Source organism: Chanos chanos, chromosome 7 (genome assembly GCF_902362185.1).
Source record: "Chanos chanos chromosome 7, fChaCha1.1, whole genome shotgun sequence".
Taxonomy (NCBI): domain Eukaryota; kingdom Metazoa; phylum Chordata; class Actinopteri; order Gonorynchiformes; family Chanidae; genus Chanos; species Chanos chanos.
Window position 1 is genome coordinate 5,696,657 of NC_044501.1, and position 72,089 is coordinate 5,768,745.

Consider the following 72,089-nt stretch of genomic DNA (forward strand, 5'->3'; position numbering starts at 1 on the left):
TGAGCCGGGGGTGAGCATACTTGGGGTTTGTTAATGCAAACAAACTTTTTGTATTCCTTATGTGCTTTCCTTACGGTTTGTATTTAATGTATATAAGTGAAACTATAGAACATTCTGTTGAACAGTTTTCTTATTGCTGTTGATAAAGTGTCTATTGCGGTACATATCGCTATCGTTTTATCACCCTGTTGTCCCATGGTCTAAGGGGACAACAATTTTATCTTAGGTGGCATTGACGGCATTAGGCGGCATTGATGTACTGTTAACCCAATGTAATGGAATGCTCTTAATATGTTTTCGGTTTTAACAATACTATTTGTGTTATGTTTTGTTTTGTTTTGTTTTTGTCATTTATGTGATTGCTGAATGTACATGGCCTGACGATTGTCCGCAAAGCTTGTGATCTGCTGGGTAAACAAGCTCAGGTTGACCACTGAGGCAATAATGAAATTACAAACACGAAGAGTCACATCATATATCTTAATCTCCATTAGATATCTATGCATTTCTACAGAGATATCTAATGGAGGTAGAACTGTTCACCTTGTGATGTGAAGTAGGTGTAAGCTGTCTGTGATTGTCAAAGAGGGGCTTAAGTGGAGGGCAGCTGGACTTGCTTTGGAGATCATTGAAGATGTTTCACCTACAATGCTGTCCTTTCATCCCTTCCTAGGAGATTTAACAATCATTCGCACTTGGCTGCGTGTGACGCCAGCGACTCTATCTACTGTCGTTACAACTACCAGGAGAACTAACAAACCAAGTGACATGAATGGCCTTGACAACGAGCCCACAGAGGTTAAATACATGAGATTCCACACCAGTCAGTCAGAGCTGAAGAAGCCTCTTGGATGAAAGGTGAAAGGTCTTTAGGTATCTACAAATCAAGTCCAGTTGACCTCAACTTAACCCCTTCTTGGATAACCATGACCTGGATTCCTGAGAATCGTCACGGACATCTGTCTGTGATTGTTTAAGTCCATGAGTGATGTCACAGTAAATATGTTTCATGAAATAAATTTCTACTCACATATGACAGTGAGAGTGACAGCAGGAGAGGGAAGATTCTCATGACCTTGTACAGCACACATATAACTGCCTCTATCCTCAGAGCTGACTGACTGGAGAGAGAGTTCATTGTTCTTCATGTTTTTCCTTGTTAAATCATGCCCATTTTTGTACCAGATGAAGGTTGTTGTGTTACTCAGAGAACAGGTGGTTCTACATTTCAGAGTGACTGTATCACCCTCCATCACTCTCTCTGGAGTCTCCACCTGTAGGTCTGAAAACAGGAGAGAACAGAGAAGATCTCAGATTCAGTCAAACCATCCAATGCATAATGAGAGATATCTGTCAGTTTGGTCTCTCAGTACACTCAGTTTGAACACAACTGATGGGCTTTTTATACTGTTCACAGAGAGAACAGGAGATTTTCTGTGTGAAAACGTACCTGTAACTGACAGTGTAACTCCAGGTTGACCAAGCCACTTGTAAGCCTTATCTGTAATAAATCTGAATCGATATCTCCTTGAATCTGTCTGAGTCACATGAATCAGTTGCACGGTACAGTCTGACTGTTTATCTCCAAGGTAATGAACCCTGCCTTTATAACCTGGGTCTTCTGACAAATCAGGGGGGTCGGGACCATCACCTTTTGTCCAGAAAGTTCTTTCAACTGTATTATCATTGGGATATGTGTAGGAGCAGAACATGGTTACTGATGAACCCTTCAGGACACAGATACTATCAGGATTATATGTCACACCCCAGTTCTGACCATAAATACCTGAAACACATAAAACACACATCATCACTATACATGATGTCTAATGATACTTTGGTAGGCGATCATTTGTGTCTAAACAAATGTTGTGTGAGCAAAGTATCTGGAAAAAGGGAGCCTTATTATAAAGTGTAAAATACATCACCATTTACTAGTGAGTTACTAACATTTATAACTGCCAAAAGGGAGCATCATTGTAAAATGTAAAACACATCATCATTTACTAATGAGTTATTAACATTTTTAACTGTTAAGTAGAATCTAACTGTAAAACATAAAACACATCACCAATTACTAATGAATTGTTAGATTTTCTCTAGAGTGCTAACACTGCCTTTTACTTCGCAATTACATTTACGGTACACAGATAACATTAAACCATCACAATGATTAACAACACAACACAAAGACTACATGATGAACAATACACATAAACTTCTGCAAGCCACAACAAGAAACATAAACTGAACAATAGCAAACTGTGGTTAAACAACAAAAGGCATGCTGGGAAGCTCCACCCATCTATCCCCCAACATGCACCACAATATACCACTTTAATGTGATAGCATATGTCACATCAACACCTGTGATAATAATGAGGACGGCTGCTGATAGCATGCTCAAAATGAAACTTTTTGACCATTAAGAAATGCTAATGATGGTTAAATGCCAGTAACTTACTGACAAATATCTGATGGGGCTGACAGGTATAAATGCTGGCTGATGGAGAAGACAAAGTAAGCGAAGTAACCAATGAGATCGGAGGCTTAACTGTACACATAAATGTGGGATCACTATCTGGCAAGCACCAGGTGACTGTTGTGCTTTTTATCTAATGGTTTATTAATGATTTATAAAGTGTTCACAACCTAATTAATAGTCTGATTATAAACCATTCACAAACACCTTTATAAGGGTAGTCTTATGTAAAGTGGTACCGCTTTTTTTATCTAGATGTGTGAACTGTGAGATCAACGTACACAGAGGTCTTAAGCACAGTTACACAGTCTCTCTGATTCATTTCACATACATTCATCTCATACAGTGAGACTTTTCTTAGTGAAACACAAAGCCCAGAACATAGTACACAGAGACCAACTCTAGTGTTGGTACAGGAAATGCATTCATTTTCTACACATAAACCTCCTACATTGTTTCATTTCATTTTTAAAGAATAAGGAAAGAGAACAGACTTACCCTGAACCATAAACAGAAAGACCAGAGAAGGAGGAAGAGACATTTCAAATGATGGCATCACAATAACCTGTGTAATAATATTGTTTTAGTTTTTTAATAACTCATAACATTTTAGGAAGTAAAAATACTTTTAGACAGCATTATCACTGTATTCATTATTGTCTAAAACATACATTTAAAATATAGTTCTCACTCACTCACTCACTATCTAAGCCATTTATCCCAGTTAGGGTCGCGGATGGTGCTGGAGCCTATTCCAGAATTCATTGGGCGAAATGTGGGGAATCACCCTGGACAGGTTGATCACAGGGCTAAAATATAATTCTTTATTCTAAAAGAATTTACCAGTTGCTTATTACTCCAGCTACAGGTACAATAAAGTCAAAGACATGAGTCAGTTCATTTCTCACATTACTCAGCAGAAGAAGGTTCAATACTGTATTCTATTTTAAATGTAATAAATTTTACTTTAAATTTTAAATTTAAAAATTTATTTTAAAAATAGCATGGCTCTTTAAGAGGGAAAAGTTACTGTCTTGTGTCTCTTACCATGGTGTTGCAGGTCTCAGCACCATCGTCTGACTGCCAAAGGAAAGTTGTCACACACATAAATATAGTCTACCCAACAATATGTCCTTAGAGAGTGTGAATAGCACATTTTACTGTTCAACCCTTCTTCACTTCCTCTTCTCATGTCAAAACATCTCTATCTCTGAAACAAAGCAACTAAAATCAACCTTCAACTAGAAACCATCCCTCTCTCTCTCTGATAAATCGGAATTCCTTTAGTTTCTCTTTACAGAGATGGATATTCACTGGATATTCACTGGATATTCACCATTTGGATTTAAACAACTAGTAGACTGAACTGTTCAAATAAAGTATTATATGAATTATTACTGTTATTACTTTCCTCTCACACATGAATCAAAATTTGTATGATAATATAAGAATGGTTTTATGAATTTTATTATGAAAAGGTTAATGGATAACCTATACCAAACGGCTTGGTTATAATTAACAGAGAAAGGGGAACTGAAATCCCACCTCCTTCTCTTAGAGAGTGGGGCATTTCACAAGTTTTTTTTTTGTTTTTTTTTTTTGGTTTTATTTCCCTGAAATGATTACTGATCATTTCTGATTTCACTTCCTACTGATTTCACTTCCTGTAAAGAACTAAAAACAGGAAGTCATGGTGAAAAAAGATCCAAAAAAACGAAAGCTTCCTCCTTTCGTTGATAATTTTAAATAACCAAACCAAAAAAAAATCTTAAAGATGCTCTGAGAGTACACATTTCTTTGAACATCTCAGTTCAGATCACGTGTAAAACACACTATTTCTTTAATGATTCAGATCATGTATAAAACACACTATTTTTTTAAGAATTCAGATCATGTATAAAACACACTATTTAATTTAAGAATTTTGTCAGAACATGTACTTTGTCAGCATTCAGCCAGTCACGCTAAACGGGACACAGCTCATGAAAATGTTAAAGATGGTTTGATAATTATAGAACAAATAGAATTTTGCCTGAGGTTTGTATTAGTGTCTCTCTCCTCTATGTGTGTCTCTCTCCTCTCCCCACTTAGGATCACATCTTCAGTGTCTGTAGATTAAAAAGGTGTTGAACTTTGTTCACTTTGAACAAAGTTCAACACCTTTAACACATCTACTTAAGATTTGCATTCACACACCACACACACACACACACACACACACACACCCTCTAGCTGTTTGCAGAGTTCTATAGAGAAATTAAAGATTGGGATATGATATAGAGCAAGGGATTTCAACCTGTGTTTAGATGATAAAGATCTGAGGTCTGAGACAAGACACTTCTTTGAACATTTTAGTTGTGATCATAAATAAAATATACTAATTGACAGAACATGTAGTTTGTCAACATTTAGTCAGACACACTAAACTCCCATTTGAAATGGTGTTGAAGTTTGTTCACTTTATGCTTCTCAGCCTAAAGGTGACAACCACATAGAAAAAATCAGAGCCTAGAGTCATTTATGAGTCAGAACAAGTCATAGAGGAGTAATACATTGTGGTATAAAAGTCATATGACCACTTTCCATTTATAAGTGTGTGTGTGTGTGTGTGTGTGTGTGTGTGTGTGTGTGAGAGAGAGAGAGTGTGCATGTGTGTGAGTGTGTGTGCGCGCGTGTGTGTGTGTGTGTGAGAGTGAGTATGTGTGTGTGTGTGTGTGTGTGTGTGTGTGTACATGTGTGTGTGTTTGTCATCTCAGTCTGCCTTTTCTCACAGATCAATGACAGTTTTGTCAAAATGAACTCCACTCAGCAAAATGTAACAGTTTGATCAGATCTTCTTCATCCATTCAGTCCTGATGTACTTTAACAAGTCCAGCACTACCAACCACTCAACATCTGATAGGACAAGACAGTCTTAACACAGGTCTAATATGAAAAAGAAACTTCTGGCATGAAGACTAAATGGTGACTGAGCATCTGATAATAGCATCAATGTTTATGAAATGTTTATGGAAAGAGAGAGAGAGAGAGAGAGAGAGAGAGAGAGAGAGAGAGAGAGAGAGAGAGAGATAGTGAGAGAAACAGAGAGTCAAAATGAGAAAATGTTTTCCATTGTTTATTCAGGATCAGTTCGAGAACGGAGAGCTTATATACCACTGTGTAATGTTCACTCATAGAGAAGACAAGACAAGTGCGTATACTGGCTCTAATCTTTACTCTTACCTTAACCATATTATTGGTGCTGTGGAAGAGGAAGGTGTGCTGACATCCAACAGGTGAAATTGCTCCCCTAGTGGTCTAAGAAGGAATCTACTGGATTATATTGGAAGATGAAGAACCTTGGACAGCAACTTCAATCCAAATTGAAGAGATACTCCTTCAAAAACTAAATCATAGAGAACTAACAGTAGTCTGGGTTGTGAAAGTGTATACATAATAAAAATATTATAATAATAATAATAATAATAATAATAATAATAATAAAATTAAATTAAGTACTAAGGTCTTCCTCATTCAGAGACAACTCATTTTGCTCACACACACCAACCTTTCTTTCACAAAAGGACATCCCTTAAATTATATGCTCCATTAATTTGAATGGAACGGCATCATACAGCAGAACATATTGCAGATCAGTCACAGAACTGAGGCCAGAATAACTATGTTACACACCAGTGTTATGTTTTAAGAATAACTGAGGTCCTACAGCTGTGGCCATTGTTCAGAAGTCAGTATGAAAAATGCTCAGTGATGTCAACAAGACTTTTTTTCAAATTTGTTTGTTTGTTTTTGACCAACACTTATTTGAATAAACACTTTGAATGCCATCCCCTTGTACAGACAGGACATCTAGTGGCAGGAATGTGTAAAGTGAAGTTGAGCAGAGACAGTGGCCCTGTTTACACCTCGCATTACGATCTGATTTTGGTGATCCGATCACAAGTGGACAGCTCAAAAGTACAGGTGTAAACGCATCCAATGCGCTTTGAGGTCGTATCGAGATCCGATCACTCGGTCCACATTCGGAGTTGGTCTGGACCACATAGGACCACATTCTTAAAGCAGTGTGAAGTGAATGTGAACTCGACCACACTGAACGACTGCCTACTAAACTGACGTCCTCTGCTTACGCGGAAGTGATGTATGTAGCCTACATATTCGCTCGCCGTTCCGCGTCATATTAAATCGTGACAGCAGGCAACAACAACAGACAAAATGGGTATAGTTTTGATTTCTTCTTCTTCTTCTTCTTCTTCTTTTTCCTCTTCTTCTTCTTCTTCTTCTTCTTCTTCTTCTTCTTCTTCTTTTAATTTCCGACCAACAAGACACGGAAAGTGCATTGAGCAAAATTGAAATTCAGTGAAAAGGGTAACGTGTTGGAAATGATTTTCGTGTTTATTTGCATATAGAGCAGGGACGTGAGATCCGATCTCAAGTGGTCATGGGAGACAAGGATTCGAAAGCCTGGTGTAAACGGACTTACTTAGAGCTGTCCACTTGTGATCAGATCACCAATCAGATCTTAATGCAAGGTGTAAACAGAGCCAGTGTGAGTGAACTGAAAAAACTACTTGTTTATCCACCTTAAAAAAGAAAAGACTCATCTCAGTTAACATGTTACTGCCACTTTCTTTTACTGCTCTAACTCTTTCATTCTTATATTCAGGATCAAAATCACAGTTTGATTCAACAAGATTACTCTTTTCTTTTCTTTTCTTTTCTTTTCTTTTCTTTTCTTTTTCGTTTCTCTGTTATAAATTACCGACTCTGTTAATACACTGAAGAAGCATCTAATCAATAAATTGAATCTTACTAAGGTTTTCTTGATATTAGGATCTTTCAAGTAGAACAGCCAAATTTGACGGGAAATCGGTGATGGCCCAGAGAGCTAGAGAAATAGTGAATAGTCTGTTAGCCAGCGTGGGTCTCATAGAAACCCTTGTTGCAGCATGCGACAGGAGTGACAGAAGACTGTGTTCTTATGTCTCAATGGCAAGTTCCAGCGCACACCAAACTACGTAGGGAGGGGTCTATATGAGGCTCTCAACCAGGCAAATGGTTCCCTGCTCCTGTTTCCAACCTGAGGCACTTCTCCAAACCAACGACCTTGAAATATCGTGCAGGAAACCCTAGCTGGTTCAGAGATTATTTACTATTTTTTTTAGCTCTTTGGGCTAGATAAGGACTTGCCACTTAATAATGTGAATTGGTAAATCCATAAATATACAGAACATACATAATTATTATTGAGCACTCTGATACTCATCTGGAATACAATTACTGGATTAAGCTAATAAAACTACAATAATATCAGAAGTAGCTGTAGGAGCAAATTATCATCATCACCGTCATCATCAATAGGAAAACAGACCAATTAAGGTTAAATAAAGGCTCCCTCTTGTGGTCATGTTTTATAAAACTGCAGTAGGCCTAGTGGTAGACAGTGTAATTACTGTCATGGAGATTGAGACATTCAGTCCTGAGGTGAAGGTATCCCCTTACTGGTAAAAGCAAGACAATTCCAGAGAGAAAAAAGGGAGGATTCAGCACCTCGGACAGCACCCTCTATCCAGGGGTGTATTCCAGAAAGAGGATTTAGCAAAAACTCAGAGTTAGTTAACCCAGAGCAAGTAATAAGCCCCCTAATAGAAGAGCTCTATGGCTTCGTTTTGTTAGGAGAATGAAGCCATAGGGCTTTTCTATTAAGAGATTTACTACTTACTCTGAGTATACGGACACTGAAAAACAAAAGCAAACAAAACAAAACATTGTATTGGTATCTTACTGTTTCTGATGAGGTAGAACTTATTTTATTCAGTCATACAGTGAATTCATGCAAACCTGAGATAATCTTATTGAGCACTCATTTTACTAATGGTCTGAAAAGGAGAGAGGCCCCATAGCAACAACCTTCTGACAGAAAGTAGATTAGATTAGTGATACAGAGGCCTTTAAGGCATATGGATAGCACACATATTTATCACTGGAATACTTTTTATTTGAATAAACTTGCACTGATTCAGTAAACCTTATGCCCTTTTATGAGACAATGAAGAGGATAAAGCAGGGGTGGGCAAATCTGGTCCTGGAGGGCCATGGTCCTGCTGTTTTTCTTGTCAACCAACTAAATACAGTCTCTGATTGGCTGAAGAGCATGCACACCGGTTTTCAAAGTGAAAATTAACAGGTAGCTACGAGGTGAAAACAAAAACCGGCAGGACACCGGCCCTCCAGGACTGGATTTGCCCACCCCTGGGATAAAGGGATGTGGTGCCACCTAGTGGCTGAGAGGACTACACTTAGAACACACTCAGGATAAGTGGATTGAACAAGCAGCATTTTTGCTTGACTTTTCTATTGCTCCTCTATGCAAAAGAGTAATGGCTGTATTTATATGAGGATTCACACTCTATTTCTTTCCATTTGAGTTGTGTTTTTGTTTGTTTATTTGAGACCTGATCATTTAAATGATAAATTATGCTGATGTGAGACTCGTTAAGTTCTTCAGAGTAAAGCTGTCACTAATAACAAACTGCTAGTTAACTGTAATTATATGTTTATTATAGGTGGCCATATCAAAACAAGGACTTGCAGATAACAGAAGCATGGCCAAGTGTGTCACCACAGTAGTCGTAGCCATTACATACAACAAGCTCTTGTGTTGTCATGGTAAAATCTGTTTTGAGAGGCAGTTGTCACAGCCTGGTTCTCTCTTTCCCCCTCTGTTGGCCATTTTCTGTTAAGTTTGCTCACTCACCTGCACATCCATTCAGAACTTCCCTCAGTCCATGACATCACAGATACTGAGAAGAGACAGGGCTTCCCTGGACTGTAACTATTACTGATTTAATCACCACATGCATTTGATTCTTAACTTGTGATTTATGTGCACGACTGTGATACCTCTGGCCCCGCTGGTGTTTTGGCTTTGTGATGATTTTATTTGGAAATTTGATTATAAGTTGGACACTTCATTTAGTGCTGTTCATAGTGTCAGCAGTGACTAAATAATTTTTATTGTTGTTGTTGTTGTTTTTATGAATAATAATAATAATAATAATAATAATAATAATAATAATAATAATAATAATGGTGTGTATAAGTTCAGCCCTCTGTTTTTTTCATTTTCCATAATATTTTGCTGGAGGAACTGATGCAGTGTAAATCAGCCCTGTTTGTTTTCTGGGCATTTGTGTTTTCTGTCTATTCTATCATTTCTTCTGCCTAAATGATATGACTAATGATAAGTCACAGCCAAAAGTACAGTAATAATGATGTGATCAATACACATAGCTTTACTCCCAGCTTACCCAGAGGTGTCAAAAATACTTTCTCTACCTGTTCTTTTGATTCTGTTCTCCTACAAACCATTCCACCACATCACTCACTCACTTCCTTTTGTTTTTAAGACAGATTGTTCACAAACTAGGAAAGTTCACACTCTGACCAAAGCAAGGAAAGACACAACCAAATCTGACAGTGCAAGCAGACTATCATGAAGGAGGCTGGATGTATGTACAAATCACCCTTTATTAAAAACAATCTGAAGGATACAAAGCTCAGGGAACAAATTCAGATACAGGCAGATGGAGAAAGAGAACTCAGGCAAAAAAAAAAACAGACATTCAACCATTTAATGTTAAGGAATCTAAGCTTAATCTAATTGTAGAACTGTAGAATCCCCTCGTAGAACTCAAAGCTATGGATACACTTCGCAATTTTCAAATGAACTCATTTTAACACATTCATTAATACATTTAACAGTGCTTTTAACTAGGTGTTGTAAATAACTTTTTTTTTTATTTTAATGGTTTCTTAACCCCCTGTTCTTCCATGCCTTTATTTCGTCATGTCCTCTTTATGTTTCATTAGTATTTAATATGTAAAGAGAGACTTGGGGACTGAACTATACACTGATTCCTCTCCTCTCCCCTCCCTACTAATCCATTTTATCTGAGTCAACACTAGAGACAGCATCAGTGCTGTAAATACTACTGTCAGGATTCATACACATTTTTACCAATACATTTCCATGAGGTAAAATTTCATGACCTTACATTCTCTGAAATGTCTGTGTATACATGAAAAATAAGAATAAAAATCCATGTCCAAATTTATCACAGTATATTTTAACTAAAATTAATGACAAGCTATGCGGTTTGAAGCCAGACATGATTAAATCGCCATTTTCCTGGCATTGCGCGAATTTACATTTTGTTAAAGTACAAGCTGCAACTCACGTCGGAGTCTGAAGTTGCTCCATGCAGAGAACAACATAAAGTAACATGACGTGACTGATCTGCCAGAATATTAAAGTACCATTTAACCAATATAGATTTTTGTCAGTCCATCTTAACTGAACCATAGGGTGGTGCTGAAAAATTCGAGGCTTGGTTCACTTAATTGGCATTCGATTGGGAATTTAAGCATTCTATGATTAGGTGTGCTCGGTTGGAGTTTTAAGGTTATTGCTACTGCAAGACAAGAAATTTAGATGTCAAAGCGGCCAACTTTTAATATCATTTAACGAACAATTTTGCCAGTAAACACATTGTACTTTTTCAATTTCAGTAACGAAAGCCTCGTGTTGCTCTCTATGAAGGCGTCCTAAATTCGCGGATAAAATAGGAATAACGTTCTTTCGTGATTCTCAGTCCTGGACAAAAAAAGTCCAAAAAATCCGTGGTTGGAAAGCATTTTAAGCTTACTGAAAATGATTTTAAAAAAAATAGCAAAGTGCCAGATATGCAAGATAAAACTCGTGTACCATCACTCAACAACAAATCTGGGAAACCATCTGAAATGTTAATTTCTGAATTCGTAAAATGGCTCTCTTAATAATTAAGGTGTACAATATCGTTAGTTACGCCTAAGTTTAGCTTAGCCTTAGGCCTCCTCAGCTATGGAAGGAATGCCAACCGTGGACACCGCAAAGACAGCAAATTCAGGATCAAGTGATCTAAATAATGTCTAGTAAAGAGTGTCAAACTTTTAAAAATAAAAAATGTGACTTGCAGTTCCCTCATATTAATCATGTCTTTTTTCATATTATTGAGTAGAAAGTAGAGTATTCCGATACAGGCCAAAACGATCACGTCAGAGACTTTTGAAGCTTCGTTCGAAAAAGGTTGCCTAAAATTCGATTAGCATTCGACACAGCCCTACTGAACCACATATGCTCTGTTAAACAGGTATCTGTGGAGCAAATTCACAGGACTTTTCCAAACCTTTCTGGGTTTATTTATTTTTCCAAAACTGCTATTTCCTAATTCCATGACTTTTCCAGGCTTTTCATGACCATACGAACCCTGCACTGTGTCCTCATGTTCTTAAGAACACATATATATAATGGACACTCAAACAATAAAAAATTGAATTAGGGGCTAAAAGACAAAGCCAAGGACTAAACCGCTTGTAGACTCCTCTCCTCTCTTCTGCTCCCCTCTCCCTGCTAATCCTTTTTATTCAAGTCGACACTTACAGCATCAGTGCTGTAAATGGTACTCTGGACCGTCCTCATGTTCTGCAGAACACACACACACACAAACACACACACACACACACACACACACACAAACGTCAAATTAATGGTCACAGACTCAGGGGAAAACAATTATTTTATATACACTTTCATTTTTAATCGTAACCTTAACACTGATAACAGGTGTTAAACGGACCCTTTGGAGATATCCAACCAGCATAATTGTTTCCAACAGTTCATTACATATCTTAATGTGTTTATATGCTGTACAGTGAATTGGTGGAGCAAAAGTAACCTCAGAAACTCAAGACTTCCCTAAGTCTTTTATTTTAATTCCAAATCCCAGTCATGTCCTAAGCCAAGACATACTACATCTCACTCATGTCAGAAATATAACACTTGAATCTGACTGGTGTCAGCTAATGTCACTCACCTCTGTCATCTGCTCATTTGACAATGCATCGATGTCATGGTGAGGGCAGAGGGTGTACCACAACTTTTTGTACTGCTTTCTGACCTGAAGACAAACGTAAAAAGATAGGGGTGGGGGGTGGTTGTGCGGGGGGTGTTGATATCATGACCAGAGTTCATGGATGCAGGTCGCAGTACATCTGGAAACATAAGCATGCTAAAAAAAATCTAAGATTTTTGAAATTGATTCCGCTTTACCTCTTCATTGAGGACACAGTGGACCAGGAAGATGAAGGTGCCTTGCTGGGAAGTGAGGAGAAGGAAGATGATCTCCAGCCCCATACTTACATTTGTGAGGAACCCCAGTATCCAGGGGCAACCCAGTATAAAAAACTGGGCCAGCGCTTTGAACACCATAGTCCTAAAATGTGTCAATTTATTTGCAGGTGCATTAATGACATTAGTAATGGAGTGGTAGAAAAATGTAGATGTTTATGTGAAGGCGTGTGTTGTGGGTCTTTCTGTGTTACCTGCTGGTTTTGATCTGTGAGACATCACCGCTCAGGTGCATCAGTGTACACTGAAGAGTGATGATGATGGTGATGAAGAGGATCAAATTCATCTGGACAGGTGAGAGCAAATTATAGTTTCAACTGCTGATTCTACAACTGGTTTAAGTACATTAGTTAAAACCTGTTCAGGACCTAGGGAACTCCCATCACCTTCTGTATTAGTATATTCACAGTATAAGAGGCAAGTCTATCTGACCAACACAGAATAGGATTACTAAAGGATACACACTGCAAGAATGAAGCAAACAGGACCCAAAAAACTCCAGAGAAAATTCGTCCCCAACTTAATCCAGCACCTACATAGAAGAGTAGAGTGTCCATCACAAATCATACAGTGTAAGCTATTACACCAAATGGTTTGTTATTGTTTGATACTGACCAACACAGCACTTCGAAATGAAATGCATCATCCTGTCAATCAAACTTTGATTTCTACATCCTCAGTAATGTGCAATTACTATCATATTCTTGTTCACTGACAAACTTGAAAATCACTTGAGGAATTGAATCGATGGTGGATAGAACTCAATCCTCTGTCCATACTCACGTCTCACTGTCATAACCGTCATGCCGAACAGGCACAGATACACCAACCACAAGAGTGGGGACCACATAACCAATCACAAGTTGGTATTTCCAGTGAAGCACCTCCCTCCGCCTGGATTTGATCTTTGATAGGTTCATCACCGAGATGAAGAGTGTTATGGCCTCAAGGAACATCCACACAAATGCAGAGAGAAAAAGGAAGTGCAATATTCCAGCAAACACAGCACATGCTCTCTGAGCAGAAGGCAAGATGTTAGAGAAAGAAATATGTTAGTTGTCACCATTACTATCATCATCATCATCATCATCATCTTCATCATCCCTATAAACATCAGCAGCATCCTCGTGATTTTGATAAAGTAATGTAATATCAACCTATTTTTCATGTATACCACTGTTACCATTTCATTAATGTAAGTGAACTGATGACGGGTGATATGCCATTAACAACACCTTGTAATTGCTGTGAGCCAGAAAACGTTGAGTAAGTAGGAAGAGGAGTTGTGCTAGCAGCAGACAGATGCAGAGGTTTAGTCGAAGTACGCTGCTCACTCTCGAGTTCTTACGAAACAGGATGAAGGTGAAAACAGCCAAGGACAGCAATGTCAGCCCTACTGCAAAACCAATGGTGTTCAGCAGCTCCAAGCGATGACTCCACTGAAAAACAACATGTTGTTGAGGTTGAACAGGATCAAATGACTTTTTGCTTCCAGAACATTCTCAACTCTTCAGACCTTTGATCCTACCAGTTGCTCGAAAGGTTTCAATGGAATAATGGTCCATGCTGCTGTAATGGACTCCACATTCACACTGAAAAAGGTCTAAAGAAAAGTGAACTCTCTACCTATCCAACGCATCCAAGTGGTAAATGATAAACTGTGAATATGAAACATGCACTGGGCCTGTTCTAATATTCTGGTAAGCTGTGGCATTTAAGTGTACCAGTATCTGTTTCAAAATGACCTCACAGATCTCATGAAATCATTCCCCTAATTATTAAACCACAACAACCAGACTTTGTTACTAGACAGGATTTGACCACGGTTTGTTACCGCTCACACTAAATCCAGACTCTGTTCACAGCTTGATGCACAAAGAACCAGGTTCACTGGGATGATGTTTTTTCTACTCAGCTGGTTGGTGTTGGTGGTAGTGGTAGTGGAAACAGAACCAGGTGGGGTCATATTTTGCTAAAGCCTATCTCTGACAGGGTCCGTCAAGTTTTACATATTCTAAGATACCGCTCTGCACTCCAGTGTGATTCTGCACCATAATTCATGTGCTTGTCATCCTCGTGCAAAATTGAACTATTTCTGGCATTCAACTTTAAACTCTGAAGTTTGAAGAGCTACTTTTATCCCCAGAACTGCTGCTCAGAGGGTGTTTTTTGACACACATTTCTATATAAATCCCGTCCACTGTTGTACAGGGATAACATTTCAGTGAGGAATTATAAATAAAGGGAATCATAGATATATTTTTAGATTCTAGCAGGGCTAGCTGGCACGCTTGCTAAATAAAAAAAAATCCATGTGACAACATGCGCTGGTGGTTAACTGATGAGAAAAGCTGAAACCTGAGGTGGAGTGGTTGGTAAACTAGGCTGGCTATAACCATATCACAGAAGAAGTCTAAAGCATTAAGAAGAAGTCTAAAGCATTAAGAAGAAGTCTAAAGCGGCATTACGAACTTTTGAAGGACAGTCCTAACAGTGTTAAATGCTAATTCCGTATGCAAGAATGTTGAAAAATGCTGTGAATTTATTTTAAACTGTTTCATTTGTTTATTCATTTTTGGCTACACATTGTTTTTAATGCTTAAAGTGGAAATGAAAAAAAAAAAATAGGCTACAAGACCTGAATTTAAACAGAATACATGCGTGCTGCCTGTCTCATTATTCCAACAAATCCACATGGTAGCCCGACATTATATGTCGGCAATTAAAATAGGCGGCAATTCAAATCTTTTATTGATTTTTAAATGCTCAAAAATTTGTTGCCATGATTGTTGCCTTTGAGCATGTTAATGTGGCCGAAATCATCACTGGAACTCATGCCAATGGATTTTCTGATTGTCAGATAACCGATATGGGGGGAAAAAAGGAAAAAAGAGTCGAATATTCATGTTGAACCGCTAAATCCGATTCCGTTGACGAAATTCTGAGTCGGGTATAGCCCTAATGAAAACCATTAAAAATCATCATAAAATGTTGATCTATCATTCCTTATGAAATATCTCACAAGCTATAATATGACTTTGGAAACATGACCTTGTTGGTCACTTTTACGAATGAGAAATTCATGAAATCATGCTGAAAGTAAAAATGAGATGGGGAAAATAGCGGCCACTAATGGACAGACCGTGACATCACAACTACATCATGACACTTTCTCACATCAAAATACTGTGGTAAAACTTCACTGCACACATTACTGATGACATGAAGTAATATGTATATTTAATTGCCATTACTTTCTCATTCTGTAATATATTTTACTTTTATCTGCGTGATAAAGTACCTGCATTCCCTTACCTCAGGTAATTTTTCAGTTTGCATGATGAGAGCAAAGGTAGACAATTGCTTGCAAGAACAGATTGTATGGTTGGAATATTTTTCACTGATTCTCACACAGCCATTTGTGCTCCATTCCATTTTGTCCCAGTAGACACAGTAAAGGGTTCCTGCAGGATCCATCTCCTGGTCAGTGGAGGTGGAACATGTGTAAACTTGTAAAAGTGTAAAATCCAATAAAGTGAAATGAATGCTTGTGTGTTTCTGCCTTACTACACAGGTGCCTCCCTCTCACATGTCTAAATGTACATTCACATGTATAGAACATGTTTTTTTTTTAATGATTTGTAAGTATGCTTATTGTGGCATGTGTTATTATTGCTGATGCATAATAATTTCTCATTTATCATACATAATGCTGTTATCATGTAACGATCCATCTGTTTCCTTCCATATATCCATTTAAGGAGTCAAAATGCTTACTCTGATGTGTTTCAGGGTGAAGTTAACTGGATTGGAAAGCGTTTTGTTGTTGGTTTCGGGCAGGAAGGCTGAGACTACTGTGGACATCATAGTGTTGACTGTGTCTTTCTTTGAGTGGAAGAAGGTGGGCTTCAGTATTTCTGACATGCTGTTGTACGTCATGAAGGCCACAGATGCATGTCCTGAGTTTCAGATAAACAACGTTTTTAATCCAAACTACCAAAAAATTATCACCACAGTACCTTCTGTTACTCAGTGTGTTTAATGTTGAGTCCTTAACATTTACTTAAACTTTACAAACACACATCCAACCATCGTAATTTCTTCATAAAATGGACTGTTCAGATTTTGAACTTACCCTTGTTGTACTTTGCAATACTGATGATGTCGATATCCATGAGAGCGGCAGTATTACTGAGCCGAAGGATGTTCCTTACAGTGGCATTTGGTCCGACAGTGTAGACTTTGACCTCTGACAGACAATATGAATTAAAACAGACAATTCCACATCACATCAATCAGAAGACAAGAAGGGTATGCACATATACACATATATGCACATGTAATGTTCTTCTCTCCATGAAGTGTATCATTGTTCCTGATAAAACACATGTGCAGACATTTGAGTCAATTGCTTGTGTTCCCAACTGAACAGGAAGTATTAAGCTACAGATACACAGTTAGGCTTTTGTTGTCTTGCACCCTTTAGGTAGACTGGTCTAAAACATCCATCCATCCATCCATCCATTTTCTCCCGCTTATCCGGGACCGGGTCGCGGTGGCAGCAGGCTGAGGAGGGTCGCCCAGACATCCCTTTCCCCGGCTACATCCACCAGCTCCTCCTGGGGGATCCCAAGGCGTTCCCAGGCCAGCCGAGATATATATTTCTCCCAACGTGTCCTGGGTCTTCCCCGGGGTCTCCTCCCAGTTGGTCGCGCCCGGAACACCTCCATAGGGAGGCGCCCAGGAGGCATCCTGACGAGATGCCCGAACCACCTCAACTGACTCCTTTCAATGCGGAGGAGCAGCGGCTCTACTCCAAGCTCCTCCCGGGTGTCCGAGCTCCTCACCCTATCCCTAAGGGTGCGCCCAGCCACCCTGCGGAGGAAGCTCATTTCCGCCGCTTGTATCCGCGATCTCATTCTTTCGGTCACTACCCAGAGTTCGTGACCATAGGTGAGGGTTGGAACAAAGATCGACTGGTAAATTGAGAGCCTTGCCTTCTGACTCAGCTCCTTCTTCACCACGACGGTCCGGTACAACGACCGCATGACTGCCGCCGCCGCCCCGATCCGTCTGTCGATCTCCCGCTCCATTTTACCCTCACTCGTGAACAAGACCCCAAGATACTTGAACTCCTCCACCTGAGGCAGGAACTCAGTCCCAACTCGGAGGGGGCAAGCCACCTTTTTCCGGCATAGGACCATGGCCTCGGACTTGGAGGTGCTGATCCTCATCCCGACCGCTTCACACTCGGCTGCAAACCGCCCCAATGTGTGCTGGAGGTCACAGTTTGATGAGGCCAACAGAACCACATCATCTGCAAAAAGCAGAGATGCAATCCTAAGGCCACCGTACTGGACACCCTCCTCACCCCGACTGCGCCTTGAGATCCTGTCCATGAAAATTAAGAACAAGATCGGAGACAAGGTACAGCCCTGGCGGAGTCCAACACTCACCGGGAATGAGCTTGACTTTGTGCCGAGAATACGGACACAGCTCTCACTGCGGCTGTACAGGGACCGAATGGCTCGCAGCAGCGAACCCGGCACCCCATACTCCCGCAGTACCCCCCACAGGACACCCCGGGGGACACGATCGTAAGCCTTCTCCAGGTCCACAAAACACATGTAGACTGGATTGGCAAATTCCCATGATCCCTCCAGTATCCGTGCGAGGGTGAACAGCTGGTCTGTTGTTCCACGGCCAGGACGGAATCCACATTGTTCCTCCTGTATCCGAGGTTCGACAATCGGCCGCAGTCTCCTTTCCAATACCCTAGAGTAGGCTTTCCCAGGGAGGCTGAGTAGTGTGATACCCCGATAGTTGGAGCACACTCTCCGGTCCCCTTTTTTAAAAATGGGGACCACCACCCCCGTCTGCCACTCCACAGGCACTGTCCCTGACTCCCACGCGACGTTGAAGAGGCGTGTCAGCCATGACAGCCCAACAACATCCAAAGCCTTCAGCATTTCAGGGCGGATCTCATCCACCCCTGGCGCCTTGCCACTGTGGAGTTTTCTAACTGCCTCAGTGACCTCTGCCAGAGAGATGGGTGACGACCCTCCTGATTCTTCTGGCCCTGCCTCCTCTATGGAGGGCGTGTCAGTCGGATTTAGGAGCTCCTCAAAGTGTTCCTTCCACCGTCCGACCACATCCTCAGTTGAGGTCAGGACCTCCCCGTCCCTGCTGAGAACAGCCTGGACGAGGCCCTGCCTGCCCTTCCTGAGTCGCCTGACGGTTTGCCAGAACCTCTTTGAGGCCAACCGAAAGTCCTTTTCCATGGCCTCCCCAAACTCCTCCCATACCCGAGTTTTTGCTTCCATGACAGCCGTTGCTGCTGCCCTTTTGGCATGCCGGTACCCCTCAGCCAATTCCGGAGTCCCCCGTGCTAGCCAAGCCCGGAAGGCCTCCTTCTTCAGCCTGACGGCCTCCCTCACCGGTGGCGTCCACCACCGGGTCCTTGGGTTGCCGCCACGACAGGCACCAACGACCGTCTGGCCACAGCTCAATGCTGCCGCTTCAACAATGGAGGCTCTGAACAGGGTCCATTCAGACTCCATGTCCCCAGCCTCCCTCGGGATCAGGGAGAAGCTCCGCCGGAGGTGTGAGTTGAAGATCTTCCGCACAGGGTCCTCAGCCAGCCGTTCCCAGTTCACCCTCACTATGCGCTTGGGTTTACCAGGTCTGTCTGGCAGCCTCCCCCGCCATCTGATCCAACTCACCACCAGGTGGTGATCAGTTGACAGCTCTGCCCCTCTCTTCACCCGAGTGTCCAGCACATACGGCCGCAGGTCTGATGAGACAACTACAAAGTCGATCATCGACCGTTGGCCTAAGGAGCTCTGGTACCAGGTACACTTATGAGCTACCTTATGCTCGAACATGGTGTTTGTTATGGACAATCCATGACTCGCACAGAAGTCCAATAACAAAGCACCACTCGGGTTCAGATCAGGTAGGCCGTTCCTCCCAATCACTCCCCTCCAAGTCTCTCCATCATTGCCAACGTGAGCATTGAAGTCTCCCAGTAGAACTACAGAGTCCCCAGATGGTGTCTTCACTAGGACACTTTCCAGTGTATCTAGGAAGGCTGGGTACTCTGAGCTGCCGTTCGGCGCGTACGCCGTCACGACAGTCAGAGATTTCCCCCCTGCAACCCGAAGGCGCAGTGAGGCAACCCTTTCGTTCACCGGGACAAACTCCACCACGGCGGCGCTCAGTCGGGGGCTAACAAGTAACCCCACACCTGCCCGCCGCCTCTCGCCCCAGGCAACTCCAGAGAAGGACAGAGTCCAGCCCCCATCCAGGAGTTTGGTTCCAGAGCCAAGACTGTGCGTAGAAGTGAGCCCAACTATATCTAGTTGGTATCGCTCCACCTCCCGCACAAGTTCCGGCTCCTTCCCCCCCAGAGAGGTGACATTCCACGTACCAAAAGCCAGTTTCTGCACCGTAAGTCCAGTCCGCTGGGGCCCTCGCCCCATCCTGCCACCCGTGTGGCATCGCACCCGGCCCCTATTTCTCCCCTCGCAGGTGGTTGGCCCACGAGAGTGGTCTAAAACAGGGGTATATAAATCTAGAGCTGGAGGACCAAAGTGCTTCTCGTTTTTGGGGATGTAGTTCTCAGACAATCCAAGACAAGAGCGGTTGGACTTTGACCCTCAGAGACAGGAACTGAGCACACCTGGACTACAGTAGTGCTCCTGTCAGAAGTGAACACTGATCTGTTTTAAATGTATTTGACATGGAGGTGCCCATCCATGCATAGGTAAACATATCTGATAGAGAGGACTGTGTGTATGATGTCAGGGTAAAGACATTATGTACCAGTGGTGTTGGAGGTAAAGTTGAGGAGTTCTTCTGTGTCTGTTGGTTTCACCAGTAAAGAGACCAGTGTCTCAGAAAAGTTCAGAAATGTGCTTGCATGTGATGCCAGAATTACTGATTTACTGGATTTATCAAATTTTCTCTCCAGTGTATTTAACTCCTCATCCAGTTGTGCTGTTATCCTCTGTAAAAAAAAAAAAAAAAAAAGGAGGGAAAATTATGAACAATTAACAGATAATATGAATTGCTGCCCTCTGAAACATGAATATTGAATCTGAAATTTGTAATGAAACCTTTCTACACTTTCATTGCTTTTATAGTATTTCCTGCAAGTGGGACTTTATTATCTTTTTAATTGAACTGCAATTACCAATGAAGGGGAAACGGCAGAGAATGTAGTATATTATATTAGTACTTTAAGACATCCATGTGAGTACACAGAATAAAATGGGAAAGCACTGCAAGTTGTTTGCAGTATGCACATGTACGTAGTACTTCCATATTCCATGTATTAGGTCGATAAATAAAGCGTATGGTGAATAGTGGGCTACGTGCCTCATCAGTCTGTATTCGTAGATCAAAGCAGTCTACGTTCCGCAGCTGTTGCATATGACATACCCAGCATTTGACTCATCACGGCTAAGTATTTCACTAAATCACTCGCACACGTAACCTTTTCTGCCCTTCCATTTTTAAATTTCTCTCGGATCTTTTTTTGCCTCCATTGCTGCTTTAGGCAAATGGACACTGCAACTGGCAGAATGAGACTCCAGTTTGCTGATTCGTGTATGAGGAAAAATGAAGCTTAAAATATGGAATTGCACACCATGATCATTGCTGGAACTTTCCTGCATTTCAACATAATATAAAATTCCTATATCCAAGTGTGTCACTACATTATAAATCTGTTCAATATAACTGTATTCATCCTGCCAAGTTATTTCAAAAGAGGAAACTATAAACATTGCATCAAAGTCAAAAAAGTTAGTGTCATGACAGCACATTGGTCACTGGTCTGAAATCTGTGATAATCATCAGTTACTCTCATGTATACCTTCCACGCCTTTTGCAAGTCAGTGTTTCCTGTTAGAATGAAAGAGAGAGAGTGCGTGAGAGAGAGAGAGAGAGAGAGAGAGAGAGAGAAATATTAGTGAAAGAAGGAAAGTATAAGCACATTTTAAATGGAGTATGTTTAATCTACTGACTCAAAGAAATATAAATATAACAATAAAATATGTATAATGTGTTTAATGGTCTCCAAGAGAGGACATAGCTTCTCAGTACATATAACGACTCCTAAACCTTATACTGACTTAAACTCTGTACATTCCTAAGTGTGGCTGTATCTGTTTTATCAGTTGCTGTTTATTTCAACATATGGCGAATGTTCATCCCACAGAGGTGCTTTCAGACTGTGAAACTATGATAGGTCAAACTGATAGGTCAAACTGGTAGGTTGTGTCTTTACTGGCAAAGTCCTGTAAAGCCACAGCATTGTAAACCACATCTCAAAACCATGAACCTCAAGGGGGAGTGGCTAATTAAGCCATCAAGAAGCAGGTTTATTTCAAGGACACAACACAACACCCTCTACTGTTTCCTCCAGCAAGGCCTGCTTCAGAGCAGGGACTGGAGGCATGGCCCCCTGACATTCATTTCCTCAGCCAGCTTCTCCATATCTGTGAGGTTTTGACCACGACCCAATCACAGACCCACTGGGTAGAATAAGGTTTATTCAAAAAAATTACGAGGCAATCTCAAAACAGTGTCCAGTTCAAGGTCAAAGCCACAAATCCAGAGAGCAAACAAATCCAAATCGTTAAGCAAAAACAGGTCCAGGTAAACACAGTCAAACTTACAGAAGACAAAACTCACACAAACAGGTCACAGAAGGAACAAAAGGTCACAATATGACAAGGAACAGGTACAAACACAGGATCTAAATGCACAGAACAATTAACAGCAGAGACAGACTATTGGGGAAAACAAGCCAGGTAATAAAAAGGATCAGGTGGGGGGCGGGGACAGGAGTACACAGGGACAAACAGAAGCACATGGCAAAACCAACACAAACAAAAGCACAAACAAAAGCACAAACAAAAGGGGGGGGGGTGTTCTGACCAGTTTTGTGTCTCTCTTTTGCTCTGCAAGACCAAATGCCTGTGTTACTTCCTCACAGATCACCTTATATGGTCATGCATCCTGTCCCTCATGGTACAACTCTATTTCTGGGGAATAGCATGTCTAGCTTCTATCTCTTACCATCTTTGCTGAATTTAGCAATGACTACGTGTGTCTGTGGGGGTGACGGATGCTGTTACTGATAAAACTAAAAGTGTTAAAGTATGTTTGATTAGAGTAGGGAAAGGATTAGGTCGTTATTCTTTACTTTTGTCAAAGTGGAAATCAGTAGAGGGTCCCCAGAATCTGGCATTTGGCAAGATCATGAAAGTGGGTAAAGGGAGCAAGGGGCTATACAATAAATCAATCAATCAATTAATCAACCAATAAATAAATCCGTTTTAATATACGTAGTGTACTTCTTTTGTCTTTAAGTTTGACTTCTTCAGTTTATTGAACTGTTTTGTTCCTGAGTCGTCCAGTGTGTATCTCTCGATCAATGGCTGATCAGACTTGATGAGGATGTCACTCTTATTGCATGGTTACATACAGACATACTTGATAGTTTCCTCCCTGGCCAAACGAACTGAACAAGTCACTTTAATTGTTTCTCCAATATGTGCACGCAGTGGCTGGGTAGACATCACAACCCTCTCAACTGTCTCTCTCTCTCTCACACACACTCACACACACACTCACACACACACACACACACACACACACACACACACACACACACTTGATATAAGCACCTTTTTGCTTATTTATTGATTTTGGATTGTGTCTATGAACATGCTAATATATCCCTTGTAGTTTTGTTGCTGTAGTTGCCAGAAGAGATACTACAGTGCATAGATTACTGTCTGCCTTTTGAGACATGGGTTTACTTTTGAGACATGGGTTTACTTTTGAGACATGGGGAGACATGACGCATACTCTGACTCGCAGTCTAAGTAGAACACTACCATAATTAGCTAGTTTTAGCATGTCATACAACTATCCTTCAACATCCTAATCGAATCAATCAGTCTTAAAGGGCCAGCCATGTTCCACACAGAACTAGAGCAAAACAGATATGATTACTCACACTTTGTTTACTGGCTAATATTCAAATATTCTAAGAACAGTAGATAAATTTGATAACAAGTATGGTCACTTGTACAAGAAGGTTAAATTTACAACATGAAATTAAAAGCTTCTTCATTGACACTTCATCTGGTCAATATTTCTCTTTACAAATTGTAACTAGGGGCGGCACGGTGGCGCAGTGGGTAGCGCTGTTGCCTCACAGCAAGAAGGTTTCGGGTTCAGTTCCCGGCCGGGTCCTTTCTGTGTGGAGTTTGCATGTTCTCCCCGTGTCTGCTCCCTCTGGGAGCTCTGGTTTCCTCCCACAGTCCAAAGACATGCAGGTTAGGTGAATTGGAGACACTAAAATTGCCCTTAGGTATGAATTGTTTGTCTGTGTGTCTGCCCTGCGATGGACTGGCGACCTGTCCAGGGTGTTTCCCTGCTTTTCGCCCTATGTGCGCTGGGATAGGCTCCAGCACCCCCGCGACCCTAACCAGGATAAGCGGTTTAGATAATGAATGAATGAATGAAATTGTAACTAAATTTTCAGTAATTTGCCATCTGCATGATGAGCGACCACATAGTGTTGTTCTGTCACCCAATGTAGTTTTTAAGATTTTTCAGGCAAGAAATTAACATTTCAGAATCCGAATGTGGGTCGGTAGCGCCCCCTTGAAAGTCCTAAATGTTTGGAGATGTGACATCTACTAACGGACCGAGCTAGCTAGCTCTAGCCAGCAAGAACGCAGCTGTTTCAAATGCGGTTTGCGCGTACTGCATCCTCCTGCTTCATTGGGTATCCAGAATCCCAAGTTGAAGTTAAAGGAGAAAAGAAAAAAAGGTTGAACTGAACCACTATTTTTTGTATAACGGAGTATTGGACCACGCTGAGGGGGAAAAAAATTCTGAGATTTCGAGAATAAGGTCGAAGTCGAAATTGATAAAAAAAAAAGTCACAATTTAATGAGAATAAAGACATAATATATCAGGAAAAAAGTCGTAATATTACAAGAAAAAATCATATTACAAGAATAAAATCGTAACAAAAGAGGCAATTTCCTCCAGGTCCATGTGGTTCTTTCTTTGGAATAGACACAGTTTCCTGCACAATTTTTTCAAGTCCTGATACATATGATAATGTGCTGCTGATGTGACAAAAGATTAAGTATTTCGTAATTTGTGAAACTTGTACTAAAATATAACTTCACAAGATGCTCCATGTTTCTCATTTTAACACAGGCGGCAGGCTGCTCTCCTGATATTTCCCCTCTAACATAACACAAAGCCTAAAATTACAACTTTTTCTCTCATAAAATTTATTCTTGTAATAGTATCACTTTTTTCTTGTAAAATTACTACTTTATTCTCCTAATACTAATTTATTCAAGTAATACTACGACCTTATTCTCAGAAGCTCAGAATTTTTTTTCTTCCTCAATGTGGCCCTAATACTCCATCATAATTTTGAATTGAACTGCGCTACTTTTATCAACAATCTCCTCAGCGTCTGCACTCATTTTCTCACTCCACGCTGTTTCTGTTGTTCTGTCAAATGTCGATGGTGCGACAGAACAATACACCTTTTAAATGATTGGCTGGTTGCGTGTCACTCAAAGCATGCTCTATTATCAAGGGATATGATAGGCTGGTTATGAGCCGGGGGTGAGCATACTTGGGGTTTGTTCATGCCAACGAACTTTTTGTATTCCTTATGTGCATTCCTTGCGGTTTGTATTTAATGGATATAAGTGAAACTATAGAACATTCTGTTGAACAGTTTTCTTATTGCTGTTGATAAAGTGTCTATCGCGGTACGTATCGCTATCGTTTTATCACCCTAGCTTAAGGCCACGGTCTGAGGGGACAACAATTTTATCTTAGGTGGCATTGACAGCATTAGGCGGCATTGATGTACTGTTAACCCAATGTAATGGAACTCTCTTAATATGTTTTCGGTTTTAACAATACTATTTGTGTTTTGTTTTGTTTTGTTTTGTTTTTGTCATTAATGTGATTGCTGAATGTACATGGCCTGACGATTGTCCGCAAAGCTCGTGATCTGCTGGGTAAACAAGCTCAGGTAGCCAGCGCATTGCTGAGAATTACTGGTTCTTTGCAAAAGGTACAGAGCTTTTAATAAGAATGTTAGCTCTCGTTTTGAAGTATTATGATTGTTGACTGCTGTTTGTTTGATCGATCCACTCATTTTTTCTCAAAAACTTATTCTCCCTTTGAAAATAAATTGGATAAGTTGTAGGTCTCTAGGGGTACGATGACTAACTGCACACAGCGGCACTCGATAGTTGGATTCAATGGTCTTTTGCTCTGTTTCTAAACTTCAGCTGGACACAGATCCAGTATTTCTACAGTTAAGATTTGATGATGCTGCAGCGCAATCACATTCATATTTTCTTGTGAAAATGCATCTCTAGTTAAGACAGATTTTATATGACAACATCTATGACAGTTTCCATACCTTTCAGTGTGATTGGTACAGCAGTGGTTTTCTGAGAGCCATGTTTATTCTGGGCCTCACAGTAGTACAGTCCACTGTTACTGGACTGAATGTTGTTGATGATGTAACTCTGTCCATATCCTACAGGTGAAGTTACATTCTCTTTATACCAGGTGTAGTTTATCGGTGGTGGATTAGCATCACTACTGCAGGTCAGAGTAACTGAACTGCCTGCCACTATTTCACCAGAGGCATTGACTGACACTGTGGTATTTCTTGGAGGATCTAGAGAAAAGAAAATATACAAAATGCACAGTCACTATTGAGGTAATAATGAAACCACAAACACAGGGTCACATCATATCTTACTTACATAAAACATTCAGAGATACAGCATTTGAATACTGATGTCCATGTTGATTACTGGACTTGCAGTGATATTCTCCACTGTCCTCAGAGCTGATCTTGTTGATCCTGTAGGTCTCTTCTTTTCCTATAGTGACAGTTCCATTCTTCTTAAACCAGGTGTAGGTGGCTGGTGGATTAGCATCACTGCTGCAGGTCAGAGTCACTGAACTGCCCTCCACTATTTGACCAGAGGGACTGACTGACACTGTGGTCTTCTTTGGAGGATCTAGTCAAAACAAAATATAGAAAAATCACAATGACCACTGAGGTAATAAAGAAACTACAAACGCGAAGAGTCACATCATATCTTACTTACATAAAACATTTAGAGATACAGTATTTGAATACTGATGTCCATGTTGATTACTGGACTTGCAGTGATATTCTCCACTGTCCTCAGAGCTGATCTTGTTGATCCTGTAGGTCTCTTCTTTTCCTATAGTGACAGTTCCATTCTTCTTAAACCAGGTGTATTTGGCTGGTGGAATAGCATCACTGCTGCAGGCCAGAGTCACTGAACTGCCCTCCACTATTTGACCAGAGGGACTGAGTGACACTGTGGTCTTCTTTGGAGGATCTAGTCAAAACAAAATATAGAAAAATCACAATGACCACTGAGGTAATAAAGAAACTACAAACACGAAGAGTCACATCATATCTTACTTACATAAAACATTTAGAGATACAGTATTTGAATACTGATGTCCATGTTGATTACTGGACTTGCAGTGATATTCTCCACTGTCCTCAGAGCTGATCTTGTTGATCCTGTAGGTCTCTTCTTTTCCTGTAGTGACAGTTTCATTCTTCATAAACCAGGTGTAGGTGGCTGGTGGATTAGCATCACTGCTGCAGGTCAGAGTCACTGAACTGCCCTCCACTATTTCACCAGAGGGACTGACTGACACTGTGGTCTTCTTTGGAGGATCTAGTCAAAACAAAATATAGAAAAATCACAGTGACCACTAAGGTAATAATGAAACCACAAACACAGGGTCACATCATATCTTACTTACATAAAACATTTAGAGATACAGCATTTGAATACTGATGTCCATGTTGATTACTGGACTTGCAGTGATATTCTCCACTGTCCTCAGAGCTGATCTTGTTGAACCTGTAGGTCTCTTCTTTTCCTGTAGTGACAGTTCCATTCTTCATAAACCAGGTGTAGGTGGCTGGTGGATTAGCATCACTGCTGCAGGTCAGAGTCACTGAACTGCCCTCCACTATTTGACCAGAGGGACTGAGTGACACTGTGGTCTTCTTTGGAGGATCTAGTCAAAACAAAATATAGAAAAATCACAATGACCACTGAGGTAATAAAGAAACCACAAACGCGAAGAGTCACATCATATCTTACTTACATAAAACATTTAGAGATACAGTATTTGAATTCTGATGTCCATGTTGATTACTGGACTTGCAGTGATATTCTCCACTGTCCTCAGAGCTGATCTTGTTGATCCTGTAGGTCTCTTCTTTTCCTATAGTGACAGTTCCATTCTTCTTAAACCAGGTGTAGGTGGCTGGTGGATTAGCATCACTGCTGCAGGTCAGAGTCACTGAACTGCCCTCCACTATTTGACCAGAGGGACTGACTGACACTGTGGTCTTCTTTGGAGGATCTAGTCAAAACAAAATATAGAAAAATAACAATGACCACTGAGGTAATAAAGAAACTACAAACGCGAAGAGTCACATCATATCTTACTTACATAAAACATTTAGAGATACAGTATTTGAATACTGATGTCCATGTTGATTACTGGACTTGCAGTGATATTCTCCACTGTCCTCAGAGCTGATCTTGTTGATCCTGTAGGTCTCTTCTTTTCCTGTAGTGACAGTTTCATTCTTCATAAACCAGGTGTAGGTGGCTGGTGGATTAGCATCACTGCTGCAGGTCAGAGTCACTGAACTGCCCTCCACTATTTGACCAGAGGGACTGACTGACACTGTGGTCTTCTTTGGAGGATCTAGTCAAAACAAAATATAGAAAAATCACAATGACCACTGAGGTAATAAAGAAACTTCAAACACGAAGAGTCACATCATATCTTACTTACATAAAACATTTAGAGATACAGCATTTGAATACTGATGTCCATGTTGATTACTGGACTTGCAGTGATATTCTCCACTGTCCTCAGAGCTGATCTTGTTGATCCTGTAGGTCTCTTCTTTTCCTGTAGTGACAGTTTCATTCTTCATAAACCAGGTGTAGGTGGCTGGTGGATTAGCATCACTGCTGCAGGTCAGAGTCACTGAACTGCCCTCCACTATTTGACCAGAGGGACTGACTGACACTGTGGTCTTCTTTGGAGGATCTAGTCAAAACAAAATATAGAAAAATCACAATGACCACTGAGGTAATAAAGAAACTATAAACACGAAGAGTCTTATCATATCTTACTTACATAAAACATTTAGAGATACAGTATTTGAATTCTGATGTCCTTGTTTATTATTAGACTTGCAGTGATATTCTCCACTGTCCTCAGATCTGATCTTGTTGATCCTGTGGGTCTCTTCTTTTCCTATAGTGACAGTTTCATTCTTCTTAAACCAGGTGTAGGTGGCTGGTGGATTAGCATCACTGCTGCAGGTCAGAGTCACTGAACTGCCCTCCACTATTTGACCAGAGGGACTGACTGACACTGTGGTCTTCTTTGGAGGATCTAGTCAAAACAAAATATAGAAAAATCACAATGACCACTGAGGTAATAAAGAAACTACAAACGCGAAGAGTCACATCATATCTTACTTACATAAAACATTTAGAGATACAGTATTTGAATACTGATGTCCATGTTGATTACTGGACTTGCAGTGATATTCTCCACTGTCCTCAGAGCTGATCTTGTTGATCCTGTAGGTCTCTTCTTTTCCTATAGTGACAGTTCCATTCTTCTTAAACCAGGTGTAGGTGGCTGGTGGATTAGCATCACTGCTGCAGGTCAGAGTCACTGAACTGCCCTCCACTATTTGACCAGAGACATTGACTGACACTGTGGTATTTCTTGGAGGATCTAGAGAAAAGACGATATACAAAATGCACAGTCACTATTGAGGTAATAATGAAACCACAAACAAAGGGTCACATCATATCTTACTTACATAAAACATTTAGAGATACAGTATTTGAATTCTGATGTCCTTGTTTATTATTAGACTTGCAGTGATATTCTCCACTGTCCTCAGATCTGATCTTGTTGATCCTGTGGGTCTCTTCTTTTCCTATAGTGACAGTTTCATTCTTCATAAACCAGGTGTAGGTGGCTGGTGGATTAGCATCACTGCTGCAGGTCAGAGTCACTGAACTGCCCTCCACTATTTGACCAGAGGGACTGACTGACACTGTGGTCTTCTTTGGAGGATCTAGTCAAAACAAAATATAGAAAAATCACAATGACCACTGAGGTAATAAAGAAACTACAAACGCGAAGAGTCACATCATATCTTACTTACATAAAACATTTAGAGATACAGTATTTGAATACTGATGTCCATGTTGATTACTGGACTTGCAGTGATATTCTCCACTGTCCTCAGAGCTGATCTTGTTGATCCTGTAGGTCTCTTCTTTTCCTGTAGTGACAGTTTCATTCTTCATAAACCAGGTGTAGGTGGCTGGTGGATTAGCATCACTGCTGCAGGTCAGAGTCACTGAACTGCCCTCCACTATTTGACCAGAGGGACTGACTGACACTGTGGTCTTCTTTGGAGGATCTAGTCAAAACAAAATATAGAAAAATCACAATGACCACTGAGGTAATAAAGAAACTTCAAACACGAAGAGTCACATCATATCTTACTTACATAAAACATTTAGAGATACAGCATTTGAATACTGATGTCCATGTTGATTACTGGACTTGCAGTGATATTCTCCACTGTCCTCAGAGCTGATCTTGTTGATCCTGTAGGTCTCTTCTTTTCCTGTAGTGACAGTTTCATTCTTCATAAACCAGGTGTAGGTGGCTGGTGGATTAGCATCACTGCTGCAGGTCAGAGTCACTGAACTGCCCTCCACTATTTCACCAGAGGGACTGACTGACACTGTGGTCTTCTTTGGAGGATCTAGTCAAAACAAAATATAGAAAAATCACAATGACCACTGAGGTAATAAAGAAACTATAAACACGAAGAGTCTTATCATATCTTACTTACATAAAACATTTAGAGATACAGTATTTGAATTCTGATGTCCTTGTTTATTATTAGACTTGCAGTGATATTCTCCACTGTCCTCAGATCTGATCTTGTTGATCCTGTGGGTCTCTTCTTTTCCTATAGTGACAGTTTCATTCTTCATAAACCAGGTGTAGGTGGCTGGTGGATTAGCATCACTGCTGCAGGTCAGAGTCACTGAACTGCCCTCCACTATTTGACCAGAGGGACTGACTGACACTGTGGTCTTCTTTGGAGGATCTAGTCAAAACAAAATATAGAAAAATCACAATGACCACTGAGGTAATAAAGAAACTACAAACGCGAAGAGTCACATCATATCTTACTTACATAAAACATTTAGAGATACAGTATTTGAATACTGATGTCCATGTTGATTACTGGACTTGCAGTGATATTCTCCACTGTCCTCAGAGCTGATCTTGTTGATCCTGTAGGTCTCTTCTTTTCCTATAGTGACAGTTCCATTCTTCTTAAACCAGGTGTAGGTGGCTGGTGGATTAGCATCACTGCTGCAGGTCAGAGTCACTGAACTGCCCTCCACTATTTGACCAGAGACATTGACTGACACTGTGGTATTTCTTGGAGGATCTAGAGAAAAGACGATATACAAAATGCACAGTCACTATTGAGGTAATAATGAAACCACAAACAAAGGGTCACATCATATCTTACTTACATAAAACATTTAGAGATACAGTATTTGAATTCTGATGTCCTTGTTTATTATTAGACTTGCAGTGATATTCTCCACTGTCCTCAGATCTGATCTTGTTGATCCTGTGGGTCTCTTCTTTTCCTATAGTGACAGTTTCATTCTTCATAAACCAGGTGTAGGTGGCTGGTGGATTAGCATCACTGCTGCAGGTCAGAGTCACTGAACTGCCCTCCACTATTTGACCAGAGGGACTGAGTGACACTGTGGTCTTCTTTGGAGGATCTAGTCAAAACAAAATATAGAAAAATCACAATGACCACTGAGGTAATAAAGAAACTTCAAACGCGAAGAGTCACATCATATCTTACTTACATAAAACATTTAGAGATACAGCATTTGAATACTGATGTCCATGTTGATTACTGGACTTGCAGTGATATTCTCCACTGTCCTCAGAGCTGATCTTGTTGATCCTGTAGGTCTCTTCTTTTCCTATAGTGACAGTTCCATTCTTCTTAAACCAGGTGTAGGTGGCTGGTGGATTAGCATCACTGCTGCAGGTCAGAGTCACTGAACTGCCCTCCACTATTTGACCAGAGGGACTGACTGACACTGTGGTCTTCTTTGGAGGATCTAGTCAAAACAAAATATAGAAAATCACAATGACCACTGAGGTAATAAAGAAACTACAAACGCGAAGAGTCACATCATATCTTACTTACATAAAACATTTAGAGATACAGTATTTGAATACTGATGTCCATGTTGATTACTGGACTTGCAGTGATATTCTCCACTGTCCTCAGAGCTGATCTTGTTGATCCTGTAGGTCTCTTCTTTTCCTATAGTGACAGTTCCATTCTTCTTAAACCAGGTGTAGGTGGCTGGTGGATTAGCATCACTGCTGCAGGTCAGAGTCACTGAACTGCCCTCCACTATTTGACCAGAGGGACTGACTGACACTGTGGTCTTCTTTGGAGAATCTAGTCAAAACAAAAATATAGAAAAATCACAGTGACCACTGAGGTAATAAAGAAACTACAAACACGAAAAGAGTCACATCATATATTTTAATCTCCATTAGTTATATATGCATTTCTACAGAGATATCTAATGGAGGTATAACTGTTCACCTTGTGATGTGAAGTAGGTGTAAGCTGTCTGTGATTGTCAAAGAGGGGCTTAAGTGGAGGGCAGCTGGACTTGCTTTGGAGATCATTGAAGATGTTTCACCTCTCACCTACAATGCTGTCCTTTCATCCCTTCCTAGGAGATTTAACAATCATTCGCACATGGCCGCGTGTGACGCCAGCGACTCTATCTACTGTCGTCACAACTACCATGAGAACTAACAAACCAAGTGACATGAATGGCCTTGATAATGAGCCCACAGAGGTTAAATGCATGGAATTCCACAGCAGTCAGTCAGAACTGAAGAAGCCTCTTGGATGAAAGGTGAAAGGTCTTTAGGTATCTACAAATCAAGTCCAGTTGACCTCGACTTAACCCCTTCTTGGATAACCATGACCTGGATTACTGAGAATCTTCACGGACATCTGTCTGTGATTGTTTAAGTCCATGAGTGATGTCACAGTAAATATGTTTCATAAAATAAATTTCTACTCACATATGACAGTGAGAGTGACAGCAGGAGAGGGAAGATTCTCATGACCTTGTACAGCACACATATAACTGCCGCTATCCTCAGAGCTGACTGACTGGAGAGAGAGTTCATTGTTTTTCATGTTTTTCCTTGTTAAATCATGCCCATTTTTATACCAGATGAAGGTTGGTGTGTTACTCAGAGAACAGGTGGTTCTGCATTTCAGAGTGACTGTTTCACCCTCCTTCACTCTCTCTGGAGTCTCCACCTGTAGGTCTGAAAACAGGAGAGAACAGAGAAGATCTCAGATTCAGTCAAACCATCCAATGCATAATGAGAGTTATCTGTCAGTTTGGTTTCTCAGTACACTTAGTATGAACACAACTGATGGGCTTTTTATACTGTTCACAGAGAGAACAGGAGATTTTCTGTGTGAAAACGTACCTGTAACTGACAGTTGAACTCCAGGTTGACCAAGCCACTTGTCCTTATCTGTAATAAATCTGAATCGATACATCCTTGAATCTGTCTGAGTCACATGAATCAGTTGCACGGTACAGTCTGACTGTTTATCTCCAAGGTAATGAACCCTGCCTTTATAACCTGGGTCTTCTGACAAATCAGGGGGATCATAACCATCACCTTTTGTCCAGAAAGTTCTTTCAACTGTATTATCATTGGGATATGTGTAGGAGCAGGACATGGTTACTGATGAATCCTTCAGGGCACAGATACTATCAGGATATGCCACACCCCAGTTCTGACCATAAATACCTGAAATACATAAAACACACATCGATGTCTAATGATACATTGGTAGGCGATCATTTGTGTCTAAACAAATGTTGTGTGAGCAAAGTATCTGGAAAAAGGGAGCCTTATTGTAAAGTCTAAAATACTGATTGTTTAGACTGTATATTAATGATTTTCCACAACAGTGCCATGGGATACAGTTACAAATGTATGAAGCTAACCGCTTCTATGGAAAGGATTGCTGAATGGCTTGATCAATCCTGTTTAAGCTTGAACATTATTAAGACAAAAGGTATGATTTTCTCCAAAACCAACGTACAGCCTCCTAATGTTGACATCTTCATTAAGGATGAAAAGATTGATATAGTTACTGAACTTAAATGTCTTGGCGTAATATTGAATCCACATCTTAATTAAAAAAAAAACATGTCAAGAAAATGATAAAAACTATTAAATACAACTAGGCAGAGAAACTCTCTCTCTCTCTGTGGATGTAGCCAAGATATGTATGCATGCCATGATCCTTTCTCACATGTCTTATTGTATTACATGTTGCTCTGTAAGCGCTGTATGGTTTTGACCTCTGCCTGGTATATTTGACGTTACTCTTGCCCCTTGGATGTGGGATTCTCTGCTTGCCTGTATCCTGCTTTTAGATTTTTGCCCGTCTCTGGATCTGATCTCTGCCTGCTGTTTGGACTGTTTGCCTGTTTCTGATTGCTCTCCTGGTTATGAACTCTGCCTGTTGTAGGGGTCGTCAGGCCCGTAGAACATATTACGCATAATTCCCTGCTTGACTGCGTGGGTAATCTGTACCCATCTTCTCAGATTTCACTGTAACGGTATTGGATACAGCAATGGAGCCAGCTACCATATACAGTGTTGACGCAATTTTCGCCATAAAACCGCGGAAAATTCCAAACTCTTTCTCTTTCCAGCTCCGCAATTCTGCAACCCCCTAGCAGCGGCTCGCTCTAGCAGCGGCTCGCTAGCAGCGGGTGTCTCTTTTTCTCTGCCGAAGAAAAGGACAAAGTAACAACGAAGCATTTGTACAACCAAAGTTTAATTTACTTTCTCTCGCGCAGTTGCAACTTTAACTTCTACCGGCTAGTTACACTGTAACGCACACAGTATTCGACGGAAGAAAAGGCGACCGGAGCCCTTTTTATTTCTTTAAACGTCGACGAACTAAATCAAGAACCCTTAAAGATCATCGGACGAGTAACGGAGCCCCGAAGATCTTCAAGTGACAAGGAAAGGAGCTTCTCCCTGGACCTGCGAACTGCACTGCTCATCAGGCCACCAAAGATGCACCTTCGGTCGCCACGCAATGAGCTATTCAAAGTAAGGCTGGTATCTGGGCACACTTTAGTATTAAGATTATATGCGGTTAACGTGAAGAAAGTGTTATCATATGAATTCTTTATGGTTTTAATGTACACACTGTATTTCATGTACGCTGCGGTTTTTAGCCGTTTATTATTTTCTTATGAAGGATTGATCTGGCATGCGTTCTCTCTCTAACTCCCTTTTCCTGATTGCACACCTCCAACATTGGGATTACTACATCCACATACCACGCATACCTCTTGCCTGTGCACATGCGCACAGCCTCTCTCCAAAGAACTCCTCCCTCTCTCTTCAGCGCGCAGCTGGGCACACACCTACATGCACGCACGCTCTCTCTCTCTCTCTCTCTCTCTCTCTCTCTCTCTCTCACACACACACACACACACACGCTCACTCATCTCTGGTCTAACACTCATTCAGTCCTACACTGAATACCTGCACATAGACTCATCACCATTTTGTTACCATTTACCCTTTGATCATTCTATTTGCTGCTGATTCTTGATTGTACCATATCAGTATTAGTTTGCCAAGTAGTGTTGATTAGGTTAATAAATAGTATCTTTGAAATAAACTGTTGTCCTGTCTGTTTCTGCCGCAGTATTCACCGAATGCCAACCTCTGCCATCAAAGCACTCCCAGTTACCTTCACCAACCTGGTTGTTCATGAGTGTTATGGTTTAGTAGTGTAATTGTAATACATTAGTACTGCAATACTCTCTAAGACTGTAGCACAGTGTTACAGCTAGCTTATCCCATTAATCTTAGTTGTTTAATTTATAAAATATTGAACACCCAAATTAATGGTTAATAAATTTTATGAGACTGATTTATTAATTCTATCACACCTACATCTTTTGGTGTCCCTGTGTTAGGACTGCAATTATACCTATACTGTGTTTTGGATTTCGACTTCTGCCTCCTGATTTTTGACTGTTGGCTAATAAACCTGATTTTGCTGGATCTGCATCTGAGTCCTTGACTGTGCCCTGACATTACCAGATGACAAAGTGTTGTAGTTCTATCAAAAGCTTTAAAGTCATATTGAAAAATCTGTTAAAAGCCTCTCAACCTTGCAGTCACTGACTGTATTTTCTATGTGTTTTGCTTGACTTTGTATTATTTTCATTTTATTAGTACTCCACTACCTTTGCTTTTAAGTTCTTTAACATACTCATGGTCCTGACAAGGTGTGTGTGTGATACATCATTGTTTGCGGTTTGTATTTTGTGCTTTAGTTTGCTTAATGTTGCTCTGTTACCAAGTGGAAGTTTTAATTGTGACCTGCCAGGATATTGCCGATGAAAATTAGCCTTAGGCTAACTCTGGTACAATGCATCAAATGGTAACATTTATGGTTAATGTTGTACATGGTCCCTTACAAATAAAAGAGAATAAAAAATAAATAAATAAACAATTTAAAAAAAAATACATTGAATAACCATTCACACATGTCATGAAGAAACGAGACACAGTTCTCATCTAATCACCTTTCTCTTCACATGTTGATGTAAAATGTCTGACGCAGTGTAGTAGACTAAACAGAGGAAGACTAAACTCACCAGAGAGGAGACAACAAACGATAACAGGAACAATCCTCATTCTGACCAGTCAAACCAGTTACAGCCAGTCACACCAACTTCAGACAGTAGCACAGATCCTGTTTTTTAGCGACCCTGTTTCCTCTCAGCAAAGTGGCACACAACTGAGTGAGAAACATCAGTTCTTTCACAGATATATCACATCACAACACGTTCTTCTATCTCATTAACTCTGCCCCCGACCACAAACACACACACACACACACACACACACACACACACACACACACACACACACACACATACATACACACACTTGTTGTGCATGTGTGTGAGAGAACAATTCAAATGAACATAAAAAGTCCACATTTTGACAAAGTAACAGATGCAGCCTCTAGTCTGGCCCAGTCAGAAACTGTAACAGTTGGTGGATTTTAATGTTCTAAGCTTATTCTATCACCTTCCAGCTGCAGTAGCAACAGGTTCTTCCAGAGCCATCTAACTGGGCTTTGAGCTGAAGCCTGGGGGATTTCCTTGGTCTCTTCAACAAAAGATTTGCTGTAGCACTAACGATCCTCAATTCTTTGAGTGTGTGATTTGAGATGGCTGCATGCCCTCATGAAACTCACGAAAGAATGGTAAAGGGAGAGTCTTAGATCAGACCAGTGTAAACAGCATTAAGAATGTTATGGTGTCTGGGGTTGGAGATGCCAATCAGCCACCAACTGTCACAGTTTGTTTCTTTCCGGGGCGTGAAACTGCGGACATACGGTTTGAACTTTTGACACGAACCCAAAAAAGATCTTTGGTTAAAGCTATGAAGGTTAACATTCAAAGCACAGAAGTTACACTCTTAACAGATATATATGTAGATAGAGCAGTAGGGCATTATCTCAAACACAGGTTGTCATGGTTACTGACCTTTATTTATTTATTTGTTGTTTTTTTTTTACATGCCTCAGACATTTGAGCATCCAACACAGACCTGAACCTCTATGCTGTTAGTACTTACCAGACAAAATAGAAAATTGCTGTGCAAAAGCATGAACATGTTAACAAACGCTCCCAGTGGAGGACAGACTTATTGTTACATCAGGTTATACCAGGTTTGTAATTATTGTAATTGATTATAGATGACGAAGCTATTATTAAAATATTAATTAATTAGCTGTTTAACATCGGTCAATATTTCTTAACAACTGCCTGCATGCAATCTATGGTGGTACCTTTGGTATCGATGCGCGATATTGATACCCAATATCAATATACTTACCATGTTAATAGTTGTGTGTGACTGATGTGAGTTCAGTCAGCCAAAGTTTCAACTATTTAGACCATATGCTAGTTTGGTTGGAGTTTTCAGATCAACCAAAAATGAACTAGAGTCAGTCATTTGTATGTAATGAGAGATAGAGAGGAGTGCACTCAGTCACAGGATGAGGAAGTCTTTTCTCTCTCTCTCTCTCTCTCTCTCTCTCTCTCTCCCTCTCTCTCTCTCTCTCTCGCTTTTGATAAGGAGCGATCGCTAAAATTTGAACTTGTGAATTCAAAGGTTATTCTAAGTAATGTGTGAGCAACGTGGCACCGTTGCTGTGGTAACACTCTGTTCTTTCACACTTCTCTCATTGCGAGGTGTCCTGTCACTTCCTGTTTCTTGCTTCAAAAACAGAAACTCTGCCATAAAAAAGGTTAATAAAGTTCATCATTCAAATATTAATTACTGATTCATGATTTATGTTTCTGAAAAGAAAAAAAAAGAGGGTCAATATGTCACTCCCTGTGGCGCCACCAACAGGCCAAATTTCAGAGTACATTTTTGCTTATGACTTTTGAACCATTTGTCCTACAGTTGTGATCCATATTTCCCCTGAATCCCTGGGTCACGATGAACTGAACAGAATCATCCACTGTTTTGAATTTTCAAAAAAAAAAAAATCATGTTTTGAATTTTTCGAAAAAACCTACTTTTGCAAACTTGTCTTAGACCGGTGAATATATAACCATCAAATTTGGCATGAATCATCAAGAGACGGTTCTGACAGTGGGTGTCAATGTGTCTGTTCACCCTCTGTTGTACTGGTGTCCTCATCAGGGATTGTTTTGATTAGCTGTCTATCTGCTGGGCCTGTCCTTCATAATTGTATGGCTGTTGTAAACTTGCTTTTACCCCTAAGTGTTAATCTTAAGCATCAGAAACGTTTCTAAAACAACCTTTTGTATATCAGTTCTTAATGAAATGACATTCAAGACATTGTATTGGAAATGAAATTGAGAACCGAGAGAGGTGAACTAGTGCCCTCTAAAGGACTCAACAAAGAACTGCAACAGTTTCTCAAGTAAATTCGATTATTGGTGTTTTGTCCATGGTGTATGTGAACACATGTTAATGTTCAATTTCAGTTCCATGAGAACAGGTTGGAAATGTCACTACACTCCAGAGCTGTCAGTCTACCGAATTTAGAGACACCACTTCAAAGCATGTAACCAGTACAGGACTGAAGATGGTTCCAGTCTCTTTCCAGCTGCTGGTGATCGTGTGGATGAAATCAACTTAAGCACCAGCTCTAGTTCTATGTCAGTTTTCTGAATCACAGTCAACCCTCAGATTTACTGTAATCCTACATGCAAGTGTGTTTTTTTTTTGTTTTTTTTTTGATTAAGTCAAACTGGTGCTAATAATTTCAGTTTCACTTTGAAATGTAGTCTTACCAGTGTCAAGAGACTTCCACTGGGCTGGACACAAGTGTGGAGATGTGAGGTATTTATTAATGGCAGGCAGAGTGATTTGGTAAACCCACGAAGCCAAACAGATGGACATCAGTGTCCAGAGCAGAGATATTGTCTCAATACTGCTGAGCTCATACACTCTAGTCTGGAGATTCAGTAGCCATAGTAACGCAAGAATCATCCACAGTGACGGACTGAAATGACATGTTCACTGAACATTAACAATGATCCACTTCCAGGTACATCAGGAGAATGAATATATTCATTTTCCTGAACATATACAACATTAAAATCATATCAGTATTGGGCAACATCAAACTGTGATAAAAACATAACAACATAAAACACATCTGAAATCAATGTCACCAAAGGACAATAACAGAAAAGCATTTTAAAACTTTGATTATCAGGAATTTACATTCATTTCATGATTTCAAACGAGAACTCAAAATGGCAGATTCCAGCAAAAATGACACTGTGTAGAATATAAAAGAAGTATTTTTAATTATATCAATCTACAGAGGCAATAGTTCAAATAATAACTTTACACTGGTCTCAGCATTGCATTAAAAACATTATACTTAACATTTAAACAATGAATGCATAAGTAAAATTTTAAAATACGTAAATGTAAATGACAACTGTCCCAAAATGCTCAACCCAAAAGACAGCCCATAAACAGCATTGTGGAGTAAATAAAGAAACAAAATAAAGAGAAAACCTCCAAACTACACTGTCATTGAATGTCATCTGCCTGTGTTGTTTTCATGACATTGTCACCATGTCTACATGTTAGCATATATATCATCATCAAAAATGTTACAGACACGGCGTGATGACTCAGTTTTTGAAAAAGTCACATTGGCATACAGTTCATCATCCTGATTGGCTGGGTCATCCTGAGTGTTTGGGTCATGTGATTTGGTGCCATCACTGAAGCCGCTTAGTGGGACATTATTATACAGAATGTCCTGTAAGACACATTAGTAAAGCAATTTAAAAAAAAATCGTTTTTATACAGCATAAATTTACATAACTGTTCATTCTAGAGTATTTAAATGATGACTTGACAATATCTGTTAAAAAAATAAATTCTGGGTAAACAAAACAAAACAAAAAAAACAACAACATAAACAAATAAATCACTTCTCAGTGTTACTCTTTTGGTGCAGTTTTAACAAACTCGCTATTACATCACAAACTCCAATACAAACTTAACATTAGAGGAGCAATCAAACACCACTGAGCACATGCTCCAGCTCCTGTCTTAATTCATTACGAACATTAACAGCAATTTCCTGCATGACTTGGGTTTCATATCAGTTTATGAAGTGACAATAACTCATCACACAGACATAAAATGTTCCTCCCTTGTCCTTTGCTCAGTGGCCCATTGTAAAACTCCTTAACCAACAGGAGAGATCTTGACTTTCTGGGCCTGTGCTGATGCAGGGGTTGATCAGGGACAACTACGGGATAATCATCCCTAGTGTTTTCACCACAGTTCCTCCAGTAGAGGGGTGGAGTGGAGGAATGTGTAGATGGTTTGACACAGGAGGCTGTGGCTTTGTCATGGACAAAAAGATGAAAAAAAAAAAACCCTGATACAGTAGCATGGAAATACATGATCCCTATTCACCAAACCTTATACCGTAAACCAAAATGGAAAATCTTTGTCTTTTCTCTCAACTTACTGTAAGAAGAGTAAACAAACAATGTTCAACACATGCCCCCAGCGTTCTGCCGGAATTAGTTAATAACACAAGCTAAAAACATCAGTGTGCATAAGCACTGACTTGCTGATTATTATTTTTATTGAATGTATCAATTCAATTTTCATATTTTCATTTCTGCTGAAAAGCTTAAGTGTGACTCATTCACTCGCCAAACCAAATCAGAATAGCATGGCATTGTAACAGCACCTCAGGCAACATCCTGAGAGATTCAGCAATAAATAGAACAACAATGAAAACAACAACAATGTCAATAATAATAATAATAATAATAATAATAATAATAATAATAAACAAGAACAACACTTGCCTGTTTTGAACTTTGTTCTGCAGGATTGCTCCCCCTTTTCTTCTTTTTACTGATACACAAGTGAATGAAGATATGATGAGGAAATAATACTTTTGCCAACAATATGTTTTCTTTTTTCTACTTCTACAAACATACTCAGAGGTAGACAAGTTGGATTATTAATCACTGAGATTTTGAATGTAAAATTCCCACATGTTGACTGACCTCATCCACATTAAACCAATGAGAAGTAGAGTTCCTCCACACACTGTGATCCCAGTAACTGCGTAAATGATAGTGTTGTAGTCTCCTGAGAAAACAAAGTACAAATCACTTCGACATAGCTCTAGTTATGTGATGGCGTCAGCAATCACATATTGTTCTATTTAAGGTAGTAGGATGAAGTACTACAGTTTTTGGTGCTGCTTCTACACAAGGAAAATCTTACAACTGGGGGCTTTTCACAATCCTGGCACATTCCAAAGTGGGTTAACCCCGACTTTAGCCTAAGGCTTGCTGGCCCTGGTCCAGAGCAGGGTTAGCCCTGAGGTTGGGGGGTTATCCTGGCGCTGGGTGGTATGACCAAAAATTTGTATCACTGTATTTTTTTTGAAGATTCTGGCGGTTTCACGGTATATCACAGTATTTTTTTTTTTTTTCGTGACTGGGCCTTTATATAGGTTTATAGTGACTTATTCTACTGGCAGGAGTACACAGAATATAAAAACATTTTAATTTCATCATGTGTATAATGAAGCCTTTGATTATAGGGTTTGCGTGGCCCCCCCAAAAAAGATACAATATGTCATTATGTGTAATAACACAGTATATCCATGAAACAATTACAAAATGTAAATAATGTTTATTGTGCAAACTACAACATAGTAAAAACAGAACTTAAAAATAAATAGATTCAGCAACTTTAACATTGCTTCTTTTTGAAACAAAATATTTTAAGATGGTTCGATAAACACTGTAAACTGACCTAAAATACTCAAAGTGTTCCTGTTCACACTAACCCAGGTAAATTTGAAAAGACATGATTATTTCTCCGTTTAACCCTTCCGTCCATAGTAAAACAGCGTTTTCCTCCACAGAAAACAATACTTTTTGAAAATGCTCTATGAGATCCATAAACTTGAGAACGTTGGGTTCGCGTTGTAGTGTGGACAGGGAAAACAATGACGTGCTGAAGACACAGACAAACATGGCAGGCGAAATGCAGTCAGTGCTGCTCTGTAAACGTTTCAGCGTTTTGGCGTGGACGTGGAAAATTTGGAAAATGGTACGAAAAATGATATTGTGTACGGAGAAACGTTTTAATCTGCGTAAATCTGCGTTTTCAGTTTTACCTTCAGCTTCAGCTTGGTGTGGACGAGTCTTTTGTCTGCGTCGGATTTTTTTCAAACCAAAAAACTTCCAAACTGCAGACACAGCTCCTCTCTTGGGCACAGGTTCTTCTGGTGCATCTCCAGTCCCACTTTTTTCATCCTCGATCTCTTTTTTCTGTTCTTTAATCTACCAACGGAGTTGATCCCAGCTATTAACAGACTGTTATGCTACCTGGCAAACTGTACCCAGTATGCCGCTCGGCGGTGTAATTTTGTGAACGTACAATTATTAGTATTACAAATTGTGTATGAGTCACAAATTGTTGTGAGCTATAGAGCTTCTCCATATTAAAGAGAGTGAGTTGTGGGTAATCAATTGTTGTGTCAAAGTTATAACAGTACAAGGAGGATATGCACAGGGGTCCCCTCTCCTAAACTCTGCATAGTGCTCCAGCTTCTAACGGCGAACAACGTCATGTAATTTACTGCTTATTGATACGTTATAGCTGTTGTTTCAGCTGTTGTTTCAGCTATGCTACAGAATGGCAGTATATGAAAAATTCATACCGTTCGGAAAATTAAAACCGGTGTACTGACCAGCACTGTGTTATCCCCTGAAATTCCAGTAAACGTGGGGCTAGAAGGTGTCAGTGTGAAACGGGGGTAAAGTAAACAATTGTAGAATGTAAACATTAGTCGTGTATTCCAACGGACACTTAACCCAGGTCTAGTGTGAAACAGTGTGAAAACCCTTTTAATTTCACTGGGGAAGGTTTTTCCACGAAAATAAAGCATGTTCATTCAAAGTTTGATCTAACAAATTAAGATTCAATAAACATGTAAATATAAACCTAATGATAGATTCTTTGTCATTTAAATGGAAATACACCTGAAAAACCACAACAAACTTGGTGTTATAGGCATGCACTAACAATTGAAAACCAAGTCTCAGCTGTATGAGCTGTAAGCTGCCTGTCAAAACCTGCACTGCCATTTTGGACTTTTAGTTTGCTATGTCTTTGTGCTCTTGCTGTGTCTGTCTCCGCCCCTCACCTGTTCCTGTTTGTCTAATTATTAACCTTGTTAATTTCACCCAATCCTGTGTTGCCCTGTTTAGTTCTCCCTCTACTTAAGTCCTTGTGTTTGCCTTGTCCATTGTCTATCGTTGTTTGTGTATTTTGCGCACTGTCAAGCTGCACCTTTTTGTTATTGGTTTTTTGTTCCTTTTCTACACCTGTATTTTGATCTTCAGTTCAAGTAAAGTCCTCCGTTTGTCACCTTCATCATTGTGTCTCTGCACTTGGGTCCTGAACCACACCACCAGCGTGACACTGCCTTACTGGAAGGAACTCTTACTGTTACTTTCCGTCCAGTGATTTTCGCACAGTTGCTGCAAATGCAGTCTCCCAATGGCAGGGACATCCGTTAGGCTTGGATAAACATAATTCATTCTAGTGCATTTTACATGACTGGTTTTAGTTGGTCGAACTAATGGCTCTACAATATTTTCAAGTAATACGTGGAAATTCATGAATTCAGGTTATTTCAACTTGATTTATTTGCTTTAATTATACCAGGGCCGGCTGCAGGGTGCAATGACTGAGGGGGCATTTGAGATTTCCGAGGGGGCAAACATGTAGCCCTTATGATTAGGCTCAGGGCTGGGAGATATAGCTGAAAAAAATATCCTCATAAAAATTTTCCGTTCAGTCTATATCGATAATTATGGATGATTTTGATGATCTATTTTGATAAATTACAGGAGAAAAGAAAAAAAGGCACTATATTTTGTATGACGGAGTATTGGACCACACTGAGGGGAAAAAATTCTGAGATTTCGAGAATAAGATCGAAGTCGTAATTGAGAAAAAAGTCATAATATTACCAGAATAAAGTCGGAATTTAATGAGAATAAAGGCATAATATATCAAGAAAAAAAGTTGTAATATTGCAAAAAAAATCATATTACAAGAATAAAATTGTAACAAAAGAGGCAATTTCCTCCACGTCCATGTGGTTCTTTCTTTAGAATAGACACAGTTTCTTGTTTCTTGTACTGATACATATGATAATGTGCTGCTGATGTGACAAAAGATTAAGTATTTCGTAATTTGTGAAACTTGTACTAAAATATAACTTCACAAGATGCTCCATGTTCCTCATTTTAACACAGGCGGCAGGCTGCTCTCCTGATATTTCCCCTCTAACATAATACAAAGCCTAAAATTACAACTTTTTCTCTCATAATATTTATTCTTGTAATACTATCACTTTTTTCCCGTAAAATTACAACTTTATTCTCCTAATACTACTTTATTCACGTAACACTACGACCTTATTCTCGGAAGCTCAGAATTTTTTTTCTTCCTCAATGTGGCCCTAATACTCCATGATAATTTTGAATTGAACCGTCTTACTTTTATCAACAATCTCCTCAGTATCTGCACTCATTTTCTCACTCCCCGCTGTTTCTGTTGTTCTGTCAAATGTTGATGGTGCGACGGAACAATACAACTTTTAAATGATTGGCTGTTTGCGTGTCACTCAAAGCATGCTCTGTTATCAAGGGATATGATAGGCTGTTTATGAGCCGGGGGTGAGCACACTTGGGGTTTGTTCATGCAAATGAACTTTTTGTATTCCTTATATGCTTTCCTTGCGGTTTGTATTTAATGTATATAAGTGAAACTATAGAACATTCTGTTGAACAGTTTTCTTATTACTGTTGACAAAGTGTCTATTGCGATACGTATCGCTATTGTTTCATCACCCTGGCTTAAGGCCACGGTCAAAACTGAGGGGACAACAATTTTATCTTAGACGGCATTAGCTCGATAGTTGGATTCAATGGTCTTTTGTTCTGTTACTAAACTTCAGCTGGACACAGATCCAGTATTTCTACAGTTAAGATTTGATGATGCTGTAATGCAATCACATTCATATTTTCCTGTGGAAATGCATCTTTAGTTAAGTCAGATTTTATATGACAACATCTATGACAGTGTCCATACCTTTCTCTTTGATTGGTACAGCAGTGGTTCTCTGAGAGCCATGTTTATTCTGGGCCTCACAGTAGTATAGTCCGCTGTTATTGGACTGAATGTTGTTGATGATGTAACTCTGTCCATATCCTACAGGTGAAGTTACATTCTCTTTATACCAGGTGTAGTTTATCTGTGGTGGATTAGCATCACTGCTGCAGGTCAGAGTCACTGAACTGCCTGCCACTATTTCACCAGATGCATTGACTGACACTGTGGTATTTCTTGGAGGATCTAGAGAAAACAGAGTATACAAAATGCACATTCACTATTGAGGTAATTAATGAAACCAAAAACACAGAGTCACATAATATCTTACTTACATAAAACATTCAGAGATACAGCATTTGCATAATGATGTCCATGTTGATTATTGGACTTGCAGTGATATTCTCCACTGTCTTCAGAACTGATCTTGTTGATCCTGTAGGTCTCTTCTTTTCCTATAGTGACAGTTCCATTCTTCATAAACCAGGTGTAGTTGGCTGGTGGATTAGCATCACTGCTGCAGGTCAGAGTCACTGAACTGCCCTCCACTATTTCACCAGAGGGACTGACTGACACTGTGGTCTTCTTTGGAGGATCTAGTCAAAACAAATATATAGAAAAATCAGAATGACCACTGAGGCAATAATGAAACTACAAACACGAAGGGTCAGATCATATCTTACTTACATAAAACATTTAGAGATACAGTATTTGGATACTGATGTCCTTGTTTATTATTGGACTTGCAGTGATATTCTCCACTGTCCTCAGAGCTGATCTTGTTGATCCTGTAGGTCTCTTCTTTTCCTATAGAGACAGTTCCATTCTTCTTAAACCAGGTGTAGGTGGCTGGTGGATTAGCATCACTGCTGCAGGTCAGAGTCACTGAACTGCCCTCCACTATTTCACTAGAGGGACTGACTGACACTGTGGTCTTCTTTGGAGGATCTAGTCAAAACAAATATATAGAAAAATCACAGTGGCCACTGAGGCCATAATGAAACTACAAACACGAAGAGTCACATCATATATCTTAATCTCCATTAGATATCTATGCATTTCTACAGAGATATCTAATGGAGGTATAACTGTTCACCTTGTGATGTGAAGTAGGTGTAAGCTGTCTGTGATTGTCAAAGAGGGGCTTAAGTGGAGGGCAGCTGGACTTGCTTTGGAGATCATTGAAGATGTTTCACCAGTGACCTACATGCTGTCCTTTCATCCCTTCCTAGGAGATTTAACAATCATTCGCACTTTGCCGCGTGTGACGCCAGCGACTCTATCTACTGTCGTTACAACTACCAGGAGAACTAAAAAACCAAGTGACATGAATGGCCTTGATAATGAGCCCACAGAGGTTAAATACATGAGATTCCACACCAGTCAATCAGAACTGAAGAAGCCTCTTGGATGAAAGGTGAAAGGTCTTTAGGTATCTACAAATCAAGTCCAGTTGACCTCAATTTAACCCCTTCTTGGATAACCATGACCTGGATTACTGAGAATCTTCATGGACATCTGTCTGTGATTGTTTAAGTCCATGAGTGATGTCACAGTAAATATGGTTCATGAAATAAATTTCTACTCACATATGACAGTGAGAGTGACAGCAGGAGAGGGAAGATTCTCATGACCTTGTACAGCACACATATAACTGCCTCTATCCTCAGAGCTGACTGACTGGAAAGAGAGTTCATTGTTCTTCATGTTTTTCCTTGTTAAAACATATTCATTTTTATACCAGATGAAGGTTGTTGTGTTACTCAGAGAACAGTTGGTTCTACATTTCAGAGTGACTGTATCACCCTCCACCACTCTCTCTGGAGTCTCCACCTGTAGATCTGAAAACAGGAGAGAACAGAGAAGATCTCAGATTCAAGTATATCATAATAATGAGAGATGTTTGGTGCTCATTTAAAACATATTGTATTAATAATGATAATAACGATAATGATAAAGTTTCATGTATCTATAGATGTTGTGAAAATACCTGTAACTGAGAGTTGGACTCCAGGTAAACCAGTCCATTTCCCCCCTGTTTTATCTGTTTCAAATCTGAATAGATACATAACTGCATCTCTCTCTCTCACATCAGTCAGTTTCATGCTACAGTCTGACTGTTTATCTCCAAGGTATTGAAACCTGCCTCTATAAGCTGGCTCTTCAGACAAGTCAGGGCGGTTACCATTTTTATTTTTTGTCCAGTAAACTGTTTCAACTCTATGACCGCTAGGATATGTGTAGGAGCAGGATATGGTTACTGATGAACCCTTCACAGCACAGATACTATCAGGATTATATGTCACATCCCAGTTCTGACCATAAATACCTGAAACACATAAAACACACATCATCATTATAAAAGATGTCTAATGATACATTGGTAGGCAATCATTTGTGTCTAAACAAATGTTGTGTGAGCAAAGTATCTGGAAAAAGGGAGCCTTATTGTAAAGTCTAAAATACTGATTGTTTAGACTGTATATTAATGATTTTCCACAACAGTGCCATGGGATAGAGTTACAAATGTATGAAGCTAACCACTGCTATGGAAATGATTGCTGAATGGCTTGATCAATCCTGTTTAAGCTTGAACATTATTAAGACAAAAGGCATGATTTTCTCCAAAACCAACGTACAGCCTCCTAATGTTGATATCTTCGTTAAGGATGAAAAGATTGATATAGTTACTATACTTAAATATCTTGGCATAATATTGAATCCACATCTTAATTTAAAAAAAAAACATGTCAAGAAAATGATAAAAACTATTAAATACAACTTGGCAGAGAAACTCTCTCTCTCTCTGTGGATGCAGCCAAGATATTTATGCATGCCATGATCCTTTCTCACATGTCTTATTGTATTACATGTTGCTCTGTAAGCTTTGTATGGTTTTGACCTCTGCCTGGTATATTTGACGTTGCTCTTGCCCCTTGGATGTGGGATTCTCTGCTTGCCTGTACCCTGCTTTTAAATTTTTGTCCGTCTCTGGATCTGATCTCTGCCTGCTGTTTGGACTGTTTGCCTGTTTCTGATTGCTCTCCTGGTTATGAACTCTGCCTGTGTTTTGGATTTCGACTTCTGCCTCCTGATTTTTGACTGTTGGCTAATAAACTTGATTTTGCTGGATCTGCATCTGAGTCCTTGACTGTGCCCTGACATTACCAGATGACAAAGTGTTGTAGTTCTATCAAAAGCTTTAAAGTCATATTGAAAAATCTGTTAAAAGCCTCTCAACCTTGCAGTCACTGACTGTATTTTCTATGTGTTTTGCTTGACTTTGTATTATTTTCATTTTGCCTAGTACTCAACTACCTTTGCTTTTAAGTTGTTTAACATACTCATGGTCCTGACAAGGTGTGTGTGTGATACATCATTGTTTGCAGTTTGTATTTTGTGCTTTAGTTTGCTTAATGTTGCTCTGTTACCAAGTGGAAGTTTTAATTGTGACCTGCCAGGATATTGCCGATGAAAATTAGCCTTAGGCTAACTCTGGTACAATGCACCAAATGGTAACATTTATGGTTAATGTTGTACATGGTCCCTTACAAATAAAAGAAAATAAAAAATAAATAAATAAACAATTAAAAAAAAATACATTGAATAACCATTCACACATGTCATGAAGAAACGAGACACAGTTCTCATCTAATCACCTTTCTCTTCACATGTTGATGTAAAATGTCTGACGCAGTGTAGTAGACTAAACAGAGGAAGACTAAACTCACCAGAGAGGAGACAACAAACGACAACAGGAACAATCTTCATTCTGACCAGTCAAACCAGTTACAGCCAGTCACACCAACTTCAGACAGTAGCACAGATCCTGTTTTTTAGCGACCCTGTTTCCTCTCAGCAGAGTGGCACACAACTGAGTGAGAAACATCAGTTCTTTCACAGATGTATCACCTCACCACACGTTCTTCTATCTCATTAACTCTGCCCCTGACCACAAACACACACACACACACACAAACACGCACACACACACACACACACATAAACATACACACACTTGTTGTGCATGTGTGTGAGAGAACAATTCAAATGAACATAAAAAGTCCACATTTTGACAAACTAACAGATGCTGCCTCTAGTCTGGCCCAGTCAGATACTGTAACAGTTGGTGGATTCAAATGTTCTAAGCTTATTCTATTACCTTCCAGTTGGAGTAGCAACAGGTTCTTCCAGAACCATCTAATTGGGCTTTGAGCTGAAGCCTGCGGGATTTCCTTGGCCTCTTCAACAAAAGATTTGGCTGTAGCACTAACGATCCTCAATTCTTTGAGTGTGTGATTTGAGATGGCTGCATGCCCACATGAAACTCACGAAAGAATGGTAAAGGGAGAGTCTTAGATCAGACCAGCGTAAACAGCATTAAGAATGTTATGGTGTCTGGGGTTGGAGATGCCAATCAGCCACCAACTGTCACAGTTTGTTTCTTTCCGGGGCGTGAAACTGCAGACATACGGTTTGAACTTTTGACACGAACCCAAAAAAGATCTTTGGTTAATGCTACGAAGGTTAACACTCAAAGCACAGAAGTTACACTCTTAACAGATATATATGTAGATAGAGCAGTAGGGCATTATCTCAAACACAGGTTGTCATGGTTACTGACCTTTTTTTATTTATTTCTTCTTTTTTTTTTACATGTCTCAGACATTTGAGCATCCAACACAGACCTGAACCTCTATGCTGTTAGTACTTACCAGACAAAATAGAAAATTGCTGTGCAAAAGCATGAACATTTTAACAAATGCTCCCAGTGGAGGACAGACTGATTGTTACCTCAGGTTATACCAGGTTTGTAATTATTGTAATTGATTATAGATGACAAAGCTGTTATTAAAATATTAATTAATTAGCTGTTTAACATCTGTCAATATTTCTTAACAACTGCCTGCATGCCATCTATGGTGGTACCTTTGGTATCGATGCCCGATATTGATACCCGATATCAATATACTTACCATGTCAATAGTTGTCTGTGACTGATGTGAGTTCAGTCAGCCTGAGTTTCCACTATTTAGACCATATGCTAGTTTGGTTGGAGTTTTCAGATCAACCAAAAATGAACTAGAGTCAGTCATTTATATGTAATGAGAGATAGAGAGGAGTGCACTCAGTCACAGGATGAGGAAGTCCTGTCTCTCTCTCTCTCTCTCTCTCTCTCTCTCTCTCTCTCTCGCTTTTGATAAGGAGCGATCGATAAAATTTGAACTTGTGAATTCAAAGGTTATTCTAAGTAATGTGTGTGCAACGTGGCACCGTTGCTATGGTAACACTCCGTTCTTTCACACTTCTCTCATTGCGAGGTGTCCTGTCACTTCCTGTTTCTTGCTTCAAAAACAGATACTCTGCCATAAAAAAAAGGTTAATAAAGTTCATCATTCAAATATTAATTACTGTCTTTATGATTTATGTTTCTGAAAAGAAAAAAGAAAAAAAAAAAAAAAGGGGGCCAATCTGTCACTCCCTGTGGCGCCACCAACAGGCCAAATTTCAGAGTACATTTTTGCTTATGACTTTTGAACCATTTGTCCTAGAGTTGTGATCTGTATGTCCCCTGAATCCCCGGGTCACGATGAACTGAACAGAATCATCCACTGTATGGAATTTTTCGAAAAAACCTACTTTTGCAAACTTGTCTTAGACCGGTGAATATATAAACATCAAATTTGGCATGAATCATCAAGAGACGGTTCTGACAGTGGGTGTCAATGTGTCTGTTCACCCTCTGTTGTACTGGTGTCTTCTTCAGGGACTGTTTTGATTAACTGTTTACCTGCTGGGCCTGTCCTTCATAATTGTATAGCAGTTGTAAACTTGCTTTTACCCCTAAGTGTTAATCTTAAGCATCAGAAACGTTTCTAAAACAACCTTTTGTATATCAGTTCTTAATGAAATGACATTCAAGACATTGTATTGGAGATGAAATTGAGAACTGAGAGAGGTGAACTAGTGCCCTCTAAAGGATTCAACAAAGAACAGTTTCTCAAGTAAATTCGATTATTGGTGTTTTGTCCATGGTGTATGTGAACACATGTTAATGTTCAATTCCAGTTCCATGAGAACAGGTTGGAAATGTCACTACACTCCAGAGCTGTCAATCTACCGAATTTAGAGACACCACTTCAAATCATGTAACCATTACAGGACTGAAGATGGTTCCTGTCAGTACTCCTGTCAGGACTTTGTCTTTTGGCAGCCCTGCTGGCCATTCTGGGTATTGTGTTGCCATGTGCCTTTGTTTGTGTCTAGTATTGCCATGTGCTTCTGTTTGTTCCTGTGTTCTCCTGTCCCCGCCCCTCACCTGATCTCTATCATTGCCTCATTTACTTCCACCAATCACCTGTCCTTCAAGACAATTGTTCTGTGTAATTAAGTCCTGTGCTGGTGTCTGTTCTTTGTCAGATTGTGACCGTTTTCGGTCTGTGCCTGCCTGTGAAAGTTTGCCCTCTGTGATTTTGTATGTTTGACCGCGTTTACCTGGACCTGTTTTTGCTTAACGTTTTGGATTTGGTTGCCCCGTGGATCCCTGGCTTTGACCTTGTTTGTACCCTGTTTTTGACCAATCTCTTGCCTAACGATTTGGATTTGTTTGCTTTCTGGATTAGAGCAGAGATATTGTCTCAATACTGCTGAGCTCTGGAGATTTAGTAGCCATAGTAACGCAAGAATTATCCACAGTGACGGACTGAAATGACATGTTTATTGAACATTAACAATGATCCACTTCCAGGTACATCAGGAGAATGAATATATTCATTTTCCTGAACATATACAACATTAAAATCATATCAGTATTAGGCAACATCAAACTGTGATAAAAACATAACAACATAAAACACATCTGAAATCAATGTCACTAAAGGACAATAACAGAAAAGCATTTTAAAACTTTGATTATCAGGAATTTACATTCGTTTCATGATTTCAAACGAGAACTCAAAATGGCAGATTCCAGCAAAAATGACACTGTGTAGAATATAAAAGAAGTATTTTTAATCATATCAGTCTACAGAGAGGCAATAGTTCAAATAATAACTTTACACTGGTCTCAGCATTGCATTAAAAACATTATAGTTAACATTTAAACAATGAATGCATAAGTAAAATTTTAAAATATGTAAATGTAAATGACAACTGTCCCAAAATGCTCAACCCAAAAGACAGCGCAGAAACAGCATTGTGGAGTAAATAAAGAAACAAAATAAAGAGGAAACCTCTAAGCTACACTGTCATTGAATGTCATGTGCCTGTGTTGTTTTCATGACATTGTCACCATGTCTACATGTTAGCATATATATCATCGTAACAGATGTTAGAGACAGAGCATGATGACTCAGTTTTTGAAAAAGAAACGTTGGCATACAGTTCATCATCCTGATTGGCTGGGTCATCCTGAGTGTTTGGGTCATGTGATTTGGTGCCATCACTGAAGCCGCTTGGTGGGACATTATTATACAGAATGTCCTGTAAGACACATTAGTAAAGCAATTGAAAAAAAATGTTTTTATACAGCATAAACTTACATAACTGTTCATTCTAAAGTATTTAAATGATGACTTGACAATTTCTGTTAAAAAAATAAATTCTGGGTAAACAAAACAAAACAAAACAAAAAAAAACAACAACAAAGATAAACAAATAAATCACTTCTCAGTGTTACTCTTTTGGTGCAGTTTTAACAAACTCACTATTACATCACAAACTCCAACACAAACTTAACATCAGAGGAGCAATCAAACACCACTGAGCACATGCTCCAGCTCCTGTCTTAATTCATTACCAACATTAACAGCAGTTTCCTGCATGACTTGGGTTTCATATCAGTTTATGAAGTGGCAATAAGTCATCACACAGACATAAAATGTTCCTCCCTTGTACTCTGCTCAGTGGCCCATTGTAAAACTCCTTAACCAAACAGGAGAGATCTTGACTATCTGGGCCTGTGCTGATGCAGGGGTTGAACAGGGACAACTACGGGATAATCATCCCTAGTGTTTTCACCACAGTTCCTCCAGTAGAGGGGTGGAGTGGAGGAATGTGTAGATGGTTTGACACAGGAGGCTGTGGCTTTGTCATGGACAAAAAGATGAAAAAAAAAAAACCCTGATACAGTAGCATGGAAATACATGATCCCTATTCACCAAACCTTATACCGTAAACCAAAATGGAAAATCTTTGTCTTTTCTCTCAACTTACTGTAAGAAGAGTAAACAAACAATGTTCAACACATGCCCCCAGCGTTCTGCCGGAATTAGTTAATAACACAACCTAAAAACATCAGTGTGCATAAGCACTGACTTGCTGATTATTATTTTTATTGAATGTATCAATTCAATTTTCATATTTTCATTTCTGCTGAAAAGCTTAAGTGTGACTCATTCACTCGCCAAACCAAATCAGAATAGCATGGCATTGTAACAGCACCTCAGGCAACATCCTGAGAGATTCAGCAATAAATAGAACAACAATGAAAACAACAACAATGTCAATAATAATAATAATAGTAATAATAATAATTATAATAATAATAATAATAAACAAGAATACGTGCCTGTTTTGAACTTTGTTCTGCAGGATTGCTCCCCCTTTTCTTCTTTTTACTGATACACCAGTGAATGAAGATATGATGAGGAAATAATATTTTTGCCAACAATATGATGTTTTTTCTACTTCTACAAACATACTCAGAGGTAGACAAGTTGGATTATTAATCACTGAGATTTTGAATGTAAAATTCCCACATGTTAACCAACCTCATCCACATTAAACCAATGAGAAGTAGAGTTCCTCCACACACTGTGATCCCAGTAACTGCGTAAATGATAGTGTTGTAGTCTCCTGAGAAAACAAAGTACAAATCACTTCATCATAGCTCTAGATATGTGACTGCGTGAGGAATCGCATATTGTTCTTCTATTTCAAGTGGTAGGATGAAGTACTACAGCTTTTGGTGCTGTTTCTACACAAGAAAAATCTTACACCTGGGGTCTTTTCACAATCCTGGCACATTCCAAAGTGGGTTAACCCCAACTTTAGCCAAGGGCTTGCTGGCCCTGGTCCAGAGCAGGGCTAGCCCCGAGGTTGTGGGGTTATCCTAGCGCTGGGTGGTATGACCAAAAATTTGTATCACGGTATTTTTTGAAGATTCTTGCGATTTCACAGTATAACACGTTTTTTGGGGGTTTTTGTTTTGTTTTTTTTTCATGACTGGGCCTTTATATAGGTTTATAGTGACTTATTCTACTGTCAGGAGTACACAGAATATAAAAACATTTTAATTTCATCATGTATATAATGAAGCCTTTGATTATAGGGTTTGCGTGGCCCCCCAAAAAAGATACAATATGTCATTATGTGTAATGATACAGCATATCCATGAAACAATTGCAAAATGTAAACAATGTTTATTGTGCAAACTGCAGCATAGTAAAAACAGAACTTAAAAATAAATAGATTCAGCAACTTTAACATTGCTTTTTTTTTAAACAAAATGTTTTAAAATGGTTCTATAAACACTGTAAACTGACCTAAAATACTCAAAGTGTTCCTGTCCACACTAACCCAGGTAAATTTGAAAAGACATGATTATTTCTCGGTTTAACCCTTCCGCCCCTACTAAAATAGCGTTTTCCTCCACCGAAAACAATACTTTTTGAAAACGCCCTGTGAGATGCATAAATTTGAGAAGGCTGGGTTCACGTTGTAATGTGGACAGGGAAAACAATGACTTGCTGAAGACACAGACAAACATGACGGGCGAAATGCAGTCAGTGCTGCTCTGCTCTGCTCAGCGTTTTGGTGTGGACGTGGAAAATTTGGAAAATAGTACGAAAAATGATGTTGTGTACGGAGAAACGTTTGAACATAAAATCTGCGTTTTCAGTTTTACCTTCAGATTTAGCCTGGTGTGGACGGATTTTTTTCAAACCAAAAAACTTCCAAACTGCAGACACAGCTCCTTTCTTGGGCACAGGTTCTTCTGGTGCATCTCCAGTCTCACTTTTTTCATCCTCGATCTCTGTTTTCTGTTCTTTAATCTACCATAGCAACGGAGCTTCTCCCAGATATCAACAAGACTGTTATGCTACCTGGCAAACTGTACCCAGTATGACGTTCGGCGGTGTAATTTTGTGAACGTACAGTTATTAGTATTACTAATTGTGTATGTGTCACAAATTGTCGTGTGCTATAGTGTTTTTCCTTGTTGAAGAGAATAAGTTGTGGGTAATTTATTGTTGTGTCAAAGTTATAACAGTACAAGGAGGATATGCACAGGGGTCCCCTCTCCTAAACTCTGCATAGTGCTCCAGCTTCTAACGGTGAACAATATCATGTAATTTATTGCTTATTGATACGTTATAGCTGTTGTTTCAGCTATGCTACAGAAATTCCACTAAACATGGGGCTAGAAGGTGTCAGTGTGAAACGGGGGTAAAGTAAACAATGGTAGAATGTGAACATTAGTCGTGTGTTCCAACGGACATTTAACCCAGGTGTAGTAGAAGTGTAGTGTGAATCGTATAGCCCTGGGCTTAGCTTAGTCCTGGGTTAACAATGTGTGTGTGAAAAGGGGCTAAGTTATCCCAGGGTCAGCTCATACAGTGTGAAAAGCCATTTAATTTAATTGGGGAAGGTTTTTCCACGAAAGTAAAGCATGTTCATTCAAAGTTTGGTCTAGCAAATTAAAACGGATTAAATGAATGTAATTAACTGTGATAACATCAGTTTAATGTGATCAACTTAGATGAACTTGATTTATTTGAGTAGGTATTTACTACAGCTGTCAGTGATCCAGTTTGAATATGTGAATTAAACAAATAAATGTAAACTAATATTAACTCATAAATTGCACCACCGTGAAGCCAACAGAAAACTTGTATTTTCAAAAATCACACAATAAATGGACACATGTTTGAAAAGTTTCCACTCAGCGGAATGAGGTACATCACACACATAAGTGGCACAAGTACACAGTGGCATAAGGTTCATTCAATAAACATGTCAATATAAACCTAATGATAGATTCTTTGTCATTTAAATGGAAAACCACCTGAAAAACCACAACAAACTTGGCGTTATAGGCATGCACTAACAATTGAAAACCAAGTCTCTGCTGCATGAGCTGTAAGCTGCCTTACTGGAAGGAACTCTTACCGTTTCTTTCCATCCAGTGTTTTTCGCACGGTTGCTGCAGATGCAGTCTCCCAATAGCAGGGACATCCGTGAGACTTGGATAAACATAATTCATTCTAGTGCATGTTACATGACTGGTTTTAGTTGGTCGAACTAATGGCTCTTTCGACTATAATAATTTCAAGTAATACGTGGAAATTCATGAATTCAGGTTATTTCAACTTGATTTATTTGCTTTAAATATACCAGGGCCGGCTGCAGGGTGCAATGACTGAGGGGGCATTTGAGATTTGCGAGGGGGCAAACATGTAGCCCTTATGATTAGGCTCAGGGCTGGGAGATATAGCTGAAAAAAATATCTTCATAAAAATTTTCCTTTCAGTCTATATTGATAATTATGGATGATTTTGATGACCTTTTTTGATTAATTACAGGAGAAAAGAAAAAAAGGCTGAATTTAACCACTATATTTTGTATGACAGAGTATTGGACTACGCTGAGGGGAAAAAATCCTGAGATTTCGAGAATAAGGTCGAAGTCGTAATTGAGAAAAAAAGTCATAATATTACGAGAATAAAGTTGTAATTTAATGAGAATAAAGGCATAATATATCAAGAAAAAAAGTCGTAATATTATAAGAAAAAATCATATTACAAGAATAAAATTGTAACAAAAGAGGCAATTTCCTCCAAGTCCATGTGATTCTTTCTTGGAATAGACAGTTTCCTGCACAATCTTTTCAAGTCCTGATACATATGATAATGTGCTGCTGATGTGACAAAAGATTAAGTATTTCGTTATTTGTGAAACTTGTACTAAAGTATAACTTCACAAAATGCTCCATGTTCCTCATTTTAACACAGGCGGCAGGCTGCTCTCCTGATATTTCCCCTCTAACATAATACAAAGCCTAAAATTACAACTTTTTCTCTCATAAAATTTATTCTTGTAATAGTATCACTTTTGTCTTGTTAAATTACAACTTTATTCTCCTAATACTACTTTATTCACGTAACACTACGACATTATTCTCAGAAGCTCAGAATTTTTTTTCTTCCTCAATGTGGCTCTAATATTCCATCATAATTTTGAATTGAACCGTCTTACTTTTATCAACAATCTCCTCAGTATCTGCACTCATTTTCTCACTCCACACTGTTTCTGTTGTTCTGTCAAATGTCGATGGTGCGACGGAACAATACACCTTTTAAATGATTGGCTGTTTGCGTGTCACTCAAAGCATGCTCTATTATCAAGGGATATGATAGGCTGTTTATGAGCCGGGGGTGAGCATACTTGGCGTTTGTAAATGCAGACAAACTTTTGTATTCCTTATGTGCTTTCCTTGCGGTTTCTATTTAATGGATATAAGTGAAACTATAGAGCATTCTGTTGAACAGTTTTCTTATTGCTGTTGATAAAGTGTCTATTGCAGTACGTATCGCAATCATTTTATGACCCTGGCTGAAGGCCACGGTCAAAACTGAGGGGACAACAATTTTATCTTAGACGGCATTAGCTCGATAGTTGGATTCAATGGTCTTTTGCTCTGTTACTAAACTTCAGCTGGACACAGATCCAGTATTTCTACAGTTAAGATTTGATGATGCTGCAGCGCAATCACATTCATATTTTCATGTGGAAATGCATCTCTAGTTAAGACAGATTTCAAATGACAACATCTATGACAGTTTCCATACCTTTCTCTTTGATTGGTACAGCAGTGGTTCTCTGAGAGCCATGTTTATTCTGGGCCTCACAGTAGTATAGTCCACTGTTATTGGACTGAATGTTGTTGATGATGTAACTCTGTCCATATCCTACAGGTGAAGTTACACTCTCTTTATACCAGGTGTAGTTTATCTGTGGTGGATTAGCATCACTGCTACAGGTCAGAGTCACTGAACTGCCTGCCACTATTTCACCAGATGCATTGACTGACACTGTGGTATTTCTTGGAGGATCTAGAGAAAAGAAAATATACAAAATGCACATTCACTACTGAGGTAATTAATGAAACCACAAACACAGAGTCACATCATATCTTACTTACATAAAACATTCAGAGATACAGCATTTGAATACTGATGTCCATGTTGATTACTGGACTTGCAGTGATATTCTCCACTGTCCTCAGAGCTGATATTGTTTATCCTGTAGGTCTCTTCTCTTCCTATAGTGACAGTTTCATTCTTCTTAAACCAGGTGTAGGTGGCTGGTGGATTAGCATCACTGCTGCAGGTCAGAGTCACTGAACTGCCCTCCACTATTTCACCAGAGGGACTGACTGACACTGTGGTCTTCTTTGGAGTATCTAGTCAAAACAAAATATAGAAAAATCACAATGACCACTGAGGTAATAATGAAACTACAAACACGAAGAGTCATATCATATCTTACTTACATAAAACATTCAGAGATACAGTATTTGAATACTGATGTCCTTATTTATTATTGGACTTGCAGTGATATTCTCCACTGTCCTCAGAGCTGATCTTGTTGATCCTGTAGGTCTCTTCTTTTCCTACAGAGACAGTTCCATTCTTCTTAAACCAGGTGTAGGTGGCTGGTGGATTAGCATCACTGCTGCAGGTCAGAGTCACTGAAGTGCCCTCCACTATTTCACCAGAGGGACTGACTGACACTGTGGTCTTCTTTGGAGAATCTAGTCAAAACAAAATATAGAAAAATCACAGTGACCACTGAGGTCATAATGAAACTACAAACACGAAAAGAGTCACATCGTATATCTTAATCTCCATTAGATATCTATGCATTTCTACAGAGATATCTAATGGAGGTATAACTGTTCACCTTGTGATGTGAAGTAGGTGTAAGCTGTCTGTGATTGTCAAAGAGGGGCTTAAGTGGAGGGCAGCTGGACTTGCTTTGGAGATCATTGAAGATGTTTCACCTCTCACCTACAATGCTGTCCTTTCATCCCTTCCTAGGAGATTTAACAATCATTTACACTTGGCCGCGTGTGACGCCAGTGACTCTATCTACTGTCGTTACAACTACCAGGAGAACTAACAAACCAAGTGACATGAATGGCCTTGATAACGAGCCCACAGAGGTTAAATACATGAGATTCCACACCAGTCAGTCAGAGCTGAAGAAGCCTCTTGGATGAAAGGTGAAAGGTTTTTAGGTATCTACAAATCAAGTCCAGTTGACCTCGACTTCACCCCTTCTTGGATGACCATGACCTGGATTATTGAGGATCTTCACGGACATCTGTCTGTGATTGTTTAAGTCCATGAGTGATGTCACAGTAAATATGGTTCATGAAATAAATTTCTACTCACATATGACAGCGAGAGTGACAGCAGGAGAGGGAAGATTCTCATGACCTTGTACAGCACACATATAACTGCCTCTATCCTCAGAGCTGACTGACTGGAAAGAGAGTTCATTGTTCTTCATGTTTTTCCTTGTTAAAACATATTCATTTTTATACCAGATGAAGGTTGTTGTGTTACTCAGAGAACAGTTGGTTCTACATTTCAGAGTGACTGTATCACCCTCCTTCACTCTCTCTGGAGTCTCCAACTGTAGGTCTGAAAACAGGAGAGAACAGAGAAGATCTCAGATTCAATTATATCATAATAATGAGAGATGTTTGGTGCTCATTTAAATACATACTGTATTAATAATGATACTCTAAAGTTTCATGTACCTATAGATGTTGTGAAAATACCTGTAACTGAGAGTTGGACTCCAGGTGAACCAGTCCATTTCCCCCCTGTTTTATCTGTTTCAAATCTGAATAGATACGTAACTGCATCTCTCTCTCTCACATCACTCAGTTTCATGCTACAGTCTGACTGTTTATCTCCAAGGTATTGAAACCTGCCTCTATAAGCTGGCTCTTCAGACAAATAAGGGCGGTTACCATATTCATTTTTACTCCAGTAAACTCTTTCAACTCTATAACCAGTGGGATATGTGTAGGAGCAGGACATGGTTACTGATGAACCCTTCAGGGCACAGATACTATCAGGCCTGTACCACACACCCCAGTTCTGACCATAAATACCTGAAACACATAAAACACACATCATCATTATACATGACGTCTAATGATACATTGGTAGGCGATCATTTGTGTGTGAGCAAAGGGAGCCTTATTGTAAAGTCTAAAATACATCACCATTTACTAATGAGTTACTAACATTTATAACTGCCAAAAGGGAGCATCATTGTAAAGTGTAAAACACATCATCATTTACTAATGAGTTATTAACAATTTTAACTGTTAAATAGAACCTAACTGTAAAACATAAAACACATCACCAATTACTAATGAATTGTTAGATTTTCTCTAAAGTGATAACACTACCTTTTATTTTGCAACAGTTCAAACCAGGATGTAACATTCCCAAAAATGTTTGTAGGGTAGGTAGGAAGTACATGATTCACATAGACAATTACACTTATGGTACACAGATAACATTAAACCATCACAATGATTAACAACACAACACAAAGACTACATGATGAACAATACACATAAACTTCTGCAAGCCACAACAAGAAACATAAACTGAACAATAGCGAACTGGGGTTAAACAACAGTTCATCGCCCCAAGGCATGCTGGGAAGCTCCACCCATGTATCCCCCAACATGCACCACAATATACCACTTTAATGTGATAGCATATGTCACATCAATACCTGTGATAATAATGAGGACGGCTGCTGATAGCATGCTGAAAATGTCAAGATAAACAGTATTCCAGCCTTAGTGTATGAATCTGGTAATTTGATATGAAAATTTAATATACAGTAATTTGATACTCCAAATGAAACTTTTTGACCATTATGAAATGCTAATGATGGTTAAATGCTAGTAACTATTTGACAAATATCTGATGGGGCTGAGAGGTTTAAATGCTGGCTGATGGAGAAGATAAAGTAAGCGAAGTAACCAATGAGATCGGAGACTTAACTGTACGCATAAATGTGGGATCACTATCTGGCAAGCACCAGGTGACTGTTGCGCTTTTTATCTAATGGTTTATAACAGCTTATTAATGATTTATAAAGTGTTCACAACCTAATTAATAGCCTAATTATAAACCATTCACAAACACCTTTATAAGGGTAGTCTTATGTAAAGTGGTACCGCTTTTTTTATCTAGATGTGTGAACTGTGAGATCAACGTACACAGAGGTCTTAAGCACAGTTACACAGTCTCTCTGATTCATTTCACATACATTCATCTCATACAGTGAGACTTCAACCTTCTTAGTGAAACACAAAGCCCAGAACATAGTACACAGAGACCAACTCTAGTGTTGGTACAGGAAATGCATTCATTTTCTATAGATAAACCTCCTACATTGTTTCATTTCATTTTTAAAGAATAAGGAGAGAGAACAGACTCACCCTGAACCATAAACAGAAAGACCAGAGAAGGAGGAAGAGACATTTCAAATGATGGCACCACAATAACCTGCATAATAGTATTGTTTCAGTTTTTTAATAACTCACAACATTTTAGGAAGTAAAAATACTTTTAGACACCATTATCACTGTATTCAATATTGTCTAAAACATCCATTTAAAATATAGTTCTCACTCACTCACTCACTCACTCACTCACTATCTAAGCCCTTTATCCCAGTTAGGGTCGCGGGAGGTGCTGGAGCCTATTCCAGAATTCATTGGGAGAAATGTGGGGAATCACCCTGGACAGGTTGATCACAGGGCTAAAATATAGTTCGTTATTTTAAAAAAAATTACCAATTGCTTATTACTCCAATTACAGGTACAATAAAGTCAAAGACATGAGTCAGTTCATTTCTCACATTACTCAGCAGAAGAAGGTTCAATACTGTATTTTATTTTAAATGTAATAATTTTACTTTAAATTTTAAATTTAAAAATCTATTTAAAAAATAGCATGGCTCTTTAAGAGGGAAAAGTTACTGACTTGTGTCTCTTACCATGGTGTTGCAGGTCTCAGCACCATCGTCTGACTGCCAAAGGAAAGTTGTCACACGTATAAATATAGTCTACCCAACAATATGTCCTTAGAGAATGTAAATAGCACGTTTTACTGTACAAACCCTCCCTCACTTCCTCTTCTCATGTCAAAACATCTCTCTCTCTCAAACAAGTCGTCTAAAATCTTTCAACTAGAAACCATCCCTCTCTCTCTCTCTGATAAATCTTTCTTTTCTCTTTCTGATCGGAATTCCTTCAGTTTCTCTTTGTCTTTACAGTGATGGTTCACTGAATATTCACCATTTGGATTTAAACAACTAGTAGACTGAACTGTTCAAATAAAGTACTATATGAATTATTACTGTTATTACTTTCCTCTCACACATGAATCAAAATTTGTATGATAATATAAGAATGTTTTATGAATTTTATTATGAAAAGGTTAATGAATAACCTATACCAAATGGCTTGGTTATAATTCACAGAGAAAGGGGAACTGAAACCCCACCCCCTTCTCTTAGAGAGTGGGGCATTTCACAAGTTTTTTTTTTTTTTTTTCTTTGGCTTTATTTCCCAGGAATGGTTACTGCTATGACTACTGATTTCACTTCCTGTAAAGAACTAAAAACAGGAAGTCATGGTGAAAAAAGATCCAAAAGATGAAAGGTTCCTCCTTTCATTGATAATTTTAAATAACCAAACCAAACCAAATTTAAAGATGCTCTGAGAGTACACATTTCTTTGAACATTTCAGTTCAGATCATGAGTAAAACACACTATTTCTTTAAGAATTTTGGCAGAACATGTACTTTGTCGGCATTCAGCCAGTCACGCTAAACGGGACACAGCTCATGAAAATGTTAAAGATGGTTTGATAATTATGGAACAAATAGAATTTTGCCCTAGGTTTGTATGAGTGTCTCTCTCCCCTATCTGTGTCTCTCTCCTCTCCCCACTTAGGATCACATCTTCAGTGTCTGTGGATTAAAAAGGTGTTGAACTTTGTTCACTTTGTTTGAACAAAGTTCAACACCTTTAACACATCTACTTAAGATATATAATCACACACACCACACACACACACACACACACACACACACCACACACACTCACACACACACATACACACACACCCTCTAGCTGTTTGCAGAGCTCTATAGAGAAATTAAACATTGAGATATGATATAGAGCAAGGGATTTCAACCTGTGTTTAGATGATAAAGATCTGAGGTCCGAAACAAGACATTTCTTTGAACATTTTAGTTGTGATCATGAATAAAATATATTGTTTCTTTAAGGGTTTTGGCAGAACATGTAGTTTGTCAGCATTTAGTCAGACACACTAAACTCCCATTTGAAATGGTGTTGAAGTTTATTCACTTTATGCTTCTCAGCGTAAAGGTGACAACCACACAGAAAAAATTAGAGCCTAAAGAATCATTTATGAGTCAGAACAAGCCATAGAGGGATAAAAAATTGTGGTATGAGAGTCATATGACCACTTTCCATTTATAAGTGTGTGTGTGTTTGTGCGTGTGTGTGTGCGTGTGTGTGTGTGTGTGTGTGTGTGTGCATGTGTGTGTGCGTGTGAGTGTACGTGTGTGTGTTTTCTCACAGATCAATGACAGTTTTGCCAAAATGAACTCCACTCAGCAAGATCTAACAGTTTGATTAGATTTTCATCATCCACTCAGTCCTGACGCAGGTTAACAAGTCCAGCACTACGAAACACTCAACATCTGATAATACAAGAAAGTCTTAACACAGGTCTAACATGAAAAAGAAAGTTCTGGCATGAAGATGAAAAGGTGACTGATGGCCAGAGTTTCGAAAGCCACATCTGAGCATCTGATGATAGAATCAATAAATCTGTCTTCTGAAATGTTTATGGAGCAAGAGAGAGTGAGAGAGAGAGAGAGAGAGAGAGAGAGAGAGAGAGAGAGAGAGAGAGAGAGAGAGAGAGAAACACAGTCAGAGAAACAGAGAGACAAAATATGAAAATGTTTTCCATCGTTTATTCAGGATCAGTTCTAGAGCAGAGAGCATATATACCACTGTGTTCACTCATAGAGCAGACAAGACAAGTGTGTATACTGGCTCTAATCTTTACTCTTACCTTAACCATATTATTGGTGCTGTGGAAGAGGAGGGTGTGCCGACAGTCATCCAACAGGTGAAATTGCTCCCCTAGTGGTCAAAGAAGGAATCTACTGGATTATATTGGAAGATGAAGAACCTTGGACAGCAGCTTCAATCCAAATTGAAGAGATACTCCTTCAAAAACTAAATCATATAGAACTAACAGTAGTCTGAGTTGTGAAAGTGTATACATAATAAAAATATAATAATAATAAAGAAAAATTAAATTAAGTGCTCAGGTCTTCCTCATTTAGAGACAGCTCATCCTGTCTTTCACAGTAGGACATCCCTTGAATTATATGCCCCATTAGTTTGAATGAAACAGCATCAAAGAGCAGAACATATTTCAGATCAGTCACAGAACTGAGGCCAGAATGACTATGTTACACACCAGTGTTATGTTTTAAGGATAACTGAGGTCCTACAGCTGTGGCCATTGTTCAGAAGTCAGAATGAAAAATGCTCAGTGATGTCAACAAGACTTTTTTTAAATTTGTTTGTTTGTTTGTTTTTGACCAACACTTATTTGAATAAACACTTTGAATGCCATCCCCTTGTACAGACAGGACATCTAGTGGCAGGAATGTGTAAAGTGAAGTTGAGCAGAGACAGTGGCCCTGTTTACACCTTGCATTATGATCCGATTTTGGTGATCCGATCACAAGTGGACAGCTCAAAAGTACAGGTGTAAACGCATCCAGTGAGCACTGAGGTCGCATCAAGATCTGATCACTCAGACCACATTCGGAGGTGGTCTGGACCACATACGACCACATTCTTAAAGCAGTGTGAATGCAAATGCGAACTCAACCACATTAAACAAGCGCCTACTCTACTGACGTCCTCTCCTTACGCGGAGGTACGAATTTATTGGTGTACGTAGCCTACATATTCACTCGCCGTTCCGCGTCATATTAAATTGCGACAACAGGCAACAGCAACAGGCAAAATGGGTATCGTTTTGATTTAGTTAGATAGTTTTGACTAGGCACGGAAAGTCTGTTGCCTGAACACCAGTCTCCGACTGAGAAACGACAGAGTCTGCTTTCAGCACCTTTCTCTGGGAAAATATTCTGTTTCCTGTTTTCTTTGGGTTTTTTGTTTTTTTTGCTACAGGACATTTCCTTTTACTAAAATAAATAAAAGAAAAGCCTCAACAGAAGTTAATTTTTCCTCTGTCAATACAATCATTTCTTTCTCTCATTGTGGTCAGACTTTCTATGCCTGTGTCCCTGCATTTAGCAAGCCGGGGGAGAAGGCGCAAAATTCATCCTATTTATCATACATTCAAAAAGACGATATATTAACTGTTTTATTATAATATGATGTCAATGCCGCTGGGCATTATCCATACCAAGTCTTGCCTATCAGCATTGTAACAAACAACATGTTGAAATTTTTTAAAGATTCTGAAACTAGCAACTTAAAATCTAATCAGTAAATCGTGAGATACATCACTCCTTCTGATACAGCATCAATGGAGGACCAAGTAAGGACTTGCCACGTAATAATGTGAACTGTTAAATTGTTAAAATATACAGAACATACATAATTATTATTGAACTCTCTAATACTCTGGAATAATAACTGGAATTGACTGGAATAAGTCAATAAAACTACAATAGTGTCAGTAGTAGATGTCGTAGTAACAAATATCATCATCATTATGAAAACAGACTAATAAAGATTAAATAAGGGCTCCCTCTTGTGGTCATGTTTTATAGAGTAGGCCTAGTGGTAGACAACGTACGGTCATGGAGGTTGAGGCATTCAGTCCTGGGGTGAAGGTAACCCCCTAGTGGAAAAAGCAAGACAACTCCAGAGAGAGAGAGAGAAAAAAAGTTAGGATTCAGCACCTTGGACAGCGCCCTCTATCCAGTCATTGAAAAGCTGAAGACAAAACAAACTAACAAACAAACATACAAACAAACAAAAACAAGACAAAAAACAACAACAACAGCAAAAAGTAATGCGTTGGTATGTTACTGTTTCTGATTACATGGTGCCTTAGGTGCCTTAGTTCATCCTGTTCATTTCAAATAAAACAAATCAACTCTGCTCATCAATTCAAAACCTCCCTCAGTCCACGACAGCACAGATACTGAGAAGAGACAGGGCTTCCCTGGACTGTAATTATTACTGATTTAATCACCACATGCATTTGATACTTAACTTGTGATTTATGTGCACGACTGTGATGCCTTTGGCCCCACTGATGTTTTGGCTTTGTGATGATTTTTGATGTTGTTGTTGTTATAATAATGATGACAACAACAACAATAATAATAATGATAACAATAATAATGGTGTGCTCAGCCCATTGTTTTTTCATTTCCCATAATATTTTGCTGGAGGAACTGATGCAGTGTAAATCAGTCCTGTTTGCTTTCTGGCCGTTTGTGTTTTCTGTCTATTCTATCATTTCTTCTGCCTAAATGATATGACTAATGATAAGTCACAGCCAAAAGTACAGTAATAATGATGTGATCAATACACATAGTTTTACTCCCAGCCAACCCAGAGGTGTCAAAAATACTTTCTCTACCTGTTCTTTTGATTCTGTTCTCCTACAAACCATTCCACCACATCACTCACTCACTTCCTTTTGTTTTTAAGACAGATTGTTCACAAACTAGGAAAGTTCACACTTTGACCAAAGCAAGAAAAGACACAACCAAATCTGACAGTGCAAGCAGACTATCATGAAGGAGGCTGGATGTATGTACAAATCACCCTTTATTAAAAACAATCTGAAGGATACAGAGCTCAGGGAACAAATTCAGATACAGGCAGATGGAGAAAGAGAACTCAGGTAAAACAGGTTAACCACACACAGGTACAGGTACAGACAAGGGTATATATATATACACAGAGATCAGTACTGCTACATAACAAAAGACAGGTGCAACTGAGGATTAAATGACTGAATGACTGAACCAGAGAAACAGAATGTTTAATGACCAGCAGAGGGCAGACGTGAGCTCCGAGGACAGAGGACAGTCTCAGCATGAATCATACTATTTGTTTTATTGTTCTCCAGATGATGGAAACAGTTGAAATTAAGATGAGAAACATAACCTAGTCCTTGACAGAGTATGTTTATGTACTGAAAGAAATGTCTCTGACAAGACACAGTCTTATATATATGATAAAAAGCATGTTCTCTATGTTCTATCCTCAACTTACTCTTTCTCATATTTTTCTCCAATGCTTAGGTTCAGTTTGATCAACTTCATAATGGGGGGCGGGGGGGGGGGGACAGACATTCAGTCATTCAGTCATTTAATGTTAAGGAATCTAAGCTTAATCTAATTGTAGAATTGTAGAATCCCCTCGTAGAACTCAAAGCTATAGATACACTTCATATTTTTAAAATGAACTTTATAACACATTAGACATTGCTTTTAATTAGGTGTCGTAAATCACTCTTTTTTTTATTTTAATGGTTTCTTAACCCCCTGTTCTTCCATGCCTTTATTTCGTCCTCTTTATGTCCTCTTTATGTTTCATTAGTATTTAATATGTAAAGAGAGACACGGGGACTGAACTATACACTGATTCCTCTCCTCTCCCCTCCCTACTAATCCATTTTATCTGAGTCAACACTAGAGACAGCATCAGTGCTGTAAATATTACTATGTATCCTCATGTTCTGAAAAAGACATTTATATGTATAATGGACATTCAAACAATAAAAAAATTAAGAGTGTTTGTGAAGATCTGGGCTGAGTCACACAGCTCTAATTAGTACAGTATTGTCAGGCTACTCTGGGCCATGTATAGTTCTCTTAAATATATACTGCTTGTAGACCCCCCACCCCTTCCTGCTAATCCTTTTTATCCAAGTCAGCACTGAGATCTGCGTCAGTGGTGTAAATGTTACTCTGGACAGTCCTCATGGTCTGCAGAACACACACACACACGCACACAGACACACACACACACACACACACACACACACACACACACACACACACACACAGAGGCCAAATTAATGGTCACAGAGTAATAGGAAATCAGTTATTTTATACATACTTTGATTTTTTTCTTAAACCAAGACACACTACATCTCACTCATGGCAGAAAATGTGAAACTTGAATCTGACTGGTGTCACCTAATGTCACTCACCTCTGTCATCTGTTCCTTGGTCTCATGGTGAGGGCAGAGGGTGTACCACAACTTTTTGTACTGCTTTCTGACCTGGAAACAAACAAAAGAAGGGGGGGAGTCAAAGAGAAACAGGTTGAGAAAGATATCATGGCCAGAGTTCACGGATGCAGGTCGCAGTACATATGGAGAGACATCCATGAGAAACAATTCAACGGTTTTTGAAGCTGACTCTGCTTTACCTCTTCACTGAGGACACAGTGGACCAGGAAGATGAAGGTGCCCTGCTGGGAAGTGAGGAGAAGGAAGATGATCTCCAGCGCCTTACTGAACCATGTGAAGAATCCCAGTATCCAGGGGCAACCCAGTATAAAAAACTGGGCCAGTGCTTTGAACACCATAGTCCTAAAGAGTGTCAGTTTGTTTGCAGGTGCATTAGTGATGTTAATGATGGAGTGGTAGAAAAATGTAGATGTTTATGTGAAGGCGTGTGTTGTGGGTCTTTCTGTGTTACCTGCTGTTTTTGATCTGCGAGACATTACCGCTCAGGTGCATCAGTGTACACTGAAGAGTGATGATGATGGTGATGAAGAGGATCAAATTAACCTGCACAGGTGAGAGCAAATTGTAGTTTCAATTGCTGATTCTACAACCGGTTTAAACACATTATTCTAAACGTGTTCAGGACGTATTTTAAACGTGTTCAGGACCTAGGGAACTCCCATGAATACTTTCTATATTTCTGTAATATATAATAAGAGGCAAGTCTATCTGAGCAACACAGAATAGGATCACTAAAGGATACACACTGCAAGAATGAAGCAAACAGGACCCAAAAAACTCCACACAAAGCTCGTCCCCAACTTAATCCAGCACCTACACAGAAGAGAAGAGTGTCCATCACAAATCATACAGTGTAAGCTATTATACCAAATTGTTTGTTATTGTTTAATACTGACCAACACAGCACTTCAAAATGGAATGTATCATCCTGTCTATCACACTTTGATTTCTACATCCCCAGTAACGTGTAATTACCATCATATTCTTGTTAACTGAAAAAATGTAAAATCATTTGCGGAATTTAATCGATGGTGGAAAGATCCTCTGTCCGTACTCACGTCTCACTGTCATAACCGTCACGCTGAACAGACAAAGATACACCAACCATAAGAGTGGGGACCACATAACCAATCACAAGTTGGTATTTCCAGTGAAGCACCTCCCTCCACCTGGATCTGATCTTTGATAGGTTCTTCACTGAGATGAAGAGTGTTATGGCCTCAAGGAACATCCACATAAATCCAGAGAGAAGAAGGAAGTGCAAGATTCCCGCAAACACAGCACATGCTCTCTGAGCAGAAGGCGAGATGTTAGAGAAAGAAATATGTTAGTTCTCATCATCATCATCATCATCATAACGCATCCTCATGACTTTGATAAAGTAACTTATTATCATGCTATTTTTCAAGTACACCACTGTTTCATTAATTTCATTAATGTAAGTGACCTGGTGGTGGGTGATATGCCATTAACAACACCTTGTAATTGCTGTGAGCCAGAAAACGTTGAGTAAGCAGGAAGAGGAGGTGTGCTAGCAGCAGACAGATGCAGAGGTTTAGTCGAAGTACGCTGCTCACTCTCGAGTTCTTACGAAACAGGACGAAGGTCAAAACAGCCAAGAACAGGAATATCAGCCCTACTGTAAAAGCAATGGTGCTCAGCAGCTCCAAGCGATGACTCCGCTGAAAAACGACAAGTGGTTCAGGTTGAATGGGGTCAGATGAGCTTTTGCTTCCAGAAAAATCTCAACTCTTCAGACCTTTGATGCTACCAGTTGCTAGAAAGGTTTCAATGGAATAATGGCCCATGCTGCTATAATAGACTCCATATTCACACTGAAAAAGATCTGTTCTATTTCATCCCAAACATCCTCTGTTGGGTTTACTTAAAGGTTCTATTCAGGCCTCTAAAGAAAAGGGAATTCTCTGCATGTCCAAGACATCCATGTGACAAAGGGTAAAGTGTGACTATGAAACCTCAGGATGATGTTTTCCTACTCAGCTGCTCCATGTTCATGGTAATAAAATTTAATAAAAAGCATTTTTTATTAAAATAAATAAAAAAAAAACAGATTTTAAATTTATATCATAAAATGCTGATCTAATAATCCAATGAAATATCACACAAGCACACAAACAGATCTCATAAGGAAACATACATACTAACGTAATAAAAACCATGAAAAATCATCTTAAACTATATATCTACCATTCCATATGAAATATCACATAAGCTATAACGTGACTTTGGAAATATGACCTTGTTGGTCGCTTTTATGAATGAGATAAATCCATAAAATCTTGATGAAAGTAAAAATTAGAACCAAGGTGGGGAAAATAGCGGCCACTAATGGACAGAGCATGACATTGCAACTAAGTCATGACACTTTCTCACATAAAAATGCCGTGGTACTACATCACTCCACACATTAATCATGACACAAAGTAACATGTAAATTCAATTGCGATTACTTTCTCATTCTGTAGTATATTTTACTTTTATCTACATGATAAAGTACCTGTGTTCCCTTACCTCAGGTAATTTTTCAGTTTGCATGAGGAGAGCAAAGGTAGACAAGTGTGTGCAGGAACAGATTGTATTGTTGGAATTTTTCTCACTGATTCTCACACAGCCATTTGTGCTCCATTCAGTTTTGTCCCAGTAGACACAGTGAAGGGTTCCTGCAGGATCCGTCTCCTGGTTAATGGAGGTGGAACATGTGTAAACTTCAAGTGTGAAATCCAATAAAGTGAAATGAATGCTTGTGTGTTTCTGTCTTACCGCACAGGTGCCTCCTTCTCACATGTCTAAATGTACATTCACATGTATATCACATGTTTTTAATGATTTGTAATTATGCTTATTGTGGCATAATTTATTA

The 72,089-nt window shown here is 39.3% G+C and overlaps 4 protein-coding genes across 4 annotated transcripts in view; all 4 read right to left on the minus strand.

Annotated features, from left to right (window-relative positions):
- Positions 1 to 11,368: 11,368 nt before the first annotated feature.
- LOC115815897 (adhesion G protein-coupled receptor E3-like) lies at positions 11,369 to 22,173 on the minus strand. Its single transcript, XM_030778866.1, has 10 exons — positions 22,122 to 22,173; positions 16,846 to 16,959; positions 16,488 to 16,669; positions 13,941 to 14,149; positions 13,494 to 13,724; positions 13,176 to 13,242; positions 12,905 to 12,996; positions 12,633 to 12,795; positions 12,397 to 12,480; positions 11,369 to 11,452 (listed from the first exon to the last, which is right to left on the minus strand). Exons 1-10 carry the CDS (start codon positions 22,171 to 22,173, stop codon positions 11,369 to 11,371), a joined length of 1,278 nt encoding a protein of 425 aa, XP_030634726.1.
- A 3,994-nt stretch (positions 22,174 to 26,167) lies between these two features.
- Positions 26,168 to 42,924, minus strand: LOC115815898 (B-cell receptor CD22-like). Its single transcript, XM_030778867.1, has 9 exons — positions 42,852 to 42,924; positions 33,486 to 33,815; positions 33,066 to 33,317; positions 31,811 to 32,071; positions 31,111 to 31,371; positions 29,358 to 29,618; positions 27,954 to 28,214; positions 26,552 to 26,812; positions 26,168 to 26,463 (listed from the first exon to the last, which is right to left on the minus strand). Exons 1-9 carry the CDS (start codon positions 42,922 to 42,924, stop codon positions 26,168 to 26,170), a joined length of 2,256 nt encoding a protein of 751 aa, XP_030634727.1.
- A 1,405-nt stretch (positions 42,925 to 44,329) lies between these two features.
- On the minus strand, positions 44,330 to 58,687 carry LOC115815900 (B-cell receptor CD22-like). Its single transcript, XM_030778868.1, has 6 exons — positions 58,646 to 58,687; positions 55,702 to 55,849; positions 47,785 to 48,123; positions 47,384 to 47,635; positions 45,777 to 46,040; positions 44,330 to 44,439 (listed from the first exon to the last, which is right to left on the minus strand). Exons 1-6 carry the CDS (start codon positions 58,685 to 58,687, stop codon positions 44,330 to 44,332), a joined length of 1,155 nt encoding a protein of 384 aa, XP_030634728.1.
- Positions 58,688 to 69,188: 10,501 nt separating this feature from the next.
- The window catches only part of LOC115815901 (adhesion G protein-coupled receptor E3-like), an 8,296-nt gene continuing 5,395 nt past the window's right edge, over positions 69,189 to 72,089 (minus strand). Inside the window, exons 5-11 of the mRNA XM_030778869.1 lie at positions 71,741 to 71,905; positions 70,685 to 70,890; positions 70,267 to 70,497; positions 69,955 to 70,021; positions 69,660 to 69,751; positions 69,378 to 69,550; positions 69,189 to 69,238 (exon numbers count right to left, since the gene is read on the minus strand). Coding sequence (XP_030634729.1) covers positions 69,189 to 69,238; positions 69,378 to 69,550; positions 69,660 to 69,751; positions 69,955 to 70,021; positions 70,267 to 70,497; positions 70,685 to 70,890; positions 71,741 to 71,905 — 984 coding nt within the window. The remainder of the gene's footprint in view (positions 69,239 to 69,377; positions 69,551 to 69,659; positions 69,752 to 69,954; positions 70,022 to 70,266; positions 70,498 to 70,684; positions 70,891 to 71,740; positions 71,906 to 72,089) is intronic.

Bases quoted from the DNA above. Each gene is read 5' to 3' on its own strand.
- LOC115815897 (XM_030778866.1), bottom strand. From the start codon at position 22,173: ATGCCTCCAGTCCCTGCTCTGAAGCAGGCCTTGCTGGAGGAAACAGTA. The intron at 13,243-13,493 runs GTGAGTATGGAC...TCTTCTATGTAG, and splicing joins GACGGTTATGACAGTGAGAC to GTGCTGGATTAAGTTGGGGA. The intron at 12,997-13,175 runs GTGTGTATCCTT...TCACCTGTCCAG, and splicing joins CTGTTTGCTTCATTCTTGCA to ATGAATTTGATCCTCTTCAT.
- LOC115815898 (XM_030778867.1), bottom strand. From the start codon at position 42,924: ATGAAAAAAGTGGGACTGGAGATGCACCAGAAGAACCTGTGCCCAAGA. The intron at 33,816-42,851 runs GTTTTTTGGTTT...TATGTATTTCAG, and splicing joins GCTGTGTCTGCAGTTTGGAA to GTATTTATGGTCAGAACTGG. The intron at 33,318-33,485 runs GTACGTTTTCAC...TCCTGTTTTCAG, and splicing joins AGTTCAACTGTCAGTTACAG to ACCTACAGGTGGAGACTCCA.
- LOC115815900 (XM_030778868.1), bottom strand. From the start codon at position 58,687: ATGGCTCTCAGAGAACCACTGCTGTACCAATCAAAGAGAAAG. The intron at 47,636-47,784 runs GTATTTTCACAA...TCCTGTTTTCAG, and splicing joins AGTCCAACTCTCAGTTACAG to ATCTACAGGTGGAGACTCCA. The intron at 46,041-47,383 runs GTGAGTAGAAAT...TGTTTTCTCTAG, and splicing joins TGTCACTCTCACTGTCATAT to ATCCTCCAAGAAATACCACA.